At 48.2% G+C, this 71572-nt stretch overlaps 5 protein-coding genes across 5 annotated transcripts; all 5 read right to left on the bottom strand.

Annotated features, from left to right (window-relative positions):
* Positions 1–26371: 26371 nt before the first annotated feature.
* On the bottom strand, positions 26372–26713 carry LOC308512291 (protein p13 MTCP-1-like; the record flags this gene model as incomplete). Its single annotated transcript, XM_081082084.1, has 1 exon — positions 26372–26713. The coding sequence occupies one exon, from the start codon at positions 26711–26713 to the stop codon at positions 26372–26374; it is 342 nt and encodes a 113-aa protein (XP_080938210.1).
* A 9865-nt stretch (positions 26714–36578) lies between these two features.
* LOC308512290 (protein p13 MTCP-1-like) lies at positions 36579–36917 on the bottom strand (the record flags this gene model as incomplete). The annotated part of the gene is made up of 1 exon (XM_081082083.1): positions 36579–36917. The coding sequence occupies one exon, from the start codon at positions 36915–36917 to the stop codon at positions 36579–36581; it is 339 nt and encodes a 112-aa protein (XP_080938209.1).
* A 5070-nt stretch (positions 36918–41987) lies between these two features.
* On the bottom strand, positions 41988–42326 carry LOC308512289 (T-cell leukemia/lymphoma protein 1A-like; the record flags this gene model as incomplete). The annotated part of the gene is made up of 1 exon (XM_081082082.1): positions 41988–42326. The coding sequence occupies one exon, from the start codon at positions 42324–42326 to the stop codon at positions 41988–41990; it is 339 nt and encodes a 112-aa protein (XP_080938208.1).
* A 4829-nt stretch (positions 42327–47155) lies between these two features.
* Positions 47156–47500, bottom strand: LOC308512288 (T-cell leukemia/lymphoma protein 1A-like; the record flags this gene model as incomplete). Its single annotated transcript, XM_081082081.1, has 1 exon — positions 47156–47500. The coding sequence occupies one exon, from the start codon at positions 47498–47500 to the stop codon at positions 47156–47158; it is 345 nt and encodes a 114-aa protein (XP_080938207.1).
* A 4551-nt stretch (positions 47501–52051) lies between these two features.
* Positions 52052–52390, bottom strand: LOC308512287 (protein p13 MTCP-1-like; the record flags this gene model as incomplete). Its single annotated transcript, XM_081082080.1, has 1 exon — positions 52052–52390. One exon carries the CDS (start codon positions 52388–52390, stop codon positions 52052–52054), a length of 339 nt encoding a protein of 112 aa, XP_080938206.1.
* Between the last annotated feature and the right edge of the window lie 19182 nt (positions 52391–71572).

The raw sequence follows: 71572 nt of genomic DNA, 5'->3' as shown, positions 1-71572 counted from the left end.
ACCATCATTCAGCAGAGACTTAGCAGATACAACCAGCGGAGACACATGCTCAACGACCCGGCAAAATAGCCTCGAATGTGGCCGGGCTCCGCTTAAATACGTGCCATAGATGGAACATTTCTTCACGGGGGCCTCGTGCTCTGAATTCGGCCTTAGAGACGTAAGTGCTGCATTTCATTGGAGAGCCTTGCCTTTCTCTCTGCGGCCCTGCCTTTTAGCAGGTGCCTGAGTTTATTTATTCACTAGAGGCCCAGTGCACGAATTCGTGCACCAGTGGGGGTTTGTCCCCAGGCCTGGCCTGTGGGATGGGGCCGAAACCGGCTCTCTGACATCCCCCGAGGGGTCCCGGATTGCGAGAGGGTGCAGGCCAGGCCGAGAGACCCCACTGGTGCACTATCGGGGCCAGGGAGGGACGAGGGAGGTTGGCCAGCCGGGGAGGGACAGCAGGAGGGCTCCAGGGAATGTCCAGCCCATCTCGCTCAGTCACAATTGGCCGGACACCAACAGCAAACTAACCTAGTGGTCAGAGTGTCTGCGCCCTGGTGGTCAGTGCCTGTCATAGTGACTGGCCAACTGGCTGACTGCCTGCCCCTGGTGGTCAGTGCACATCATAGCGACTGGTAGACAGGTCGACTGCCTGCCCCTGGTAGTCAGTGCACGTCATAGCGACTGGTAGACAGGTCGACTGCCTGCCCCTGGTGGTCAGTGCACGTCATAGCGACTGGTAGACAGGTCGACTGCCTGCCCCTGGTGGTCAGTGCACATCATAGCGACTGGTAGACAGGTCAACTGCCTGCCCCTGGTGGTCAGTGCACATCATAGTGACTGGTAGACAGGTCGACTGTCTGCCCCCTGGTGGTCAGTGCACATCACAGTGACTGGCCAACTGGTTGACTGTTGCCCCCTGGTGGTCAGTGCCTGTCATAGCGACTGGTCAAGTGTCTGCCCCCTGGTGGTCAGTGCCTGTCATCGCGTCTGGTCGAGTGTCTTCCCCCTGGTGGTCAGTGCCTGTCATCGCGACTGGTTGACAGGTCTACTGTCTGCCCCCTGGTGGTCAGTGCATGTCATAGCGAGCAGCTGAACGGCCTTAGCCCATTAGGCTTTTATTATATAGGACATACTTAGCCCATGGACACGGCCAATAGGTTAGTGGTGACCTGGGGTGGGTGGGTAAGAGCTGGGAGGAGGGGGGGAAAGGGGAAGAATGGGAGAGATCTGTAATACTATCAACTACAAAAAATACATTTTTTTTTTAAAAAAGAAGAAGCTACAATTACAGGTCGATGCTCTCCCAGTTAAGTCCCCCTTCCCTGCAAGAGTCGGCGGTGGTAGCCAGAGGTGTCCGCTGGGGTTTCGGGGCGGGGGCTGGGGGCGTTGATCTTACGGGGAGTCGATGATGAATTGCCAGGCGCTCCGCGAATCCTGGACGCCCAGCTTGAGGCCGACTTGATGGAAAGCCCGTGTCGGATGCAATTACAAGCTTGTCCGTCTGATTGTTGGAAATAGAACGGGGATCCTCAAGGGGGGCGGGTGAGCGTGGGTTTAGTCGGCAGGGTGTCGGGAGTGCTGTGCTAGAATGTGGGTCATGTTTGCATTCGTGGCGATGCCCGACATGGCAACCGTACACCCCCCCGTCCGCCCCCCGCAAAGACCAGGCCCCCTGGATGGCATCCAAATGAAAGAAAAATTGTGTTATTAGTATTGGAAGGAAAACAAAATAAAAATTTAACACCTTCTAGTCCAGCCTGGGTTGTTCAGTGGTTGAGCGTCAACCTATGAACCATGAGGTCCCGGGTTCGATTCCCGGTCAAGGGCACAGGCCCGGGTTGCAGGCTTGATTCCCGGTAGGGGGCGTGCAGGAGGCGGCCGATCCATGATTCTCGCTTATCATGGATGTTTCTCTATTCTCTCTCTCCTCCCTTCCTCTCCGAAATCAAATAAAAATATCCCCCCGGGGGATGTCCGACTGCCGGCTTAGGCCCGCTCCCCACACACTGACCACCAGGGGGCAGCTCCTGCGTTGAGCGTCCGCCCCCTGGTGGTCAGTGCGCGTCATAGCGGCCAGTTGTTTCTGCTGTTCTGTCGATTGCATATTAGGATTTTATTTTCTAGGATGGAAAGTTTCCCAAACAACTTTGCATAAATTCTTACCCCACCAGCGACAAAAATACAATTAAAAGTATAAAATGTGCCAGGTCAACATGGCTCAGTGCTTGTGCATTTAACTATGAACCAGGAGGTCACGGGTTCGATTCCCGGTCAAGGGCACGTGCCCAGGTTGCGGGTTCCATCCCCAATAGGGGGCGTGCAGGGGCCGGTCGGCCCATGATTCTCTCTCCTCATGGATGTTTCTCTCTCTATCTCTCTCCCTCTCCTTTCCTCTCTGAAATCAATAAAAAATATATACATTTTTTAACAAATTGATATACCAAGGCCCTGGAAACCCAAAGGGATTGAGAAATATGAGGTGCCCATATGCACTGTGTCGAGAGAGACTCATCATTTTAATTAGATGCTCAAAGAGGTCGTGACCCACAAAATATGAATGAGCACGAATAATCTCCATGAGCCCATTTTTTTTTTAATCTCTTTTTTTCCTGAAATGATGTGGAATGAGTGCTTGATATTAAGGTCAGGCCGAGGGCTATCATTTCATGCTTCTATGACTTTCCTAATCGCTTCTTCAAGGCCCGCGCTTCTTTATTTTTAATTTTATTTCTTTGCTCTGGAATTCCCCTCCTTAGCACAGACTTTGAATCTCTCTGCAGGCACATGGCGCACCTCTAACCCAAGGAGGTTCGGCCCTCACACAGAATCGCTCTGGTCTGCGGCCTCCCGTTTCACGATTCCGTGAGAGGCACGTGCCAGAAACCACGGTGTAGGGCATCGCAGGGAAATATCGGCTTAAACATAATAAAAATGATGACCTAAGCCGGTAGAGGAGTGTCTTTTTAATTTAATTTATTGCTTTGTGAATCCTCATCTGAGGATATTTTCTCATTGATTTTTATTTTATTTTATTTTTATTTTTTTTTGGAGCATATCCGACTAACGGTGGTTTGTTTTAAACAAAGAAACAAACCTTAGCCCTAACCGGTGTGGCTCAGTGGATAGAGTGTCGGCCTGCGGACTGAAGGGTCCCGGGTTCGATTCCGGTCAAGGGCATGGACCTTGGTTGCGGGCACATCCCCAGTAGGGGGTGTGCAGGAGGCAGCTGATCAATGTTTCTCTCTCATCGATGTTTCTAGCTCTCTATCCCTCTCCCTTCCTCTCTGTAAAAAAATAAATAAATAAAATATATTTAAAAAGAAAAAAAATCACTCATAAAAAAAAAAGAAATTGACTTTAAGGCTCTCAAGCAAGACACCTTAATCCTACCCAGCCCCACCCAAGGGTGATCGATCTCTTCAATCTCATTATGTCGCACCTTCCGCCCCAATTGGCACCACCCAGCCTGACTCTCCCCCGATTGGATCAACCGAAGGCCTTGTGAGCATGCATATGGGCTTAAGCAATGGGCACAAGACCCTGAGGGCTATGGGAGGCTAGGGGAGGGTCAAGGGGAGAAAAAAAAAAAAAGGAGAGACATATATAATACTCTTTGTAATACTTGAAGCAATAAATCAATTTAAAAAAGTCCCCCAAAAAACAAACAAAAAAATTTTGATTTATTGCTTTGTTAATCCTCATCTGAGAATATTTTCTTATTGATTTTTTTTTTTTTGGAGCGTATCCGCCCCAATTGGCACCACCCAGCCTGACTCCCCTCGCATTGCCCCCTGGGAGCCCAGGGGGGTATAAATGCGCAGGGAGGGAAGGAGTCCCTGGAAACCTTCCTCTCCGCAGCTGAACCATGGAGCCCAGCCTTCCCATCTCTGCGCGCTGTGCGCCTGAGGCCTGGCCTTCCCCAAAGGAGCCGCAAGAGTCATGCCAGACTCTGCCGCCCTGCGGGCCCCGGGAACCCCCTCTCCACCCTGGGTGGGGCCCCTTCACTCGGGACCAGCAGGACGCGAACCGGGAACCCAATTCTGGTCCCTGTGCGCTCCTGCGCACAGAACGCTCGCTGCACGGGCCTGGTGCACAGGACGCGCGTCCTCTGCGCGCAGAGCTGCCAGCTCCACGTGGATCGCCCCGATCCCAGGAGCTAGAGACGCCCCCAGCAGTGGGGTACCCCACAACCAGAAGCCAGGAGAGACGCCCCCAGCCATGGAGGGCCCGACGCCCAGCAGCCAGGAGACAGAAACCCCCCGAGCAGTGGAGGACCCGGCGCCTAGGAGCCCGGAGCCGGAGACACCTCCTGGGGTGGTGGTTGCGCCCCAGCAGCCCAGCCGGTGCTCACCCTGCAGACTCCCCACGCCTGTGGCCTCGCAGCGGGAGGGACACCAGGTACAGAAATATTGGGGATCTCAGAGAATTGCTCACAGGTACCCCCAGGTCCTTGGGAGGCGGCGCGGGGCCCAGGACTCCCAGGGGCGGCCTCCACTGAGACCCGGTAAGGAACCATCTTCTGCCACAAAAATCTCGCATTGATTTTGAGAGAGAGAGGCATCCAGGATGAAAAGGAATCATGCATCGCATGCCTCCTGCGCCCCCCCCCCCCCTTTTCTGGGGATCCAGCCCACAACCCGGGAAGGTGCTGTTGACTGGGATTATGTCCCACCTTCTGCCCCAGTTGGTACCACCCAGCCTGACTCCCCTCGCATTGCCCCCTGGGAGCCCAGGGGGGTATAAATGCGCAGGGAAGGAAGGAGTCCCTGGAAACATTCCTCTCAGCAGCTGAGCCATGGAGCCCAGCCTTCCCACCTGTGCGCGCTGTGCGCCTGAGGCCTGGCCTGCCCTGCAGGAGCCGCAGGAGCCAGGCCACACTCTGCAGCCCCGCGGGCCCCGGGAACCTCCTCTCCACCCTGGGCGGGGCCCCATAACTCTGGACCAGCAGGACTCGAACTGGGAACCCAATTCTGGTCCCTGTGCGCTCCTGCGCACAGAACGCTCGCTGCAAGGGCCTGGCGCACATTACGCGCGTCCTCTGCGCGCAGAGCTGCCAGCTCCACGTGGATCGCCCGATCCCAGGAGCTAGAGACGCCCCCAGCAGTGGGGTACCCCACACCCAGAAGCCAGGAGAGACGCCCCCAGCCATGGAGGGCCCGACGCCCAGCAGCCAGGAGACAGAAACCCCCCGAGCAGTGGAGGACCCGGCACCCAGCAGCCAGGAGCCAGAGACACCTCCTGGGGTGGTGGCTGCGCCCCAGCAGCCCAGCCGGTGCTCGCCCTGCAGACTCCCCCCGCCTGTGGCCTCGCAGCGGGAGGGACACCAGGTACAGAAATATTGGGGATCTCAGAGAATTGCTCACAGGTACCCCCAGGTCCTTGGGAGGCGGCGCGGGGCCCAGGACTCCCAGGGGCGGTCTCCACTGAGACCCGTTAAGAAACCATCTTCTGCCACAAAAATCTCTCATTGACTTGAGAGAGAGAGAGAGAGAGAGAGAGAGGCATCCAGGATGAGAAGGAATCATGCATCGCATGCCACCTGCGCCCCACAACTGGGGATCCAGCCCACAACCCGAGAACGTGCTGTAGACCAGGATTATGTCCCACCTTCCGCCCCAGTTGGCACCACCCAGCCTGACTCCCCTCGCATTGCCCCCTGGGAGCCCAGGGTGGTATAAATGCGCAGGGAAGGGAGGAGTCCCTGGAAACCTTCCTCTGGGTAGCTGAGCCATGGAGCCCAGCCTTCCCATCTGTGCGCGCTGTGCGCCTGAGGCCCGGCCTGCCCTGCAGGAGCCGCAGGAGCCAGGCCACACTCTGCAGCCCCGCGGGCCCCGGGCACCCCCTCTCCACCGTGGGCGGGGCCCCCCTAACTTGGGACCAGCAGGACTCGAACCGGGAACCCAATTCTGGTCCCTGTGCGCTCCTGCGCACAGAACGCGCGATGCACGGGCCGGGCACACAGAACGCGTGTCCTCTGAGCGCAGAGCTTCCGGCACCACGTGGATCGCCCCCATCCCAGGAGCTGGAGACGCCCCCAACCGTGGGGTACCCCACAACCAGAAGCCAGGAGAGGATCCAGCCCACAACCCAGGAACGTGCTGTTGACCGGGAATCGAACCCGGGACCCTTCAGCCCGCAGGCCGACGCTCTATCCACTGAGCCACACCAGCCAGGGCTGATTCACGGTTTATCCACCAGCGTCCCTTAGATCATTTCCTGGGAGAATTCAAACAAAGGGAAGAAAATAAAAAAATAAAAAAAGAATGATGTCGACAGTTTCCCTGGGTTTTGGTGTGGTGTTTTTTTTTTTTTTTTTCCTTAAACTTTTATGATTTTTACTTTAAAAGTCATTTCGCAAACGCCCCTTAGGTAAAATAGGACGTTCTTTTATTTTATTACGCGCCAAAGAGTCCATCTGAATTCACTGCTCGAGGGGGTCTCCCAACTTCCATAAAGTTGATAATAGAGACAATAAAATTTAACTGACTTGAAGAATTCCTTCCAGTCGGAATTTCATTTATAATGGCGTTGAACTTTTTTAGAGGCCTCTCTGTATTGTATTGTATTTTTTTATAGTTTCGGCCGATGATTCTTCTCCTTGCAAGTTTTTTTTTTTTTTTGTTTTTGTTTTTGTTTTTTTTTTAATGTACAGAGGCAGCTTCCAGGAAAAAAAAAAAAAAATGCCAAAATGTCCTTGAATTTGGAGCTTCAAGCTTTGATGATTCCGAAAATTCAGACAGGATCGGAAACACAGGGTTTGATTTGGGTTTTGTTGCCTCTACATCCTGCCCTGAAAAGGGTGTAATGGTGAATTTTCACAGTAAAATACCCACTGTCAATGGAGTCTGGAAATTCGGGTCAAAACGTAATGTGTCCGAATTTTGACCGGCCGCCCGGGGGCTGGTGTGGATTTGTGGAAGGGGGTCAGTCCAGTACACAATCCCTTTATTAAAAAATAAAATGCACATCTAGCCCCGGCCAGTGTGGCTCAGTGGATAGAGCGTCAGCCTGCAGACTGAAGGGTCCTGGGTTCGGTTCTGGTCAAGGGCATGTGCCTTGGTTGCGGGCACATCCCCGGTGGGGAGTGTGCAGGCGGCAGCTGATCGATGTTTCTCTCTCATCAATGTTTCTAACTCTCTATCCCTCTCCCTTCCTCTCTGTAAAAAATCAATAAAATATATTTTTAAAAAAAATAAAAAAATGCACATCTAGTCCTAGTCAGTGGTCCCTCCCCCGGCCCCCATTGTGCACCCGTGGGGTCCCTCGGCTTGGCCTGCACCCTCTCGCAATCCAGGCTGAAGGGACCTCCCCTCTGAGTGTACGAATTTCGTGCACCGGGCCTCTAGTCCATGACGAGAGTGAATCATGCATCGGCTGCCTCCTGCACGCCCCCTACTGGGGATGGAGCCTGCAACTCGGGCCTGTGCCCTTGACCTGGAATCGAACCCTGACCTCCTGGTTCCTCGGTCGACGCTCAACCACGGAGCCACAATGCGCACATGGGAGCTCCTTTCCAATGGAAATGAGCCGATTCCCATGTATATTTGAAGAGTTTTGGCTCATTTGGGAACCATTTAAGAAAAAAAAAATACCCAAAAGAACCACCCTGTTTGCCCTGCAGTCCAGGCCCAAATGCAGATTCATCTAAAACTCGGTCTTGATTCACATTTCAGAATTTGAAGAGGGTCACCCAGGCAAAAGGCCCGCACAGAATCCATGCAAATGAAAGCAGGACGGTGAATAGCTCGTCCCCTCTCCTCCGAGGCGCCCCCCCCCCCCCCCCCATCCATTCACGGCTTCGTTTTCCAATCTCCCGGCCCCAGATGCAAACATTTCCCCCCTGCAAATTGCACGGCCGCAGCCACAATGCATAGCTTCTGGGGCAATCGCTGTGCAAATTCCCATCTAAAGGTTCGCTTTGAAAAGGTGCTGCTTTTCATCATCGCCTTCAAGATTAAAATATGCTCGGGGCACGGGGTCCTTGTGCAGTGGGCAGCGGTGGGCACGTGAGAATAACTTTGCTATCAACAGTCTCTTAGATTTCACACATTCTGCCAACCTTTTGGGGGAAAGATGCCAAATTTATTTAAATATATATATTTTTATTCATTTCAGAGAGGAAATAATTTATATGTGTGTGTGTGTCCTATATAATAAAAGCATAGTATGCAAATTGTCCACTCGACCGGGAGTTGTCCGGGCGTTCGAGCAGGGCTCAGGGCTGGCCGGGGGGAAGGAGGGAGGCCCCGACCGGTAGCTGGTCAGCCACTAGGGGCCCTACCAGTGTATGAATTTCTTGCACTGGGCCTCTAGTATACCTATAATAATAAAAGCTTCATATGCTAATTAGACCAGGCAGTCTAACAGTGGAAAGACCATCCGGACAACCTTCCGGATGACCTTCTGGAGGAACCCGGGGCTGGGAGGGCCAAGCCCCTTGCACAAATTTCATGCATCGAGCCTCCAGTCTATATACACACACACACAGACACACAGCCATATTGCACACTGACCACCAGGGGGCAGACGCCCAATGCAGTAGCTGCCCCCTGGTGGTCAGTCCACTCCCACAGCCGGCTTCCCGTGGCACCTCCTCCCAGTCAGTCCCCACATTGGCCCCGATCGCAGGGCCAATCGGCCAGCCTCCCCCCAGGAGGCGGGCCCCCTGATAAGCCTCGATCGCTTGCCAGGCTGAGGGACCCTGTCTGTGTACGAATTCATGCACTGGGCCTCTAGTATATGCATATATATCCTATCTAATAATAGACAAACATGGTAATTAACCGTAACTTCGCTACCCTTCCCATTGGCTAATCAGGGCGATATGCAAATTAACTACCAACTGAGATGGCGGTTAATGTGCATACGTAGGTGCAATGCTGGGAGGCGAAAGGGGAAGGACGGAAGAAGCTGCCTGCCCCTGCCGGTGATCAGAAACCGAGGAGGCAGCCAAGAGCCAGGGGGTAGGGCAAAGGCAGCCCTGGGGGTGCCTTTGCCCTGCCCCGTGATCGAAGAACTGGGTGCCTTTGCCCACCCCCAGCCAGTGATCGCGGGAAGCAGGGGCAGAGCCGGCAATGGGAGCTGAGGGTCCCCTGCCCAGGCCTAACAATTGGCCAGAGGAATTTTAGGACGGGGCAGGGGCAGAACCAGCCATCTCTGGGAGCAGGGGCAGAGTCAGCGATCAGGGGGAGCTGGGGGTCCCCTGTCCATGCCTAATGCTTCTGCCAGAGGCGTTAGGCCTAGTCAGGGGCGGAGCAGGAGATCATGGGGAGCTGGGGGTCCCCTGCCCAGGCCTAACACCTTGGCCAGAGGCATTAGGCTGGGGCAGGGGCGGAGCCAGTGATTGTGGGCAGCTGGGGGTCCCCTGTCCATGCCTAATGCTTCTGCCAGAGGCGTTAGGCCTAGGCAGGTGTGGAGCAGGAGATCATGGGGAGCTGGGGGTCCCCTGCCCAGGCCTAACACCTTGGCCAGAGGCATTAGGCCTGGGCAGGGGTGGAGCCAGCAATCTCGGGGAACAGGGGCGGAGCCAGTGATCGTGGGCAGCTGGGGGTCCCCTCCCAGGCCAGACACCTTGGTCAAAGGCATTAGGCCTAGGCAGGGGCAAAGCAGGAGATCCCGGGGACCTGGGGGTCCCCTGCCCTGGCCTAATGACTTGGCCAGAGGTATTAGGTCTGGGTAGGGGCGCAGCCGGCGATGGTGGGAGCTGGGTGTCCCCTGCCCAGGCCTAACTCCTTGGCCAGAGGCATTAGGCTGGGGCAGGGGCAGAGCCAGCCATCACAAACAGGGGCGGAGTCGGCAATCATAGGGAGCTGGGGGTCCCCTGCCCAGGCCTAACACCTTGGCGAGAGGCATTAGGCCTGGGCAGGGGTGGAGCCAGCAATCGCGGGGAACAGGGGCGGAGCCAGTGATCATAGGCAGCTGGGGGTCCCCTCCCAGGCCAAACACCTTGGTCAGAGGCCTTAGGCCTAGGCAGGGGCAATGCAGGAGATCCCAGGGGCCTGGGGGTCCCCTGCCCCGGTCTAATGCCTTGGTCAGAGGCATTAGGCCTGGGCAGGTGCGGAGCCTGCAATAGTGGGGAGCAGGGGCAGAGTCAGCGATCGGGGGCAGCTGGGGGTCCCCTGCCCAGGCCTAACACATTGGCCAGAGGCACTAGGCCGGGGCAGGGGCGGAGCCAGCCATCGCAAACAGGGGCGGAGTCAGCGATGGGGGGGAGCTGGGGGTCCCCTGCCCAGGCCTAATGCGTCCTCCAGAAGCGTTAGGCCTAGGCAGAGGCAGAGTGGGAGATCACGGGGGCTTGGGGGGCCCCCTGCCCAGGCCTAATGCCTTGGCCAGCGTTATTAGGTCTGGGTAGGGGTGCAGCCGGTGATGGTGGGAGCTGGGGGTCCCCTGCCCAGGCCTAACACCTTGGTCAGAGGCATGAGGCCTGGGCAGGGGTGGAGCCAGCTATCACAGGGAGCAGGGGCGGAATCAGTGATCGTGGGCAGCTGAGGGTCCCCTCCCTAGGCCTAACTCCTTGGCCAGAGGTGTTAGGTCTGGGCAGGGGCGGTGCCAGCAATTGGAGGTATCAGGGGTGGAGCCGGGGATGGTGGGAGCTGGGGGTCCCCTGCCATGGGCCTAAGGCCTTGGCCAGAGGCCTTAGGCCTGTGCAGGGGCAGAGCCTGTGATTGCGGGGAGCAGAGAGGGAGCTGGCGGTGGCAGGGAGAGGAGCAGAGCCAGCGATCATGGGGAGCAGGGGCTGAGTCAACTGGAGGTCCCCTGCCCAGGTCTAATGACTCCGCCAGAGGTGTTAGGCCTGGGCAGGGGCCAAGCCGGCGATTGGTGTGAACTACAGAGGAAACACCTTTTCTGACCTCTCATTGGCTTAGCTCCCTGTATGCCACTGGTAATATTCTTAGTAAATTGGGTAATAAGCATCCAAATAGGTGATCTAGGGTTTTTCCACCTCACTCCTGGAGAAAAAAAGGAAGGTCTGCTGCTGGAGGGCTAAGAAATGTCATATCCTGCCCTAGGCGGTTTGGCTCAGTGGATAATGCCACGGTCTGCCCACTGCTGGGTCTGGGTTCAATTCTGACCCAGGGCATGTACCTAGGTTGCAGGCTCCTCCCTGGCCTGGGTCCAGGTCAGGTCTCATGCAGGAGGCAACCAATCAAAGTGTTCCTCTCACTTTGACGTTTCTCTCTGCCTTTCCGTTTCTCTTCCACATTCTCTAAAAATCAATGGAAACACATCCTCAGGTGAGGATAAAAAATATAATAAAGACATGTCATATCCTATGAAAGACACATCTTGAAAATGCCTAAAGAAAGTTGTCATTTTTTCACGGTGAAGGGACTGGAGTCCCTGTTGATGAAAACGCCTTGGTGGCTGCGTGGACTGGCAGTGGCTGCAGCAGCGGGGTGATGGGGCTGGTGCCTTCCCCTGACCAGCCCAGTCTCCTCCCCAAAAGGGAGGCCAGACTGTGGCTTAGGCCCGTTCCCCAAGGGGAGCAGGGAGCAGGGAGTAGGACTTCCCCTGAGGCCTCCCAGTATGTGATAGGGGGCAAGCTGGGCTGAGGGACCCCTCCTCCAGTGCACAAATTTTTGTGCACCAGGCCTCTAGTCTACACTAATAAAAGAGAAAGATGCAAATTGACTGTACCTCCGCAACGCCCACCAGCCAATCAGGAGTGGATATGCAAATTAACCCAACAAAGATGGCGGGTTACATTGCATGCGCAGGTGCCAAGCAGCCTGGGTTCAGGGATGGGTGCTACGCCCGCAGGCTCCCAGGACCATCGCCGGCTGGGAGTTGAGGGCAGCCACGCAGGTTGACAGCAGACAGCAGGGTTTGGCACCGGGGAGCAGGCAGGCCCTGCAGAGAGCAGAGAACCATGGGTAGTGAGCCTAAGCTGTCAGTAGGACACCCCCTGAGGGCTCCCTGATTGGAGAGGGTGCAGGTTAGGCTGAGGGACACCCCCTCCCCAGCCCCATGCACAAATTCCGTGCACCGGGCCATATATATATATATATATATATATATATATATATATATATATATAAGCATTTTATGTTAAGCTGGGTAAGAGGCAACCGGAATGAATCCTCTCAGCCACTTTTTCCAACACACAATGCTTTCGGGGGAGTTTTTTTTAAAGATCGATTAATTCCTTCCAATCACATCAAACTCGACATGAACGACGAAGGCATCCGTGGGTCCCCGTCCGTGTCGCTGCCTCAGACCAAATCCCTCCGACAGCCAAGCTGGTCATTCAGGAGCAAATGCTAAGGGACTCCCTCCACCCCTGCAGGTCCCGGGAGCTCGATAGCACTTGATATTCCACTCGGCAGAAAGAAAAGAGCATTCCGTATTCACAGCATTCTCCTTGCAACTATAATTCCAAGCACGGGGTCTCTCCGACTACAATTGTGCTTCGGGGATGGGAGTGAGGTGTCGGGCGTGTGAGACGGCGCCCGCATTCAAAGCAGCATTTAGTGGGACGGCACACTGAGAGGTTTCCATCAAAATACGAGAATTTGTCTCAATTACCGTCGCCCTCGCTGGGCAGGCCCTCTGAGCTCGTGTTCCTTTTATTTGGCTCATGTGAAACATGGGGTGGTGCAAAGATATAAAAGCAAGGAGAGAATATACTGGCATGAATTAGATGTTTGTTTTATGTTTAATTGATTTCAGAGAGAGGAAGGAAGATGGAGAGAGAGAGACAGACACATCAAAGATGAGAGAGAATCACGGACCGGCTGCCTCCTGCACGCCCCCTACTGGGGATCGAGCCCGCAACCCAGGCCTGTGCCCTTGACCGGGAATCGAACCCAGGACCCTTCAGTCTTCAGGCCGACACTCTCTCCGCTGAGCCAAACGAGCTAGGGCTGTTTAATAACTTTTTAAAATAATTTTATTTCAGAGAGAGGAAGGGAGAGGGAGAGCGAGAGACAGACACATCAAAGATGAAAGAGAATCATGCATCAGCTGCCTCCTGCATGGGGATCGAGCCCGCAACCCGGGCATGTGCCCTTGGCCGGGAATAGAACCCTGACCTCCTGTTTCCTTGGTTGACGCTCAACCATTGAGCCACATTGGCAGGGCCAGATAATGCATTTTTATTTCTTTGGCTGGAATATGGCTCCTGGCTGCTCTGGGTCGGAAGGGGGATGGAGAGATTTGGGGTTTTGCTTCTCTGTGTGTGTGTGTGTGGGGGGGTGTTTTGATTTGTGCTCAGGAAGTTGCATTGTGGTCCCGTGGGTGAGGGAGACAGGTGGATGGAGGCTGATGAGGCAGGTGGCAATGTTTACTCCAAAAACGATAATGAATTCAGGCCCACATGGCGTCCTGCCTGCTCCATCTGCAGGGTGAGAGTCCTGCCTTTTCATCTGGAAACGGGAAAGCGAAATCTACGCGGCGATTCACTGCCCTCTGATGATCTGGCGGGTTGTATTAGAATTCCCAGCTATAATAATAAAAGCGTAAGATGCTAACTAGACCAGGGTGTGGAATGAACGTCCTGACGTCCTCCTGGATGAAGCCGCGGTGGCAGGGGGTGAGGCAGAGTGGTTAGGGGCGATCAGGCAGGCAGGCAGAGTGGTTAGGGGCGATCAGGCAGGCAGAGTGGTTAGGGGTGATCAGGCAGGCAGGCAGAGTGGTTAGGGGTGATCAGGCAGGCAGGCAGAGTGGTTAGGGGTGATCAGGCAGGCAGGCCAGTGGTTAGGGACAATCAGGCAGGCAGGCGAGCGGTTAGGGGCGACCAGGCAGGCAGAGTGGTTAGGGGTGATCAGGCAGGCAGGCAGAGTGGTTAGGGGTGATCAGGCAGGCAGGCAGAGTGGTTAGGGGCAATCAGGCAGGCAGGCAGAGTGGTTAGGGGCGATCAGGTAGGCAGGTGAGCAGTTCTGGGTGATCAGGCAGGCAGAGTGGTTAGGGGCGATCAGGCAGGCAGGCAATGGTTAGGGCCAGCGGTTAGGAGCCAGCGGTCCCGGATTGCAAAAGGGATGTCTGACCCCTGCAGGATCGAGCCTAAACCGGCAGTTGGACATCCCCTGAGGGGTCCCAGATTGCAAGAGAGTGCAGGCCGGGCTGAGGGACACCACCCCTTTGTGCACGAATTTCATGCACTGGGCCTCTAGTACAGTTGTATATGAATATATATAATTACTAGGGGCCTGGTGCACAAATTTATGCACAGGTGGCGTGGCCAGTGATCAAGGCCAACCCGGGAGCTAGCCAGCTGTGAGGAAAGGCCGTGGGAGATTGGCCATCTAGGGATGGGGCTGTGGGAGGTTGGCTGTGGGAGCACACTGACCACCAGGGGGCAGCTCCTGCATTTAGCGCCTGCCCCCCGGTGGTCAGTGCATGTCATAGCAACTGTTCGACTGGTCATTCTGGTCGTTTCTGTCGTTTGATCATAACAGTTGCTTATGCTAATATATATATATATATATGTGTGTGTGTGTGTGTGTGTGTGTGTGTGTGTGTGTGTGTGTGTATAGAATATATATGTGTGTGTGTTTATATATATATATATAGTGGACCAGTGATTGGATTCGTGCACATTGAAAGAAAATTAACTAGAAGAAATATTTTAATATTGCCATGCGCCCTATCTTTATAATAAAAGTGTCAGAGATGAAAGAAAGTTAGTGAAATGTACACGAAAATAATATATAAACTGATTAATCAATAAACAATAACAACATGATATAACAACAGCAAAGACATGATATAAAAGCAACAAAATCATGGTGTAAAAACAACATTGATAGAAACAATGACTGATACATTGATTGAACTTACTCCAACATCTCCCTGTTTACCACATTAAGAGTGAAAACACTTTCCAAGCGCTTAACCAATGGACAATGACAGATCCAAACACACGCGTGCGATTGGCGCCAGCGAGAGCATTACATGTATCACACATGTGCGAGTCAATATTTATTTTTAAATTGCCAGTGCGCGTCCTATGTACCGGCCAGCCGGTTGGTCAGACGGTCAGATGGACGTACGGTCGGTCCCTTAGCCTTTTATATATTTATAAATTATACGTAGATGCGTATGCATATTTATTCTTTTAAAGAAGTGTACACTATTTTTTAAAATATATTTTTATTGATTTCCGAGAGGAAGGGAGAGGGAGAGAGAGAGAAACACCAATAATGAGAGAGAATTGTGGATCGCCTGCCTCCTGCATGCCCCCTACTGGCAATCAAGCCCACAGCCCAGGCATCTGCCCTTGACCAGGAATCAAACCGTGACCTCCAGGTTCAAAGGTCGAAATTAAATCACCGAGCCACGCCAGCTGGTTGGCCTGTATATAGTCCTGGCTGAATGGCTAAGTTGATTGCCGCGTTGTCCCATGCACCAAAAGGTTGTGGGTTCGATTCCCAGGCAGGACACATACTTAGGTTGCCAGTTTGTTTCCAGGCCAGGGGGTGTATGAGAGGCCACTGATTGATGTCTCTCTCTCTCTCTCTCTCTCTCTCTCTCTCTCTGACTCTAAAATCCACAAAAAAATATCCTTGGGTGAGGATTAAAAATATATGAATGGCCCTGGCCGGTGTGGCTCAATGGATAGAGTGTCGGCCTGTAGACCAAAGGGTCCTGGGTTCGATTCCAGTCAAGGGCACGTACCTCAAATGCAGGCTCCTCCCTGGCCTGGGCCCTGGTGGGGGCGCGTGCGGGAGGCAGCCCATCGATGTGTTTCTCTCACATTGATGTTTCTCTCTGTCTCTCCCTCTCTCTTCCACTCTCTCTAAAAATCAATGGATAAATATCCTTGGGTGAGGATTAACAAAAAAATAAGAAACAAAAAAAAGAGATAAATATATATATATATATATGTATATATATATATATATATATGAATGAAGTGTACAAAAATTCTATCATAAAAGATGAATTCTTGTACATAAATACGTATAAAATATATGTGTGGATATATAATATACTAGTATACATACTAGAGTTCCGGTGCACGAATTCGTGCATGGATGGGGTGCAGCCAGTCCACCCTGATCGGGGGTGATCGGGGATGATTGGGGCTGATCAGGGCTGATCAGGGCTGATCAGGGCCGGGCTGGCTGGGAGGAGGGGACACGGGAGGTTCGTCTACTGGCCATGCCCCTGATCGGGCCAGCTGGTCAACCGCAATGCACGTCATAGCAACCTGTCATCCTGGTGGTTCTGTTTGCTTGGCTTTTATATAGAGAGATATGTGTGCAAATTTTCTATCACAACCTATTAGCTGCGCTACTTAGCTATTTCAAATAAATACTTACATTTCCCAGTGTGTCTTCTGTCTACTAGATGGAGAGAGAGAGAGAGAGAGAGAAAGAGAGAGAGAGAGAGAGAGAGAGAGAGAGAGAGATAACAGAAATACATCTGGTTTGCACCAGGTATTTCATTTCAGTTCAGGTTGGCCTGATTTTATGTGATTTGTGATTTTATGTGATTTCTGGCTTTTCTAACATCCCGGGTTGCTCTACAAATATTTCCTCGAGAAGTTTCTTTCTTCTGAAATACGTAGGGCTCCTTATAGAAAAATTGACCGAGACATAAATATTTTAGACGGAAGAGCAAAGATGTATGCGTTCTCCAATAAATCTTCGTCTTGCCCTGGTCCGGTTCCCCGAGAACTCATGCGGACGAATGAGTCTGGACTCCCTTTACCTCCCACCCAGGAGCGAAGAGAGAAATGATTTCTCCTTACAAGCCAGCGGGAAGAAATAAACTCGCCGACATGATGTATTTGCCTCCACGACATTCTCAGCGGCAAACGTTGGCCCGAACCCAGACTCCTCACCAGTCGGAGGCTCGAATAATAGACATCGAGAGTGTTTATAAATCAAGAGAACGGGAGACTCAAGAATAAGAACCAGCTCTTAAAGAAAAGACTCGGCCCAGCCAGTGTGGCTCAATGGTTGAGCATCGACCTAGGAACCAGGAGGTCAGGATTCGATTCCCGGTCAAGGGCACATGCCCGGGTTGCGGGCTCCATCCCCAGGAGGGGGCGTGCAGGAGGCAGCAGGTCCGTGATTCTCTCTCATCATGGATGTTCCTCTCTCTCTCTCTCTCTCTCTCCATTCTTCTCTCTGAAATTGATGAAAACATTCTTTTTTAAAGAATTAGCCATGATCAAGATAGTCAATCAGTTTGAAAATTACCCATATGTTAATAAACAGTGAATTTGTAATCATTTAAAATGTGTATACATTTTTGGGGACACTCTGTGTATTTGTATATATATATATATATATATATATATATATATATATATATATATATATACACACACACACACACACACTTGTCCCTTCATCCTAAATAATAAAAGCTGAATATACTAATTGCTTGGTTGTCTGGTCATCCATTCAACCATTCACAGCATAATATGCTAATGATATGCTAAGGCCACTCAACCCCTCGCTATGACATGCCCTGACCACCAGGGGGCAGACGCTCCCACAAGTAGGTGAGCTTGCTGTTGGGGTCTGGCTGATCAGGACTGAGTGAGACGGGCCGGACACGCCCTGGAACTTTCCCACAGTCCCTCCCTGGCTGGCCAACCTCCCGCGTGCCTCCCCGGCCCCCATCATGCACCGGTGGGGTCCCTCGGCCTGGCCTGCACCCTCTCGCAATCCAGGACCCCTTGGGGGATGTCGGAGAACCGGTTTCAGCCTGATCCCGCAGGCCAGGCCTAGGGACCCCACTGGTGCACGAATTCGTGCACCGGGCCTCTAATATATATGTATATATACATATATATACACAACTACAAACTTTTTTCTATTCACATAAAAATCTATGCATATAACATGTGCTTCCATTGATGTACATGATAAATACTTAACTTATATCCTCATTATAAACTCTTAATGTATAATAAAGGGTAATATGCTAATTGGACTAGACATCCTTCCGGAAGTCCTTCCGGAAGTCCTTCCGGATGACCTTCCGGATGTAGCCGGGACTGCTAGGGAAGACAGGGTCCCGGGTGCCGGAGGGAAACTGGTAGCCATCAGCCGGGGGAAGGAAGGCCTACTCTTGCACTAATTTTGTGCACCGGGCCTCTAGTATTGTAATAACAGCATATCATAGGAAACATGTATATTTTTTCTTTAAGGTTTGAGCTCAAAACCACAGAACCAACTCCTACTCCCTTCTAAGCTCCAGTTACTAATGGAGTATTAGGTATTTTTTTTTTTTTAAAAAAAGCAATCCTGAATGCTTTTATTCATACAACGATACATTTTAGAGCTGACATCAAATTCAAAACTTAACTTCCGGAAATGTCGCATTAATTTGCCTAATTACCTTCCAGTCATAGACTCGCGTTGCATATCAAACATCTGTTTTTCATCCTTTTTTCTATTTTCCATTTGAGTTCCTTAACGACACGCCGAGGAATATGGACTTTTGGAATTAAGAGCTATTAACCAAATTACAATAAAAGTCAGTGGGAAGAAGAATGATCTTTCATCAGCGTTACCTGATTTCCCCAGACTCGAAAGCCCACAATGGTGATTAAAACACACTTTGTTCTTGCAGGTCCAGATGTTTCTCCCCCCCAAAAAAACCAAACCGTAAGTATCCAAAATCTAATACTCTAAGAAAAATGAGAAAAAGTGCAACTTTGGAGAGAGCAGGCAAGTTCTGTGATATCACATACACACACACACACACACACACACACACACTAATTTACATTGGGAATTTTAGGTTGGTCCAATCCTATGGGGTTTGTGGTTTTTATAACATCTTTGTTTGCTCTACAGATTTTTCCTCGATAATTTTCTTTCTTTTGAAGTACCTAAGGTTCCTTATAGGAAAATGGACCAAGGCAGAAATATTGTAGGTGGAAAAGAAAAAAATGTGCTGAATAAATCCTGGTCTTGCCCTCACTGGGTTCAGGAAAGCTCACAAGTTTAAGAATTCAGGGGTCTGCCCGGCCGGCGTGGCTCAGTGGGTGAGCGTCGACCTATGAACCAGGAGGTCACGGGTTCGATTCCCGGTCAAGGGCACGGGTTGCAGGCTCCATTCCCAGTAGGGGGCGTGCAGGAGGCAGCTGGTCCATGATTCTCTCTCATCATGGATGTTTCTCTCTCTCCCTCCCCCTTCCTCTCTGAAATCAATAAATATATATTTCAATCAATCAATCAATCAATCAATAAAATGTTTCTCTTTGGGCCCGCCCGGCATGGCTCAGTGGTTGAACATCAACCTCTGAACCAGGGGTCAGGGGTTTGATTCCTTGTCGGGGCACAGGCCCAGATTTTTGGGCTCGATCCCCAGTAGCAAATGTGCAGGAGGCAGCTGATCGATGATTCTCTCTCATTATGGATGTTTGCTATCTCTCTCTCCCTCTCCCTTCCTCTCTGAAATCAATAAAAATATATATAAATATATTTATTTTTTTAAAAAAGATTACATCAGGGGAAGTAGGAATGACAGGCCTGGGGAAGGAGGCACGGTATAATAGCTCCAGGCTCCAGGCATTGCAGGCTAAGCATCAAAAGCCTGGGTGTCCCCGGGGCCAGATGGCCACAGAGACAAGGTTGTGACCATTTCCATGACAACAGGCAGTTCCTGGAAAAAAAAGGAGGGACTGCATTCCGATGCCGACTCCCACATCCCAGGGCCTTTAACTCCCAGCCAGGACAGCATGTGTTTGCTCTAATCAGAGCAAAACAATCTCTGTGAACAGGACAGGATTCATCTTTCCTCTACCCATAGCTCGTCTCGTCTCCACGATTCTATGTCTGACCCCCTCACAAAGCCGGTCCAGGAGTGAGGTGAGGCCATTAGGAGGAATGCACAGAATAGACATCACCCATGAAAGCAGCGGTTCTCAACCTGTGGGTCGCGACCCCTTTGGGGGGGGGGGGGGCGAACGACCCTTTCACAGGGGTCGCCTAAGACCATCCGGAAACACATAGATAATTACGTATTGTTTTTGTGATTGATCGCTGTGCTTTCATGATGTTCCATGTGTCACCATGAAAATCCATCCTGCAGATCAGATATTTACATGAAGATTCATTAACAGCAGCCACATGACAGCGAGGAAGCAGCCACGAGAATAATGTTATGGTTGGGGGTCCCCACAGCATGAGGAGCCTGTATTCAGGGGTCGCGGCCTTAGGGAGGTTGAGAACCCCTGCATTAAAGCAACCAGAAACACAGATTTGCATCAATGTTTTTCCTCTTCCATCCTTGCCCTTGGGCAAAACTCGCAATCCTGGCTATGACTGCTGGTGACCGGCAGCCACCCACCTCCCTCACTGACCTGCTGTTCAACCTCAGTCCTGCTTCCTGTGACGTCTCTTTTTTATTTTTTATTTTTTAAAATATATTTGTATGGACTTCAGAGAGAGGAAGGGAGAGGGAGAGAGAGAGAAAAACAGCAATGATGAGAGAGAATCATGGACCAGCTGCCTCCTGCACCCCCTACTGGGGATGTATCCCACAACCCGGGCATGTGCCCTGACCGGGAATCGAACTGTGACCTCCTGGTTCATAGGTCGATGGTTAACCACTGAGCCATATGGCTGGGCTTGAAGGGTATTCTTTAAGAGGAGGAAGAAGAAGAATGAGAAGGAAGAGGTAGAGGAGGAGGAAGAGAAGAAGAAGAAATAATAATAACAATAATAATAATAATAGTAATAAAAAATATGGTCCTAGCCGGTGTGGCTCAGTGGATAGAGCATCAGCCTGCGGATTGAAGGGTCCAGGGTTCAATTCCCGATCAAGAGCTCATGCCTGTGTTGTGAGCTCCATCCCCAGTAGGGGGCGTGCAGGAGGCAGCTGACCCATGATTCTCTCTCATCATGGATGTTCCCATCTCTCTCTCTCTCTCTCTCTCTCTCTCTCTCTCTCTCTCTCTCTCCCTCTTCCTCTCTGAAATCAGAAAAAAAAAAAATATATATATATATTTATATATATAAATATATATATATACACTAGGGGCCCGGTTTACGAAATTCGTGCACTGGGTGGTGGGGGGGGGGAGAGTGTCCCTCAGCCCAGCCTGCCCCCTCTCACATACTGGGAGCCCTCAGGCGTTGACCCCCATCACCCTCCTATCGCCTGATCAGCCCCTTGCCCAGGCCGGACGCCTCCGCCAGAGGTGTCAGGCTTGGACAGGGGACCCCCATCTCCCCCCGATCACTGGCTCTGGCCCCCGCCCAGGCCTGAGGCCTCTGGCCCAGGAATCATGCCTAGGCAGGGGACCCCCATCTCCCTCTGATCGCTTGCTCCACCCCCGCCCAAGCCTGACACCTCTGACCCAGGCTTCAGGCCTGGGCAAGGGGACCCTCATATCCCCCCAATCCCCGGCTCCGCCCCCCACCCAGGCCTGATGCCTCAGCCAGAGGAGTTGACCCTCATCACCCTCTGATCACCAATCACCGGATCGGCCCCTTGACCAGGCCTGAGGCCTCCGGCAGAGGTGTCAGGCCTGGGCAGGGGACCCCCAGCTCCCCGCGGTTGCAGGCTCCGCCCCTGCCCAGGCCTAACGCCTCTGGCCTAGGCGTCCGGCCTGGGCAGCGGGGACCTGCAGTGGCGGCGGGGGGCGCCGCGATCATGGGCTTCACTTTAGGCCCAGGCAAGGGACCCCTAGCTCCTGAGACTGCCAGCTTCGACCGTGCCCAGCTCCCATCACTGGCTCCACCCCTACTTCCTGCTATCACTGGCCAGGGCGGCAAAGGCGCCTGATTCTCCGATCATGGCTGCCCCCCAGCTCTTAGCTCCCCCCTGGGTTTCCGATCACTGTCAGTGGCAGGGGGCTTCTTCCTGCTTTCCCTTTTGCCTCCCTGCATTGTGCCTACATATGCAAATTAGCCGCCATCTTGTTGGCAGTTAACTGCCAATCTTAGTTGGCAGTTAATTTGCATATAGCCCTGATTAGCCAATGAAAACGGTATTGCCGTACGCCAATTACCATTTTTCTCTTTTATTAGTGTAGATATATATATATATATACATATATTTATACATACATTTATATATGTATATATACACATATATATTTATATATGTATATATATGTGTGTGTGTGTGTATATATATATATATATATATATATATATATATATATATATATATTTTAAAATAGACCCAGAGTCATAGAAGGATGAACAGACTGTTGAATGCCAGAGGGAAGGCAGGGGAGGGAGGGGAGTGGGAAGAGATCAACTAATGAACTTGTGTGCATCTATGCATCACCCATGGACACAGACAGTGACATGGTGAGGACTTGGGGGGGGATGGTAGCGGGCTGCAAGAGGTTAATGCGGGGGGCGAGGGGAGGGGAAAAGGAAGACCTATTAATACTTTTAACAATAAAGATTAACATAAGAAAAAGAAAGGGCTTTTGCAGGCAGCACGCTCTGAGGAAGTTTGCATTCTGATAGAGGATCAACCCCTTTCCTTTTAATATTTGTCATGTCATTTAAGACAAGGGTCGCTGTTTGGGGAGCACCTCTCTGTTAGCGAAAGGCCAGCCGTGTTTATCTTGGCTCACACACGACCAATTTGAATGCAAAAGACTCACAAAAGGAGAGCTCCCCGGGTCTGAGTTTGTTTTCACGGGGGATGGCTTGCCTTCTTGAGTGGCTGTGACTGCTATTTGTTCAGCTGGCTGACGTGTCTTCCACCCACTACTAGAAGGCGGCAATGACCTTCAAGTCAATTATGCTCTGTCCACTCTCAACAGAAATGTATGAGGATGGAAAGCACTGCGAATTCTCTCTCTCTCTCTCTCTCTCTCTCTCTCTCTCTATATATATATATATATATATATATATATATATATATAAATGTATAAAGAAGTGGATGGATGGATAGATGGATGGATGGATGATGGATGGATGGGTGAAGAGATAGATGCAGATGAATGGATGGATGGATGGATGGATGGGTAGATGGATGGTGGATGGATGGTAGATGGATAGATGAACAAATACATGATGAATTAATGAATATGAATGAATGGGTGAATGAATGAGTAGATAGATGGTTGGATAAATAGGTGCATGAGTGATGGGTGGATAGATGCTGGGTGGATGGATGGATGGATAAATGGTGGATGAGTAGATGGGTGGATGGATGGATGGATGGGTGGAGAGATAGATGCAGATGAATGGATGGATAGATGGGTGAATGAATAAGTGGATGGATGGATGGATGGATGGATGGATGGATGGATGGATAGATGGGTAGATAGGTAGATGGGTAGATGGATGGTGAATGGGATGGTAGATGGATAGATAAAAAAATGATGAATTAATGGATATGAATGAATGGGTGAATGAATGGGTAGGTAGATGGTTGTATAAATAGGTTCATGAGTGATAGATGGATAGATGGTGACTGGATGGATAAATAGTGGATGAGTGGATGGATGAAGAGATAGATGCAGATGAATGGATGGATGGATGGATAGATGAGTAGATGGATGGTGGATGGAAGGTAGATGGATAGATGAGCAAATACGTGATGAATTAACGAATATGAATGAATGGGTGAATGAATGGGTAGATAGATGGTTGGATAAATGGGTGCATGAATGATAGATGGATAGATGGTGGATGGATGGATGGATAAATGGTGGATGAGGAGGTGAATGGATAGATGGATGGATGAAGAGATAGATGCAGATGCATGGATGAATACATGGATGAATGAATAAGTGGATGGATGGATGGATGGATGGATGGATAGATAGGTAGATGGATGGTGAATGGGATGGTAGATGGATAGATGAGTAAATGATGAATTAATGAATATGAATGAATGGGTGAATGAATGGGTAGATAGATGGTTGTATAAATAGGTTCATGAGTGATGGATGGATAAATGTTGGGTGGATGGATAGATGGATAAATGGTGGATGAGTGGATGGATGGATGGATAGATGGAAGGATTGATGGATGGTAGATTGATGGTAGATGGATAGATGAACAAATAGATGATGAATGAATACAGTCCATCAGTCCCTTGTGCGGGTCCCACATGGCTGTGGGCCTCATGGGTGAGTGTACAGTGTGAGAGTCCCACAAGCCAGGGGTCAGGTACAGCAGAGAGAGAGAGGAAGAGGGCCCCTGTGTCCAGCAGTTAGTATCTCAGATTTCACGCCCTTGCAGTGGCCATGCCTATTCCAGCCACTGACTGGCTCCCAGGTGTGACTGACAGGTAAGCACCTCCCCATGTCACCCAGACCCCACTGGGCGTGTGTCTACTGTCCATACCCTTCCCCCAGTAGGGGGCGTGCAGGAGGCAGCCAATCCATGATTCTCTCTCATCATGGATGTCTCTCTCTCTCTTTCCCTTCTTCTCTGAAATCAATTAAAATATATATTTTTTAAAAATATGTGGACTTTGACCAGGCTTCTACAGGATCTATAAGAGTTATGGAAAAATATGCACTCACTGGGCCCTATCTTTGTTGGATTAGGACCTAAATTGGAGGAAAATGATTATGTGCTTTCTGCACATCTCTTCCATGGATAAAGACTAATGGTCTATGGCCAGGCGGTGTTGCTCAGGGTTTGAGCATCAAGCTATGAACCAGGAGGTCACAGGTCAATTTCCAGTCAAGGGCAGATGCCTGGCTTGTGAGCTCGATCCCCAGTACGGGGTGTGCAGGAGGCAGCCGATCCATGATTCTCTCTCATCACGGATGTTTCTCTCTCTCTTCCTCTCTAAAATCAATAAAGATATATTTTAAATAATAATAAACTGAAATAAATCCACCAGAGCTCATTGCCTAAATAACAAACTCTCATGCCCACCTCAGATTTCCAGCGTCGTCTGCAAATTTACTCTGAAACAGGGGAAGCGTATGACGCATTCCCCTCAGGGAATTGTCTGCTGATTTACAGGCCCTTTTGCAAGGAAGCACTTATCTTGTTGACACAGGAGAGACCGTGTCAGTAAATGAACAGAAGGACTCGGGGAGGGAGCTTCGAGGCACGTCCTTTAAATGACTACCCACCTGGTATGTTAACCCCCCCCCCCCCAAATAATAAACTATTTTAAAACAATGTGACTGTCATCTGAATGCAACAATGGCTAAAATTTTTTTAAATGATTTTATTGACTCAGAGGGGAAGGGAAATCGAGAGGGAGAGAAACATCCATGATGAGAGAGAATCACAGATGGGCCGCCTCCCTCACGCCCCCTACTGGCGATTGAGCCCGCAACCTGGGCATGTGCCCTTGACCGGGAATAAAACCATGACCTCCTGGTTGATGGGTCAACGCAAAGCCACTGAATTAATAAGCAGTCAGTGATCTCTTTAATGCAACCATGGATGTCTTGAAATAGATTTCTGGGGCTCCCCCCGGCTCCCCCTCCAGCCTCCTCTCACTGGTGCGATGGTAGATGAATATTATGATCGCTGTGTTTTTTTGGGGGCTGTTTAGTGCGGGGATCGGCTGAAACTGGCTCTCTGACATCCCCCGAGGGGTCCCAGATTACAAGAGGCCACAGGCCAGGCCAAGGCACCCCACCGGTGCCCCATTACGTCTGGTGAGGGACACGGGAAGTTGGCCAGCTGGGGAGGGACCATGGGAGGGCTCCAGGGCATGTCCAGCCCGTCTCACTCAGTCCCGATCAGCCAGACCCCAGCAGCAATCTGACCTACCAGTCTGAATGTCTTGTCCCTGGTGGTCAATGCATGTCATAGTGAGCAGTTGAGCAACCTTAGTATATCATTTGCATATTATACTTTGATTGGTGGAACAGATGACCAGTCGACAGGACACTTAGCATATTAGGTTTTCATTATATAGGATTGATTTCATACAGGAAAGGAGATAGAAACATCAACGATGAGAGAGAATCATACATCGGGTGCCTCCTGCACGCCCCCTACTGGGGATCGAGCCCACAACCAGAGCCTGTGCCCTTGACCAGATTCGAACCTGGGAACTTCCAGAGCCCAAAGTCCAACCCTCTATCCACTGAGCCAAACCAGCTAGGGCTCATTGGTTAATTCTTGTCTGTGCCCTGAGCAGGAATCAAACCGTGACCTCCGGGTACATAGGACATCCCTCAACCACTGAGAAACACGAGCTTTGCTCAAAATGCTTATATTGATTTGAGAGAGAGGTGAGAGAGACAGAGAGAGACAGAGAGAAAGAAGAAGAAGAAGAAGAAGAAGAAGAAGAAGAAGAAGAAGAAGAAGAAGAAGAAGAAGAAAGAGAGAGAGAGAGAGAGAGAGAGAGAGAGAGAGAGAGAGAGAGAGAGAGAGAGACATCAATGTGCCCTCACAACCAGGGTGTGGCAGATAGAATAACAGAGCTTATTAAGAAGGTGAACAGAACTATACACGTCCCACCGGCAGGCCAGCAGGACTGGGGCTCAGGTTGACAAGAGCCAGGGACCCCATCACATGTCCTAGGAGTCCTCCATCAGTTCAAGGACCATTTCCTCCACGTCATCCTCCATGACGTGGTGCACGATGCGCCAGAACTGGCCCATGGAGTCCAGGTACTGGCTGCCAGTGTGGAGCATCCACATCGAAGGCATGGTGCTCGAGGTCTGCGGGCTGGTGGTGATTTCGTTAGGCCCAATGGGGTAGTCCACCTGGCACAACTGTACTTGAAGGTCACCTCCTGTCTCCATGTCGAGATACAGCCACGTGCGCTGGTTCTCGTCCTCATACACCGAGGGCCCACGGATACTCAGGTAGCTGGGGTGGGAGGTGAGGTGCACGATGATCGATGGGAGCTCAGCCATAACCCCTCCGTGGTCCAAGGAGCAACAGCCACAGCTTCTCAGAGCCTCTCGGTACTACGGTCCTGGCATCGAAAGACAGGGGATGGGGTCTCCAAATGCATTTTACCTCGGCTTTTATCTTTATGGTTTTTACGGTTGTGTTTGTGGTTGCCTTTTGTTTATTTTCCAAATTTATAAATCTCAACTTTTCTTTCTTTTTAGCTTTAGATCTCTGTCCTAGTAAAAAAAAACTGTACAAAACGCACGTAAGGTAAAGTATGACTCTATGAAAGTAACATAGTCCTATGGAATTTTAAAAACATTTTCAAATGACAGTTAGCATAGAACCTTAGGTTCATTTCAGGGTTACACCCCAATGATTAGACATTATATAATGGACTAGAAATCATGCAATTAATCTCATACCTATCTGACACCATACGCAGTTATTATAATATTACTAGAGGCTCAGTGCATGACATTCATGCACTCTGGGGGGTCCTTCAGCCAAACCTTGGGCCTCTTCCGGTCCGGGACCCCTTGAGGGATGTCCAACTAATCGCTTAGGCCTGCTTTAGTGCTTCTCTGGAGGCTCCCCCTCCCCCTTGCCTCAGCAGCTTTGAACCTGGCTTTTGGCTGAGCAGCGCTCCCCCTGAGGGAGTGCACTGACCACCAGTGGACAGCTCCTGCCATGAGCATCTGCCCCCAGTGGTCAGTGTGTGTCATAGCGGCCAGTCGTTCTGCCGTTTGGTTGATTTGCATTTTAGCCTTTCATTATATTGGATTGACTCAATGCTCTACTTTATTGTGCCGTGACTATTCTTTCATTTTTCTTCATATAGTTTTATTGATTTCAGAGAGGAAGGGAGAGGAGAGAGAGAGAGAGAGAGAGAGAGAGAGAGAGAGAGAGAGAGAGAGATCAAAGATGACAGAGAATCATGGATTGGTTGCCTCCTGCAAGCCTCCTACTGGGGGTCAAGACTGTAACTGGGGCATGTGACATGACTGGGAATCAAATTGACATCTCCTGGTTCCTAGGTTTAAGCTAGCAACTGAGCCATGCCAGCCAGGCTCTTTTCTTTTCTTTTCTTTTCATTTTTCTTAATTAAAACTTTGTAGTTGGTTCAACTTTTCTTTTTGTCCTGACACCACCACCTTCTTTCTAATCATCTCAGAGGGAACTCACAAACCATAGAACAACCCACCCCATGCAAATAATATGCTTTACCTTTAACAGCTGGAAGAGGAACAAAGCTAAGGTTGCGTTCAGGTGGACTTCTTAATAGTGGTCTTGCTTCTCAAGTGCTGGCGAGAGAGGCAAGACCAAAATATTCAGGGAGAGACAGATTCCTGGGATAGCTGGTCGGGAACACAGGAAGCAAAGAGACAGGTTAAAGAGCTAGTAGGATTCCTGAGGTCTCATAACATCACTTATAGAATGATCTCTCCCTTCCCCAATCCTCAGCCATTCTCTTGGCAAGAGCTGTATGGTTTTGCTGCTAAACTCACTTCAGTCCACAAAGTCCAAATTCCTCCCTTAGATCAGACTCCATCCACAATCCTTCCTCCTCCTTCTCCTCCTCCTCCTCCTCCTCCTCCTCCTCCTCCTCCTCCTCCTGAATACCATCTTTTTCTTACCTGCTCTTCTTGCTCTGAAGGCAAAGCACCGTTCTTCTCTCCTTTCCTCTGTGACCAGTCTCTGCTTCCCCATGTCACCTGAAGAAGAAAGAACATGACCATGATACACATATTCCCAGGAGTCCATGTACCAGGAATGTGTCCAGAAAAACAAGGTACCACTGACTCACACCCCAGAAACCAGTCCCGGGAGACCGGTGGTCGTCAGGAAGGAAAGAGGTTTATTCAGGTGCCCGCAACCTGAGAAGTTGGGGGAAGCTCGTCCCCAAACTCATCTGCACATCTCAGTACAGGCAGAGGCTTTTATAAGGATGGAGAGGCCAAACAGAGCAAAGAGGTCAGGGGGCAGGGCTTCAGAAGTTCTCTAAGTGCCGACAGGCACAGTCCAATCTGATAAGGATCTTGCAAGTGGTCAGGCGACAGTAGAGTGTGCGTCATCCTAGCCTTTGTATTCCTGGTTCTAAGGTTGAAGGTCATCAAATCTCCCAGAACTGGGAAGGTCAGAGTTCATGTCTTGTAAAGTTAGTTCCTAGGATTCTTATGCAAATAGGCTGTTTACCTACAATCTTCATTATTAGTCAGAGTCTGCATTTACAAGAACAATGTCAAAAGAATGGGGAGGTGAGTTGTAATTCTCACTGTGATATGAATGCTGAGATGCTTAATTCTTCCTTAAGGTGTTTCCACCCTTTAAAAAAGTCAAATTGGCCCTAGCCAGTTTGGCTAAGTGGATAGAGTGTCGGCCTGTGAACTGAAGGGTTCTGGGTTCGATTCCCTGGCAAAGGCACATGCCCAGGTTGTGGGCTTTATCCCCAGTGAGGGACTTGAAGGAGGCAACCAATCCATGACTATCTCATCATGGATGTTTCTAACTCTCTCCCTCTCCATTCCTCTCTGAAAAAAAAAAATAAATTAAAATAACAAACAACTCCCAGCTCAATGACCTGGACTGAGGCAAACTCTTCCCCAATTAGGAAGGAAAGATGAATGGGGCCATAAGGAAATATCAGACATCTGCCTGATTGCATTTAGGATAAGCAAAATACAAAGAAAAAATAAAAACGGGAGAAAAAAATACATAGTTCAAATGTCACCCTCATACTGCCCTCGAAGGAGTCGAGCCCAAAGTGGTCACGAACCAGAGTATTTGCAGTGCGACACATGACAGATCTCAAGGCGTGAGCTCTTTTATAAAAATATATATGTATATTTTTTATTGATTTTAGAGAGGAAGGGAGTTAGAGATAGAATCATCAGTGATGATGAGAGAGAATCATGGACCGCTGCCTCCTGCCCGCCCCCCACTGGGTATGGAGCCCGCAACCCAGGCTTGTACCCTTGACTGGAATCTAATTCGGGACCCTTCAGTTCGCAGGCCGAGGCATTATCCACTGAACCTTACCAGCATGGGCCCTATGTAGTCTTTAAATGACTATCCACCTGGTATGTTAAACCAAAAAAATAATAAACTATTTGAAAACAATGTGCATTCAATCTGAATGCAACACTTGGTAATATTTTTTAAAATGATTTTATTGACTCAGAGATGAAGGGAGAGGGAGAGAGAGAAAAAACATCCATCATGAGAGAGAAACAGGGATGGACCGCCTCCGGCACGACCCTACTCTGATCAAGCCCGCAAGCTGGGCATGTGCCCTTGACCGGGAATCGAACCATGACATCCTGGTTGATAGGTCGATGCTCAACCAGTGAGCCATACTGGCTGGCCCAGAAGTGCAATATTTTGAATAAGAAAAACGCAACTTGGAAACAAGTCCCTCAGCCTTAAAGGGCTCAATTTGCATTTACAAACACCTTCCTGCAAGAGGAGAATTTAATCAGCAGTTAGTGATCTCTTTAATGCAACCATGGATGCCCTGAAATTGATTTCTGGGGCTCCCCCCAGCTCCCCCTCCAGCCGCCTTTCTTGGTGCAATGCTAGATGAGTTATATGATCGCTGGGCTTTGTTTGGGGCTGTTTAGTGCTACACACAATTAAAAAACCAACTGCATCCAGAGCTAGACACTAAAGCCATACACAGAGCCGGCTTGAGCCTTCAGAAGACGAGCCCTGGCATCCCTCCTAAATCCTCAAAGGAAAGAGATGATCAGCATAAAACACCCGTAATCCCCCAAAAATCTGTTCTTTTTTTTGGAGAGGGTAGTATCGGTTGACGAACCTCAGGAGATCACACAATGAGAACACTGGTCATTGAAATGAAAACTATTTCCAGTGATGTCTTTGAGCCTTGTCTACCGGGGCTGGGCTAACATTTTCAGGCTTAAGGTCTGTTGCTTTTTATTTCTCTGTTTAATATATTTTTACTAGAGGCATGGTGCACGAATTCATACACCAGTGTGGTCCCTCAGCCTGGCCTGCGGGATCGGGTCAAAACCAGCTCTCTGTCATCTCCCGAGGGGTCCCAGATTATGAGAGGGCAGAGGCCAGGCCAAGGCACCCCACCGGTGCCCCATTAGGTCTGGGGAGGGACACGGGAGGTTGGCCAGCTGGGGAGGGAGCTTGTGAGGGCTCCAGAGTCTGTACAGCATGTCTCACTCAGTCCTGATCAGCACGACAAGAGCAACAATCTGACCTACCAGTCTGAATGTCTTGTCACTGGTGGTCAATGCATGTCATAGTGACCAGTTGAGCAACCTTAGTATATCATTTACATATTATGCTTTGGTTGGTTGAACAGATGACCAGTCGACTGGGCACTTATCATATTAGGCTTTTATTATATAGGATTGATTTCATAAAGGAAGGGAGCGAGAAACATCAATGATGAGACAGAATCATACATCGGGTGCCTCCTGCACGCCCCTGACTGGGGATGGAGCCCACAACCAGAGCATGTGCCCTTGACCAGAATCGAACCTGGGACCTTCCACAGTCTACAGTCCAACCCTCTCCCCACAGAGCCAAACATGCCAGGGCTCATTGGTCAATACTTGCCTGTTCCCTTACCAGGAATCCAACCATGACCTCCGGGTTCATAGGTCCTCCCTCAACCACTGAGAAACACCAGCTTGGCTCAAAATGGTTTTATTGATTTGAGAGAGAGGGAGAGAGACAGAGAGATACAGGGAGACAAAGAGACAGACAGACAGAGAGAGAGAGAGAGAGAGAGAGAGAGAGAGAGATCAATGTGCCCTCACACCCAGGGGGTGGCAGATAAAACAACGGAGCTTAGTAAATGGTGAACAGAGCTATACACGTCCCACCACCAGGCCAGCAGGACTGGGGCTCAGGTTGACAAGAGCCAGGGACCCCATCACGTGTCCTACGAGTCGTCCATTAGTTCAAGGATCATTTCCTCCACTCCATCCTCCTTGAAGTGGTCCACGATGCGCCAGAACCGGCACATGTGGTCCTCATACTGGCCTTCAGGGTGGAGCGTCCACATCAAAGGCATGATCCTCGAGGTGAGCAGGCTTTTGGTCATTGCGATATGCCCAATGGGTACGTCTTCCTGGCGCAGCAGTACTTGGAGGACGCCTCCTGTATCCATGAAGAGATGCAGCCACGTGCGATCATTCTCGTCCTCATACAACCAGGGCCCATGGATCCTCAGGCAGTTGGGGTGCGAGGTGAGGTGCACCTTCGACGGAAGCTCGGCCATGACCCCTCCGTGGTCCAAGGAGCAGCAGCCACAGCTTCTCAGAGCCTCTCGCTACTTTGGTCCTGTTATCGAAAGACAGGGGATGGGGTCTCCAAACGCATTTTACCTCGGCTTTTATCTTTATGGTTTTTACGGTTGTGTTTGTGGTTGCCTTTGGTTTATTTTGCAAACTTATAAATCTCAACTCTTCTTTCTTTTGAGCTTTAGATCTCTCTCCTGGAACAAACTGTACAAAACGTACTTAAAGTAAAATTTGACTCTGTGAAGGTAACATGGTCCTATAGAATATTTAAAACATTTTTTATATGAGTTGACATACAATATAGTTTCATTTCAGGTTTACACGCCAATGATTACACATTATATAATGGACTAAGAAATCATGCAATTAATCTCAGACCCATCTGACACCATACAAAGTTATACTATTACTAGAGGCTCAGTGCACAAAATTCATGTACTTGGGGGGGGGGCCCTCAGTCAGGTCAGTGGCAACTCGCAGTCTGGGACCCCTTGAGGGCTGTCCAACTGACAGCTTAGGCCCGTTTTAGTGCTGCTGTGGAGGCTCCCAAAACTCCTGTGCTCGGCAACTGTGAGCCTTGCTTTTGGCTGAGAGGTGCTCCCTCTGTGGGAGTGCACTGACCACCAGTGGAGTGCTCCTGCCATGTGCATCTGCACCCAGTGGTCAGTGTGTATCATAACGACCAGTCATTCTGCCAATTTTCAATTTGCTTATTAGCCTTTTATTATATAGGATTGCATTGACTCAATGCTCTACTCTACTGTGCCATGACTATTCTTTCATTTTGTTTCATACAGTTTTACTGATTTCAGAGAGGAAAGGAGAGGGAGAGAGAGAGAAAAAAAAGATCAATGATGACAGAGAATCACGGATTGGTTGCCTTCTGCACACCTCCTACTGGGGATCAAGTCTGTAACCCGGGCATGTGCCCTGACAGGGAATCGAACTGTGATCTCCTGGTTCCTCAGTTGAAGCTAAACAACTAATCCATGCTGACCAGGCTCTTAGTTTTTTTTTCTTTTTTTCTTAATTAAAGCTTTGTTGTTGGATCTACTTTTCTGTTTGTCCTGACACCACCACCTTCTTTCTGATCATCTCAGAAGGAACTGAAAAACCATAGAACAACCCACCCCATGCAAACAATATGCAAATAATATGCTTTACCTTTAACAGCTGGCCGAAAAACAAAGCTAATGTCAGCGTCCAGGTGGGCTTCTGAACAGAGGTCTTGCTTCTCAGGTGCTAGTGAGAGAGGCAAACCAAAATATTCAGCAACAGCCAGACACCTGGGATAGCTGATCAGGAAAACAGGAAGCAAAGAGGCAGGAGAAACAGCAAGTAGGATTTCTAAGGTCTCATAACATCACTTATAGAATGATCTCTCCCTTCCCCAAACCTCAGCCATGCTCATGGCAAGAGCTGTATGGTTTTGCTGCTAAACTCACTTCAGTCCCCAAAGCCGAAATTCCTTTCTCAGATCAGACTCATTCCCCAATAAATCCTCCTCCTTCTCCCATCCACCTTTTTCTTACCTGTTCTTCGTGCTCTGAAGGAAAGCACCGTTCTTTGCTCCTTTCCTCTGTGACCGGGCTCTACTTCCCTCTGTCACCTGCAGAAGGAAGAACATGACCATGATACACATTTTCCCTGGAGTCCATGTACCAGGAATGTGTCCAGAAAAACAAGGTACTACTGACTCACACCCCAGAAACCAGTCCTGTGAGACAGGTGGTCATCAGGAAGGAGAGAGGTTTATTCAGGTGCCAGTAACCTGAGAAGATGGGTGAAGCTCGTCCCAAAACCCATCTGCACATCTCAGTGCAGGCAGAGGCTTTTATAAGGAGGGAGAGGCCAAACAGAGCAAAGAGGTCAGGGGGCGGGGCTTGAGAAGTTCTCTACGTGCCCACAGGCACAGTCCCATCTGATAAGGATCTTGCAAGTGGTCAGGTGATGGTCCAGTGTGCGTCATCCTTGACTTTGTCCTCCTGGTTCTAAGGTTGAAGGTCAGCAAATCTCCCAGAACTGGGAAGGTCAGAGTTCATACCTTATAAAATTTGTTCCTAGGATTCTTATGCAAACAGATTGTTTACCTACAAGCGTCATTATTAGTCAGAGTCTGCATTTACAGGAACAATGTGGAAAAAAATGGTGAGGTGAGTTATAATTCCCATGAATTACATGAATTCATGTAATTACTGTGACATGAATAATGAGATGCTTACTTCTTCTTCAAGGCATTTGTGACCTTTGAAAAGTCAAATTGGCCCTGGTTGGTTTGGCTCAGTGGGTAGATTGTCAGCCTGCGAGTTGAAGGGTCCTGGGTTCGATTTCTGGTCCAGGACACAAGCCCAGGTTGTGGGCTTTATCCCAAGTGAGGGACTTGCAGGAGGCAGCCAATCCATGATTCTCTCATCAAGGATGTTTCTAACTCTCTCCCTCTCCCTTCCTCTCTGAAATAAATAAAAATATATTTAGAAAAAAAAGCGGACACTCTATCCACTGAGCCAAACCGGCTCAGGCGCTAGGTCGTCTTTAAATGACTACCCACCTGGTATGTTAAACCAAAAAAATAATAAACTATTTGAAAATAATGTGCATTCAATCTGAATGCAACACTTCCTTAATACTTTTTTAAATGTATTTATTGACTCAGAGATTAATAAAAAGTGACAGGGAGAGCAACATCCATGATGAGAGAGAATCACGGACCGGCCGCCTCCTGCACGCCCCCTACTGGGGATCGAGCCTGCAACCCGGGAATGTGCCCCTGAAAGGGAATCGAACCATGACCGCCTTCCTGATAGGTCGACGCTGAAGCATTGACCAACGTTGCTCAGGCTGGAAGTGGAATATTTTGAATATGAGAAACACACTTTAGAAACACATCCCTCACGCTCCCCAGTCCTCAGCCTTAAAGGTCTCAATGTGCAATTGCAAACACTTTCCTGCAAGAGGAGAATTTAATCAGCAGTCAGTGATCTCTTTAATGCAACCATGGATGCCCTGAAATTGAGTTCTGGGACTCACCCTGGGCCCCTATCCTGCCACCTCTCTTGGGTGCGATACTACATAAATTTTATGTCCACTGGGCTTTCTTTGGGGATGTTTAGTGCTAAAGACAATTAAAAACGCAAATGCATCCATAGCTAGAAGAGAAAATCACACATAGAACAGGTTCCAGTATTCAGGATATGAGCCCTGGCATCCCTCGTAATTCCTCAAAGGAAAGAGATGATCAGCACAAAACACCCGTAACCCCCCAAAAATCCGTTCTTTTTTTGGAGAGGGTAGTATGGGTTGACGAACCTCAGGAGATCAAACTATGAGAACGCTGGTCATTGAAATGAAAACTATTTCCAGTGATGTCCCGAGCCTTGTCTACCGGGGCTGGGCTAATATTTTCAGGCTTAAGGTCTTTTGCTTTTTATTTCTCTGTTTAACATATTTTTCCTAGAGGCATGGTGCACGAATTCATAAACCAGTGTGGTCCCTAGGCCTGGCCTGTGGTATCTGGCCAAAACCGCCTCTCTGACATCTCCCGAGGGGTCCCTGATTATGAGAGGGCAGAGGCCAGGCCAAGGCACCCCACCGGTGCACCATTAGGTCTGGTGAGGGACACGGGAAGTTGGCCAGCTGGGGAGGGACCTTGTGAGTGCTCCAGGGTGTGTCCAGCATGTCTCACTCAGTCCCGATCAGCCAGAACCCAGCAGCAAGCTGACCTATCAGTCTGAATGTCTTGTCACTGGTGGTCAATGCATGTCATAGTGACCAGTTGAGCAACCTTAGTATATCATTGGCATATTATGCTTTGATTGGTTGAACAGATGACCAGTCGACTGGACACTTAGCATATTAGGCTTTTATTATATAGGATTGATTTCATGCAGGAAGGGAGCGAGAAACATCAATGATGAGAGAGAATCATACATCGGGTGCCTCCCGCACACCCCCTACTGGGGATCGAAGCCAAAACCAGAGCATGTGCCCTTGACCAGAATCAAACCTGGGACCTTCCACAGTCTACAGCCCAACCCTCTCCCCACTGAGCCAAACAAGCTAGGGCTCATTGGTCAATTCTTGTCTGTGCCCTTAACCAGGAATCGAACCATGACCTCCGGGTTCATAGGTCGTCCCTCAACCACTGAGAAACACCAGCTTGGCTCAAAATGTTTTTATTGATGTGAGAGATGGAGAGAGACCGAGAGAGAGAGAGAAAGAGACAGAGAGAGAGAGAACAGAGTAGGAGGTGAAGAAGAAGATGAAGAAGAAGAAGAAGAAGAAGAAGAAGAAGAAGAAGAAGAAGAAGAAGGAGAAAAAGAAGAAGAAGAAGAAGAAGAAGAAGAAGAAGAAGAAGAAGAAGAACAAGAACAAGAACAAGAAGAACAAGAAGAACAAGAACAAGAAGAACAAGAGAGAGAGAGAGAGAGAGAGAGAGAGAGAGAGAGAGAGAGAGAGAGAGACATCCATGTTCCATCACACCCAGGTCGTGGCAGATAGAACAACAGAGCTTAGTAAAAAGGTGAACAGAACTATACACGTCCCAACTGCAGGCCAGCATGACTGGGACTCAGGTTGACAAGAGCCAGTGACGCCATCACATGTCCTAGGAGCTGTCCATCAGCTCAAGGATCATTTCCTCCATGTCATCCTCCTTGACGTGGTGCACGATGCGCCATAACCGGCCCATGGAGTCCAGGTACCCTAGGCCAACCTGGAACGTCCACCATGAAGGCATGGTGCTCGAGGTCAGCGGGTTGGTGGTGAGTGCAATATTCTCACGGGGGATGTTTTCCTGGCGCAACCGTACTTGCAGGACACCTCCTGTCTCCATGATGAGATGCAGCCATGTGCGCTGGTTCTCGTCCTCATAAACCGAGGGCCCACGGATCCTCAGGACGATGGGGTGGAAGTTGAGGTGCACTTTCGATGGGGCCTCAGCCATGACACCTACGTGGTCCAAGGAGCAACAGCCACAGCTTCTCAGCTTCTCGCTACTTCAGTCCTGATATCAAAAGACAGGGGATGGGGTCTCCAAACGCATTTTACCTTGGCGTATATCTTTATGGTTTTTGCGGTTGTGTTTGTGGTTGCCTTTGGTTTATTTTGCAAATTTTTAAATCTCAACTTTTCTTTCCTTTTTAGATTTAGATCTCTCTTCTAGAACAAACTGTAGAAAACATACTTAAGGTACAATATTACTCTATGAAGCTAACATGGTCCTATGGAATTTTAAAAACATTTTCTAAATGACAGTTGACATACAATCTTAGGTTCATTTCAGGGGTACACCCCAATGATTAGACATTATATAATGGAGTAAGAAAGCATGCAATTAACCTCATACCCATCTGACACCATACACAGTTATTATCATACTCGAAGCCCTATGCACAAAAATTTGTGCACTCGAGGGGTCCCTCAGCCCAGCCTATGCCCTCTTGCAGTCTTGGACCCTTGGGGGATGACCACCTGATTGCTTAGGCCCATATCCCAGGGTATAGGGCCTAAGCTGGCAGTCAGACATCCCTCTGGCATCCCGGGAGGCCTCGGGGGATGTCCACTTTCCAGCGGGGCGCAGGCCTAAGCTGCAGTCGGACATCGTTAGCGCTGCTTAGGAGGCTGGAGAGGCTCCCACCACCACCGCTGTGCTGGCAGCCATCAGCCTGGCTTGTGGCTGAGCAGAGCTCCCCCAGTGGGAGCCCACTGACCACCAGGGGGCAGCTCCTGCATTGAGCGTCTGCCCCCTGGTGGTCAGTGTGTGTGTCATAGCGACCAGTCATTCCCAGTAGTTCTGCTGTTAGGTTCAATTTGCATATTACCCTTTTATTATATAGGATTACTAGAGTCTCGCTGCACAAAATTCATGCACTTGGGATGGTCCCTCAGTCAGCCCTGTGGCCTAAAACAGTCTGGAACCCCTTGAGGGATGTCCAACTGATGGCTTAGGCCCAATTTTGTGCTGCCGTGGAGGCTCCCCCTCACCCCCTGTCTCGGCAGCATTGAGCCTGGCTTTTGGCTAAGCAGCGCTCCCCCTGTGGGAGTGCACTGACCACCGTGGACAGGTCCTGCCATGAACATCTGCCCCCGGTGGTCCGTGTGTGTCATAGCGGCCATACGTTCTGCCGTTTGGTTGATTTGCATATTAGCCTTTCATTATATTGGATTGACTCAATGCTTTACTGTATTTTGCCATGACTATTCTTTCGTTTTTTTTTTTTTTTCATATAGTTTTACTGATTTCGGAGAGGAGGGGAGAGGGAGAGAGAGAGAGAAAGATCAAAGATGACAGAGATTCACGGATTGGTTGCCTCCTGCATGCCCCTACTGGGTATCAGGACTGAAACTCGAGCATGTGCCCAGAATGGGAATCAAACCAAGATTTCCTGGTTCCTAGGTTTAAGCTAAACAACTGAGCCACACCAGCAGGGCTCTTTTCTCTCCTTTTCTTTTCTTTCCTTTTCTTTTCTCCGCTTTTCTTTCCTTTCCTTTTCTTCTCTATTCTTTCCTTTTCTTTTTTTCTTAATTAAAACTTTGTAGTTGGTTCAACTTTTCTTTTTGTCCTGACAACACCACCTTCTTTCTGATCATCTCAGAGGGAACTTACAAACCATAGAACAACCCACTCCATGCTAGTAATATGCAAATAATATGCTTTACCTTTAACAGCTTGCAGAGGAACAAAGCTCACGTCCGCGTCCAGGTGGGCTTCTTAACAGCGGTCTTAGTTCTCAAGTGCTGGTGAGAGAGGCAAGACCAAAATATTCAGGGACAGAAAGACACTGGGATAACTGATCGGGAAAACTGGAAGCAAAGTGACAGGTGAAAGAGCAAGTAGGATTCCTGAGGTCTCATTACATCATTTATAGAATGATCTCTCCCTTCCCCAAACCTCAGCCATGCTCATAGCAAGAGCTGTATGGTTTTGCTGCTAAACTCACTTCAGTCCTCAAAGTCCAAATTCCCCCCTCACATCAGACTCCATTCCCAATCCTTCCTTCTCCTCCTCCCATCCACCTTTAACTTACTTGTTCTTCTTGATCTGAAAGCAAATCACCGTCGTAGCTCCTTTCCTTTGTGACCGGTCTCTGCTTCCCCTGTCACCTGCAGAAGAAAGAACATGACCATGATACACATATTCCCCGGAGTCCATGTATCAGGAATGTGTCCAGAAAAACAAGGTTCCCTTAACTCACACCCCAGTAACCAGTCCCGTGAGAAAGGTGGTCGTCAGGAAGGAAAGAGGGTTATTCAGGTGCCGGCAACCTGAGAAGTTGGGGGAAGCTCGTCCCAAAACTAATCTGCACATCTCAGTACAGGCAGAGCCTTTTATAAGGAGTGAGAGGCCAAACAGAGAAAAGAGGTCAGTGGGCGGAGCTTGAGATGTTCTCTACGTGTCCACAGGCACAGTCCAATCTGATAAGGATCTTGCAAGTGGTCAGTTGGCGGTCCAGTGTGCATCATCCGAGAATTTGTCCTCCTGATACTAAGTTTAAAGGTCAGCAAATCTCCCTGAACTGGGAAAGTCAGAGTTCATACCTTGTAAAATTTGTTCCTAGGATTCATATACAAACATGCTGTTTACCTACAAGCTTCATTATTAGTCAGAGTCTTCATTTACAGGAACAATGTTGAAAGAATGGTGAGGTGAGTTGTAATTCCCACTGTGACATGAATGCTGAGATGCCTCAAGGCGTTTCCACCCTTTGAAAAGGTCAAATTGGCCCTGCCTGGTTTGGTTCAGTGGATAGAGTGTCGGCCTGGGAACTGAAGGGTCCCGGGTTCTATTCCTGGTCAGGGAGACATGCCTAGGTTGTGGGCTTGATTCCCAATGAGGGACATGCAGGAGACAGCCGTTCCCTGATTCTCTCATCATGGATGTTTCTAACTCTCTCCCTCTCCCATCATCTCTGAAATAAATAAAAATATATTTAGAAAAAAAAAGCGCCCACTCTATCCACTGAGCCAAACCGGCTCAGGAGCTAGGTAGTCTTTAAATGACAACCCACCTGGTATGTTAAACCAAAAAAATAATAACCTATTTGAAAACAATTTGCATTCAATCTGAATGCAACATTTGCTTAATATTTTTTAAATGTTTTATTGACTCAGAGAGGAAGGAAAAGCGAGAAGGATAGAAACATCCATGATGAGAGAGAATCACAGATCGGCCGCCTCCAACATGCTCCCTACTGGCGATCAAGCATGCAACCTGGGCATGTGCCCTCTTCCGGGAATCGAATCGTGACCTCCTGGTCGATAGGTCGATGCTCAACCACTGAGCCACGCCGGCCGGGCCAGAAGTGCAATATTTTGAATATGAGAAACACACCTTAGAAACACATCCCTCATGCTCCCCAGTCCTCAGCCTTACAGGTGTCAATTTGCATTTTCACACACTTTCCTGCAACAGGAGAATTTAATCAGCAGTCAGTGATCTCTTTAATACAACCATGGATGCCCTGAAATTGATTTCTGGGGCTCCCTTTGGGCCCTCCGCCTGCCGCCTCTCTCTGGTTCGATTGTAGATGAATTTTATGATCGCTGGGATTTGTTTGGGGCTGTTTATTGCTAAACACATTTAAAAACCCTAATGCACACAGAGCTAGATGTTAACGCCACATACAGAGACGGCTCGAGCCTTCAGGTGACGTGCCCTCGCATCCCTCATAATTCCTCAAAGGAAAGAGACGATCAGCATAAAACACCTGTAATCCCCAAAACATTCGTTCTTTTTTTGGAGAGGGTAGTATTGGTTGACCAACCTCAGGAGATCAAACAAAGGGAACGCTGGTCATTGAAATGAAAACTGTTTCCACGGATGTCTTCGAGCCTTGTCTACCCGGCCTGGGCTAATATTTTCACGCTTAAGGTCTTTTTCTTTCTCTTTGTCTATTTCAAATATTTTGACTAGAGGCCAGTGCATGAATTCGTGCACCAGTGTGGTGTCTCGGACTGGCCTGAGGGAATTGGTGGAAACGGGCTTTCTGACATCCTCCGAGGGATCCCAGATTACGAGAGGGCACAGGCCAGGCCAAGGGACCCCACCAGTGTAGGATCAGGGCTGGGGTGGGATGTGGGAGGTTGACCAGATGGGGCAGGATCATAGGAGGGCTTCAGGGTATGTCCGGCCCGTCTAACTCAGGCCGAGTCAACCAGACAACAGCAGCAAGGTGACCTACCAGTCGGAATGTCTTGTCCCTGGTGGTCAATGCATGTCATAGCGAGCAGTTGAGCAACCTTAGTATATCATTTGCATATTATGCTTTGATTGGTTGAACAGATGACCGGTCAACTAGACACTTAGAATATTAGGCTTTTATTATATAGGATTGGTTTCATACAGGAAGGGAGCGAGAAACATCGATGATGAAAGAAAATCATACATCGGGTGCCTCCTGCACGCCCTCTACTGGGGATCTAGGCCAAAACCAGAGCATGTGCCCTTGACCAGAATTGAACTTGGGACCTTCTGGAGTCCACAGTCCAACTCTCTATCGACTGATCCAAACAAGCTAGGGCTCATTGGTTAATTTTTGTCTGTGCCCTGACCAGGAATCTAACCGTGACATCCAGGTTCATATATCATCCCTCAACCACTGAGAAACACCAGCTAGGCTTAAAATGCTTTTCTTGATTTGAGAGAGAAGGAGAGAGACAGAGAGACAAAGAGACAGTGAGAGAGAGAGATAATGGGGAGGAGGAGGAGGAGGAGGAGGAAGAAGAAGAAGAAGAAGAAGAAGAAGAAGAAGAAGAAGAAGAAGAACAACAACAACAACAACAACAACAACAAACACAAGAACAACAACAGCAACAACAACAAAAACAAAAACAGGAAGAAAATCAACAAGATGAAACAGAGACAGAGAGAGACATCAATGTGCCCTCACTCCCTGGGGTGACAGATAGAATCACAGAGCTTAGTAAAAAGGTGAACAGAACTATACACGTCCCACCAGCGGGCCAGCAGGACTGGGGATCCGATTGACAAGAGCCAGGGACCCCATCAGATGTCCTACGAGCCTTCCATCAGCTGAAGGATCATTTCCTCTATGTCATCCTTCTTGACGTGTTGAACGATGCGCCAGAACCGGCCCATGGAGTCCAGGTACCGGCTGCCATACTGGAGCGACCACATCGAAGGCATGGTGCTCGAGGTCTGCGGGCTGGTGGTGAGTGCGATATGCTCACTGGGGATGTCTTCCTGGCGCAACCGTACTTTCAGGACACCTCCTGTCTCCATGCCGAGATGCAGCCACGTGCGCTGGGTCTCGTCCTTGTACATCGAGGGCTCATGGATCCTCAGTAAGATGGGGTGCGAGGTGAGGTGCACCTTCGATGGGGCCTCAGCCATGACACCTACTTGGTCCAAGGAGCAACAGCCACAGCTTCTCAGAGCCTCTCGCTACTTTGGTCCTGGTATCGAAAGACACAGTATGGGGTCTCCAACCGCATTTTACCTCGGCTTTTATCTTTATGGTTTCTACGGTTGTGTTTGAGGTTGCCTTTGGTTTATTTTGCAAACTTATAAAGCTCAACTCTTCTTTCTTTTGAGCTTTAGATCACTCTCCTAGAACAAACTGTACAAAACGTACTCAAAGTGAAATGTGACTCTGTGAAGGTAACACAGTCCTATAGAATATTCAAAAGATTTTTTAAATGAGTTGACATACAACCATAGGTTCATTTCAGGGTTACAACCCTTTGATTACACATTATATAATGGATTAAGAAATCATGCAATTAATCTCAGACCCATCTGACACCATACACAGTTATATTACTAGAGGCTCAGTGCACAAAATTCATGCACTTGGGGGGTCCCTCAATCAGGTCTGCGGCAACTCGCATTCTGGGACCCTTTGAGGGCTGTCCAACTGACAGCTTAGGCCCGCTTTAGTGCTGCTGTGGAGGCTCCCACCAACCCCGGTGCTCGGCAACTGTGAGCCTGGTTTTGGATGAATGGCGCTCCCCCTGTGGGAATGCACTGACCACCTGTGGGCAGCTCTTGTCGTGAGCATCTGCCCCCAGTGGTCAGTGCGTGTCATAGCAACCAGTAATTCTGCTTTTTGGTCGATTTGCATATTAGCCTTTTATTATATACGATTGCATAGACTCAATACTCTATTTTACTGTGCCATGACTATTCTTTCATTTTTACATATAGTTTTACTGATTTCAGAGAGAAAAGGAGAGGGAGAGAAAGAAAGGTCAATCATGACAGAGAATCACGGATTGGCTGCCTCCTGCATGCCCCCTACTAGGTATCAAGACTGTAACCCGGGAATGTGCCATGACTTGGAATCGAATTGACATCTCCAGGTCCTTGGTTTAAGCTAAAAAACTGAGCTATGCCAGCCAGGCCCTTTCCTTTCCTTTCCTTTCCTTTCCTTTCCTTTCCTTTCCTTTCCTTTCCTTTCCTTTCCTTTCCTTTCCTTTACTTTCCTTTTCTTCTTTTCTTTTCTTTTCCTTTCTTTTCTTTTCTTTTCTTTTCTTTTCTTTTCTTTTCTTTTCTTTTCTTTTCTTTTCTTTCCTTCCCTTTCCTTCCCTTTCCTTTCTCTTCTTTTTTTATTAATTACAACTTTGTAGCTGGTTCAACTCTTCTTTTTGTCCTGACACCACCACCTTCTTTCTGATCATCTAAGAGGGAACTCAAAACCATAGAACAAGCCACCCCATGCAAATAATATGGAAACAATATGCTTTACCCTTAACAACTGACAGAGGAACAAAGCTAACGTCTGCGTCCAGTTGGGCTCCTTAACAGCGGTCTTGCTTCTCAAGTGCTAGAGGCAAGTGATAGAGGCAAGACCAAAATATTCAGGGAAGGACAGATACCTGTGATAAATGATCAGACAATCACAAAGCAATGAGACAGTTGAAACAGCAAATAGGATTCCTGAGGTCTCATAGCATCACTTATGGAATGATCGCTCCCTTCCCCAAACCTCAGCCATGCTCTTGGCAAGCGCTGTATGGTTTTGTTGCTAAACTCACTTCAGTCCACAAAGTCCAAATTCCTCCCTCAGATCAGACTCCATCCCCAATCCCTCCTCCTCTTTCTCCCATCCATCTTTTTCTTACCTGTTCTTCTTGCTCTGAAGGCAAAACACCGTTCTTCGCTCCTTTCCTCTGTGACCGGTCTCTGCTTCCAGCTATCACCTGCAGAAGAAAGAAAATGACCAAGGTACACATATTCCTAGAAGTCCATGTACCAGGAATGTGTCCAGAAAAAACAAGGTTCCCCTGACTCACACCCCAGAAACCAGTCCCGTGAGACTGGAGGTTGTGAGGAAGGAAAGAGGTTTATTCAGGTGCCGGCAACCTCAGAAGATGGGAGAAGCTCGTCCCAGAATCCATCTGCACATCTCAGTGCAGTCAGAGGCTTTTATAAGGAGGGAGAGGCCAAACAGAGCAAAGAGGTCAGGGGGTGGGGCTTGAGAAGTTCTCTATGTGTCAACAGGCACAGTCCAATCTGATAAGGATCTTGCAAGTGGTCATGTGTCGGTCCAGTGTGCGTCATCCTACACTTTGTCATCCTGGTTCTAACGTTGAAAGTCAGCAAATCTCCCAGAACTGGGAAGGTCAGAGTTAATATCTTCTAAATTTAGTTCCTAGGATTCTTATACAAACATGCTGTTTACCTACAAGCTTCATGATTAGTCAGAGTCAGCATTTACAGGAACAATTTGGAAAGAATGGTGAGATGGGTTGTAATTCCCACTGTGACATGAATGTTGAGATGCTTCGTTCTTCTTCAAGGCATTTGCACCCTTTGAAAAGTCAAATTGTCCCTGGCCAGTTAGGCTCAGTGGATAGAGTTTTGGCCTGCGAACTCAAGGATCCCGGGTTTATTCCCAGTCAAGGGCATATGCCCAGGTTGTGGGCTTTATCCCCAGTGAGGGACGTGCAGGAGGCAGCCGATCCATGATTCTCTCAACATGGAAGTTTCTAACTCTCTCCCTCTCCATTCCTCTCTGAAAAAAAAATTTAAAAACAACTACCAGCTCAATGACCTGGTTTGAGGCAAACTCTTCCCCAGTTCGGAAGGAAAGATGAATGGGGTCCTAAGGAAATGTCAGGAATCTGCCCGTTGGCATTTAGAAGAAGCAAAATAAGAAGAAAAACGAAAAAAAGGGCAGAAAATAATATTTAATTCAAATGACACCCTCATACTGGCCTCGAAGGAATCGAGCACAAAAGGGTCACGAGACAGAGTGTCTGCAGTGGGACATATGACAGAACTCGAGGCGTGGGCTGTTTTATAAAAAATATAATTTTTTATTGATTTTAGAGAGTAAGGGAGAGAGAGATAGAAACACCAGTGATGATAAGAGAGAATCATGGACCTGTTGCCTCCTCACACCCCCCACTGGGGATCGATCCCGCAACCCGGGCATGTGCCCTTGCCTGGGAATCAAACTGGGGACTCTTCAGTTCGCAGGCCAATGCTCTATCCACTGAGCCAAACCAGCACCAGCGCTAGGTCGTCTTTAAATGACTAACCACCTGGTATGTTAAACCAAAAAAATAATAAACTATTTTAAAACAATGTGCAGGCTATCTGAATGCAGCAATTGCTAATATTTTTTTAAATGATTTCATTGACACAGAGGGAAAGGGAAAACCAGAGGGAGAGAAACATCCATGATGAGAGAGAGTCACCCCTTTAGCGTCTAGCTCTTTGTGCATTTGGGTTTTTAATTATGTTTAGCACTAAACAGCCCCAAACAAAGCCCAGTGATCATAAAATTCATCTACCATCGCACCAGCGAGAGGAGGCTGGAGAGGGAGCCAGGGGGAGACCCAGAAATCAATTTCAGGACATCCATGTTTGCATTAAAGAGAATCACTGATCGGCTGCCTCCCACATGCCCCCTCCTGGCGATCGCGCCCTAAACCTGAGCCTCTAGTAAAAATATATTAAACAGAGAAAGAAAAAGAAAGAGACCTTAAGCCTGAAAATATTAGCCCAGCCCAGGTAAACAAGTCTCGAAGACATTGCTGGAAATAGTTTTCATTTCAATGACCAGCGTTCTCATTGTTTGATCTCCTGAGGTTCGTCCAAAAAAAGAACGAATGTTTGGGGGAATTTGTGCACCAGTGTGGTGCCTTGACCTGGCCTGCGGGAATCAGCCGAAACTCTCTGATATCCCGCGAGGGGTCCCAGATTACGAGAGGGCACAGGCCAGGCTAAGGCACCAAACCGGTGCCCCATTAGGTCTGGGGATGGACACGGGAGGTAGGCCAGGTGGGGAGAGACCACGGGAAGGCTCCAGGGTGTGTCCAGCATGTCTCACTCAGTCCCAATCAGCCAGACCCCAGCAGCAAGCTGACCTACCAGCCTGAATGTCTGTCCCTGGTGGTCAATGCCTGTCATAGCGAACAGTTGAGCAACCTTAGTATATCATTTGCATATTATGCTTTGATTGGTTGAACAGATGACCGGTCGACTGGACACTTAGCATATTAGGCATTTATTATATCGGACTGATTTCATAAAGGAAGGGAACGAGAAACATCAATGATGAGAGAGAATCATACATTGGGTGCCTCCTGCAAACGCCCTACTGGGGATCGTGCCCACAACCAGAGCCTGTGCGCTTGACCAGAACTGAACCTGGGACCTTCCAGAGTCCACAATCCAACCCTCTATCCACTGAGCCAAACAAGCTAGGGGTGATCGGTCAATTCTTGTCTGTGCCCTTACCAGGAATCGAACCATGACCTCCGGGTTCATAGGTCATCCCTGAACCACTGAGAAACACAAGCTTGTCTCAAAATGCTTTTATTGATTTGAGTGAGAGGGAGAGAGACAGAGAGAGACAGCGAGACAAAGAGACAGAGAGAGAGTGAAAGGAGGAGGTGGAGGATGAGGAAGAGGAGGAGGGGAACCAGAAGAAGAAGAAGAAGAAGAAGAAGAAGAAGAAGAAGAAGAAGAAGAAGAAGAAGAAGAAGAAGAACAAAAAGAATAAGAACAACAACAAGAAGAACAAGAAGAAAGAGAGAGAGAGAGAGAGAGAGAGAGAGAGAGAGAGAGAGAGAGAGAAATCAATGTGCCCTCGCACCCCAGGGGTGGCAGATAGAACAACAGAGTTTATTAAAAAGAAGAACAGAAGTATACATGTCCCTCCGGCAGGGAAGCAGGACTGTGGCTCAGGTTGTCAAGATCCAAGGACCCCATCACGTGTCCTGAGAGTCTTCCATCAGTTCAAGGATCATTTCCTCCCCGCCATTCTCCTTGATGTGGTGCACGATGCGCCAGAAGCGGCCCATGGGGTCCATGTAATGGCTGCCAGAGTGGAGCGGCCACATCCGAGGCATGGTGCTCGAGGTTAGCTGGCTCGTGGTGAGTGCGATATGCCCACTGGGGATGTCTTCCTGGCGCAATCGTACATGCATTACACCTGTGTCCATGACGAGATGCAGCCATGTGCGCCTGATCTCGTCCTCATACACCAAGTGCCCACGGATCCTCAGGCACTTGGGGTGCGAGGTGAGGTGCACCTTCGAGGGGAGCCTGGCCATGTCCCCTCCGTGGTCCAAGCAGTAACAGCCACAGTTCTCAGAGCCTCTCGCTACTTCGGTCCTGGTATCGAAAGACAGGGGATGGGGTCTCCAAACGCATTTTACCTCGGCTTTAATCTTTATGGTTTTTACGGTTGTGTTTGTGGTTGCCTTTGGTTTACTTTGCAAATTTATAAATCTCAACTTTTCTTTCTTTTTAGCTTTAGATCTCTCTCCTAGAATAAGCTGTACTAAACGTACTTAATGTAAAATATGATTCTATGAAGGTAACATGGTCTTATAGAATTTTTAAAATATTTTTTAAATGACAGTTGACATGAAACCTTAGGTTCATTTCAGGGGTACACCCCAATGATTAGACGTTATATAATGGATTAAGAAATCATGCAAGTAATCTCAACCTATCTGACACCATACACAGTTATTATAATATTACTAGAGGCTCATTGCACAAAATTCATACATTGGGGGATCCCTCAGTCAGACCTTTTACCTCTCACAGTCTGGGACCCCTTGAGGGATGTTCAACTGATGTCTTAGGCCCGCTTTAGTGCTGCCGTGGAGGCTCCTCCCCGGCCCCCGTCTCAGCAGCTTTGAGCCTGGATTTTGGCTGAGCAGTGCTCGTCCTGTGGGACTGCACTGTCCACGGGTGGACAGCTCCTTCCATGAGCATCTGACCCCAGTGGTCAGTGTGTGTCATAGCGGCCAGTAGTTCTGCGCTTTTGTCTTTTTGCATATTATCCTTTTATTATATAGGATTGACTCAATGCTCTACTTTATTGTGCCATGACTATTCTTTCATTTTTTTTTCATATAGTTTTATTGATTTTAGAGAGGAAGGGAGAGGGAGAGAGAGAGAGAAAGATCAAAGATATCAGAGAATCATGGATTGGTTGCCTCCTGCATGCCCCCTACTGGGGATCAGGACTGTAAGCCGGGCATGTGCCCAGACCGGGAATCGAACTGAGAATTCTGAGAATTCCTGGTTCCGAGGTTTAAGCTAAACAACTGAGCAATACCAGCCTGGCTCTTTTCTTTTCTTTTCTTTTCTTTTCTTTTCTTTTCTTTTCTTTTCTTTTCTTTTCTTTTTTTTTCTTTTCTTTTCTCTTTTCCTAATTGAAACTTTGTAGTGGGTTCAACTTTTCTTTTTGTCCTGACACCACCAACATCTTTCTGATCATCTCAGAGGGAACTCACAAACCATAGAACAAGCCACTCCATGCAAATAATATGCAAATAATATGCTTTACCTTTAGCAGCTGATACAGGAACAAAGCTAACGTCAGCGTCCAGGTGGGCTTCTTAAGAGAGTTCTTGCTTTTCAAGTGCTCTTGAGTTAGGCAAGACCAAAATATTCAGGGACAGACAGAAACCTGAGATACCTGATTGGCCAAACAGGAAGCAAAGAGATAGGTGAAACAGCAAGTCGGATTCCTGAGGTCTCATAACATCACTCATAGAATGATCTCTCCCTTCCCCAAACCACAGCCATGCTCTTGGCAAAAGCTGTATGGTTTTTCTGCTACACTCACTGCAGTACTCAAAGTCCAAATTCCAACCTCAGGTAAGACTCCATTCCCAGTCCTTCCTACTCCTCCTCCGATCCATCTTTTTCTTGCCTGTTATTATTGCTCTGAAGGCAAAGGACCGTTCTTCGCTCCTTTACTCTGTGACCGGTGTCTGCTTCCCCCTGTCAACTGCAGAAGAAAGAACATGACCATGATACACATATTCCCGGAGTCCATGTACCAGGAATGTGTCCAGAAAAACAAGATACCACTGACTCACACCGCAGAAAGCAGTCCCTGGACACAGGTGGTCGTTAAGAAGGAAAGAGGTTCATTTAGGTGCAGGCAACCTGAGAAGAGAGGGGAAGCTTGTCCCAAAACTCATCTGCACTTCTCAGAACAGGCTGAGACTTTTATAAGGAGGGAGAGGCCAAACAAAGCAAAGAGGCCAGGGGGCGGGGCTTGAGAAGTTCTCGATGTGCCCACAGGCACAGTCCAATCTGATAAGGATCTTGCATGTGGTCATGTGACAGTCCAGTGTGTGTCATCCTAGACGTTGTCCTCCTGGTTCTATGGTTGAAGGTCAGCAAATCTCAAAGAACTGGGAAGGTCAGAGTTCATACCTTATGAAATTTGTTCCTAGGGTTCTTATACAAACAGGTTGTTTACCTACAAGCATCATTATTAGTCAGAGTCTGCAGTTACAGGAACAATGTTGAAAGAATGGTGAGGTGAGTTGTAATTCCCATGAATTACATGAATTCATGTAATTACTGTGACATGAATAATGAGATGCTTACTTCTTCTTCAAGGCATTTGCGACCTTTGAAAAGTCAAATTGGCCCTGGTTGGTTTGGCTCAGTGGATAGAGTGTCAGCCTGCGAGTTGAAGGGTCCTGGGTTCGATTTCTGGTCAAGGACACAAGCCCAGGTTGTGGGCTTTATCCCAAGTGAGGGACTTGCAGGAGGCAGCCAATCCATGATTCTCTCATCAAGGATGTTTCTAACTCTCTCCCTCTCCCTTCCTCTCTGAAATAAATAAAAATATATTTAGAAAAAAAAGCGGACACTCTATCCACTGAGCCAAACCGGCTCAGGCGCTAGGTCGTCTTTAAATGACTACCCACCTGGTATGTTAAACCAAAAAAATAATAAACTATTTGAAAACAATGTGCATTCAATCTGAATGCAACACTTGCTTAATACTTTTTTAAATGTATTTATTGACTCAGAGAGGAATAAAAAGTGACAGGGAGAGCAACATCCATGATGAGAGAGAATCACGGATCGGCCGCCTCCTGCACGCCCCCTACTGGGGATCGAGCCTGCAACCCGGGAATGTGGCCCTGAACGGGAATCGAACCATGACCGCCTTCTTGATAGGTCGACGCTCAAGCATTGACCAACGTTGCTCAGGCTGGAAGTGGAATATTTTGAATATGAGAAACACACTTTAGAAACACATCCCTCACGCTCCCCAGTCCTCAGCCTTAAAGGTCTCAATGTGCATTTGCAAACACTTTCCTGCAAGAGGAGAATTTAATCAGCAGTCAGTGATCTCTTTAATGCCATCATGGATGCCCTGAAATTTAATTCTGGGGCTCGACCCATGCCCCCTTCCTGTTGCCTCTCTCTGGTGCTATGGTAGATGAATTTTATGCTCGCTGGCTTTTTTGGGGGCTATTTAGCGCTCATCACAATTAAAAACCCAAATGCATCCAGAGCTAGATGCTAAAGCCATACACAGAGCCGGCTCGAGCCTTCAGGGGACGAGCCCTGGCATCCCTCCTAATTCCTGAAAGGAAAGAGATGATCAGCACAAAACACCCGTAATCCCCCAAACATCCGTTCTTTTTTTGGAGAGGGTAGTATGGGTTGACGAACCTCAGGAGATCAAACTATGAGAACGCTGGTCATTGAAATGAAAACTATTTCCAGTGATGTCTTCGAGCCTTGTCTACCGGGGCTGGGCTAATATTTTCAGGCTTAAGGTCTTTTGCTTTTTATTTCTCTGTTTAATATATTTTTCCTAGAGGCATGGTGCACGAATTCATAAACCAGTGTGGTCCCTAGGCCTGGCCTGTGGTATCTGGCCAAAACCGCCTCTCTGACATCTCCCGAGCGGTCCCTGATTATGAGAGGGCAGAGGCCAGGCCAAGGCACCCCACCGGTGCCCCATTAGGTCTGGTGAGGGACACGGGAAGTTGGCCAGCTGGGGAGGGACATTGTGAGTGCTCCAGGGTCTGTCCAGCATGTCTCACTCAGTCCCGATCAGCCAGAACCCAGCAGCAAGCTGACCTATCAGTCTGAATGTCTTGTCACTGGTGGTCAATGCATGTCATAGTGACCAGTTGAGCAACCTTAGTATATCATTTGCATATTATGCTTTGATTGGTTGAACAGATGACCAGTCGACTGGACACCTAGCATATTAGGCTTATATTATATAGGACTGATTTCATGCAGGAAGGGAGCGAGAAACATCAATGATGAGAGGGAATCGTACATCAGGTGCCTCCCGCACACCCCCTACTGGGGATCGAGGCCAAAACCAGAGCATGTGCCCTTGACCAGAATCAAACCTGGGACCTTCCACAGTCTACAGCCCAACTCTCTCCCCACTGAGCCAAACAAGCTAGGGCTCATTGGTCAATTCTTGTCTGTGCCCTTAACCAGGAATCGAACCATGACCTCCGGGTTCATAGGTCATCCCTCAACCACTGAGAAACAGCAGCTTGGCTCAAAATGCTTTTATTGATGTGAGAGATGGAGAGAGACCGAGAGAAGAAGAAGAAGAAGAAGAAGAAGAAGAAGAAGAAGAAGAAGAAGAAGAAGAAGAAGAAGAAGAAAGAGAGAGAGAGAGAGAGAGAGAGAGAGAGAGAGAGAGAGAGAGAGAGAGAGACATCCATGTGCCATCACACCCAGGTCGTGGCAATAGAACAACAGAGCTTAGTAAAAAGGTGAACAGAACTATACACGTCCCAACTGCAGGCCAGCATGACTGGGACTCAGGTTGACAAGAGCCAGGGACGCCATCACATGTCCTACGAGCTGTCCATCAGCTCAAGGATCATTTCCTCCATGTCATCCTCCTTGACGTGGTGCACGATGCGCCATAACCGGCCCATGGAGTCCAGGTACCCTAGGCCAACCTGGAACGTCCACCATGAAGGCATGGTGCTCGAGGTCAGCGGGTTGGTGGTGAGTGCAATATTCTCACGGGGGGTGTTTTCCTGGCGCAACCGTACTTGTAGGACACCTCCTGTCTCAATGATGAGATGCAGCCATGTGCGCTGGTTCTCGTCCTCATAAACCGAGGGCCCACGGATCCGCAGGACGATGGGGTGGAAGTTGAGGTGCACCTTTGATGGGGCCTCAGCCATGACACCTACGTGGTCCAAGGAGCAACAGCCACAGCTTCTCAGCTTCTCGCTACTTCGGTCCTGATATCAAAAGACAGGGGATGGGGTCTCCAAACGCATTTTACCTCGACGTATATCTTTATGGTTTTTGCGGTTGTGTTTGCGGTTGCCTTTGGTTTATTTTGCAAATTTATAAATCTCAACTTTTCTTTCCTTTTTAGATTTAGATCTCTCTTCTAGAACAAACTGTACAAAACATACTTAAGGTACAATATTACTCTATGAAGCTAACATGGTCCTATGGAATTTTAAAAACATTTTTTAAATGACAGTTGACATACAATCTTAGGTTCATTTCAGGGGTACACCCCAATGATTACACATTATATAATGGAGTAAGAAAGCATGCAATTACCCTCATACCCATCTGACACCATACACAGTTATTATCATACTCGAAGCCCTATGCACAAAAATTTGTGCACTCGAGGGGTCCCTCAGCCCAGCCTATGCCCTCTTGCAGTCTTGGACCCTTGGGGGATGACCACCTGATTGCTTAGGCCCATATCCCAGGGTATAGGGCCTAAGCTGGCAGTCAGACATCCCTCCGGCATCCCGGGAGCCCTCGGGGGATGTCCACTTTCCAACGGGGCGCAGGCCTAAGCTGCAGTCGGACATCCTTAGCGCTGCTTAGGAGGCTGGAGAGGCTCCCACCACCACCGCTGTGCTGGCAGCCATCAGCCTGGCTTGTGGCTGAGCAGAGCTCCCCCAGTGGGAGCCCACTGACCACCAGGGGGCAGCTCCTGCATTGAACGTTTGCCCCCTGGTGGTCAGTGTGTGTGTCATAGTGACCAGTCATTCCCAGTAGTTCTGCTGTTAGGGTCAATTTGCATATTACCCTTTTATTATATAGGATTACTAGAGTCTCGCTGCACAAAATTCATGCACTTGGGATGGTCCCTCAGTCAGCCCTGTGGCCTAAAACAGTCTGGAACCCCTTGAGGGATGTCCAACTGATGGCTTAGGCCCAATTTTGTGCTGCCGTGGAGGCTCCCCCTCACCCCCTGTCTCGGCAGCATTGAGCCTGGCTTTTGGCTAAGCAGCGCTCCCCCTGTGGGAGTGCACTGACCACCGTGGACAGGTCCTGCCATGAACATCTGCCCCCGGTGGTCCGTGTGTGTCATAGCGGCCATACGTTCTGCCGTTTGGTTGATTTGCATATTAGCCTTTCATTATATTGGATTGACTCAATGCTCTACTTTATTTTGCCATGACTATTCTTTCGTTTTTTTTTTTCATATAGTTTTACTGATTTCGGAGAGGAGGGGAGAGGGAGAGAGAGAGAGAAAGATCAAAGATGACAGAGATTCACGGATTGGTTGCCTCCTGCATGCCCCTACTGGGGATCAGGAATGTAACTCGAGCATGTGCCCAGAATGGGAATCAAACCAAGATTTCCTGGTTCCTAGGTTTAGGCTAAACAACTGAGCCACACCAGCAAGGCTCTATTCTCTACTTTTCTTTTCTTTCCTTTTCTTTTCTTCGCTTTTCTTTCCTTTCCTTTTCTTCTCTATTCCTTCCTTTTCTTTTTTTCTTAAATAAAACTTTGTAGTTGGTTCAACTTTTCTTTTTGTCCTGACAACACCACCTTCTTTCTGATCATCTCAGAGGGAACTTACAAACCATAGAACAACCCACTCCATGCTAGTAATATGCAAATAATATGCTTTACCTTTAACAGCTGGCAGAGGAACAAAGCTCACGTCTGCATCCAGGTGGGCTTCTTAACAGCGGTCTTAGTTCTCAAGTGCTGGTGAGAGAGGCAAGACCAAAATATTCAGGGACAGACAGACACTGGGATAATTGATTGGGAAAACTGGAAGCAAAGTGACAGGTGAAAGAGCAAGTAGGATTCCTGAGTTCTCAGAACATCACTTATAGAATGATCTCTCCCTACCCCAAACCGCAGCCATGCTCATGGCAAGAGCTGTATGGTTTTGCTGCTAAACTCACTTCAGTCCTCAAAGTCCAAATTCCCCCCTCACATCAGACTCCATTCCCAATCCTTCCTTCTCCTCCTCCCATCCACCTTTAACTTACTTGTTCTTCTTGATCTGAAAGCAAATCACCGTCGTAGTTCCTTTCCTTTGTGACAGGTCTCTGCTTCCCCTGTCACCTGCAGAAGTGAGAACATGACCATGATACACGTATTCCCAAGAGTCCATGTATCAGGAATGTGTCCAGAAAAACAAGGTTACCTTAACTCACACTCCAGAAACCAGTCTGGTGAGAAAGGTGGTCGTCAGGAAGGAAAGAGGGTTATTCAGGTGCCGGCAACCTGAGAAGTTGGGGGAAGCTCATCCCAAAACTCATCTGCACATCTCAGTACAGGCAGAGCCTTTTATAAGGAGGGAGAGGCCAAACAGAGAAAAGAGGTCAGTGGGCGGGGCTTGAGATGTTCTCTATGTGTCCACAGGAACAGTCCAATCTGATAAGGATCTTGCAAGTGGTCAGTTGGCGGTACAGTGTGCGTCATCCGAGAATTTGTCCTCCTGATACTAAGTTTAAAGGTCAGCAAATCTCCCTGAACTGGGAAAGTCAGAGTTCATACCTTGTAAAATTTGTTCCTAGGATTCATATACAAACATGCTGTTTACCTACAAGCTTCATTATTAGTCAGAGTCTTCATTTACAGGAACAATGTTGAAAGAATGGTGAGGTGAGTTGTAATTCCCACTGTGACATGAAAGCTGAGATGCCTCAAGGCGTTTCCACCCTTTGAAAATGTCAAATTGGCCCTGCCTGGTTTGGTTCAGTGGATAGAGTGTCGGCCTGGGAAGGGAAAGGTCTCAGGTTCTATTCCTGGTCATTGAGACATTCCTAGGTTGTGGGCTTGATTCCCAGTGAGGGACATGCAGGAGACAGCCGATCCATGATTCTCTCATCATGGATGTTTCTAACTCTCTCCCTCTCCCATCCTCTCTGAAATAAATAAAAATATATTTAGAAAAAAAAAAGCGCCCACTCTATCCACTGAGCCAAACCGGCTCAGGAGCTAGGTCGTCTTTAAATGACAACCCACCTGGTATGTTAAACCAAAAAAATAATAACCTATTTGAAAACAATGTGCATTCAATCTGAATGCAACACTTGCTTAATATTTTTTTAAATGTTTTATTGACTCAGAGAGGAAGGAAAAGCGAGAAGGATAGAAACATCCATGATGAGAGAGAATCACAGATCGGCCGCCTCCAACATGCCCCCTACTGGCGATCAAGCACGCAACCTGGGCATGTGCCCTCTACCGGGAATCGAACCGTGACCTCCTGGTCGATAGGTCGATGCTCAACCACTGAGCCACGCCGGCCGGGCCAGAAGTGCAATATTTTGAATATGAGAAACACACCTTAGAAACTCATCCCTCATGCTCCCCAGTCCTCAGCCTTACAGGTGTCAGTTTGCATTTTCACACACTTTCCTGCAACAGGAGAATTTAATCAGCAGTCAGTGATCTCTTTAATACAACCATGGATGCCCTGAAATTGATTTCTGGGGCTCCCTTTGGGCCCTCCGCCTGCCGCCTCTGTCTGGTTCGATTGTAGATGAATTTTATGATCGCTGGAATTTGTTTGGGGCTGTTTATTGCTAAACACATTTAAAAACCCTAATGCACACAGAGCTAGATGTTAACACCACATACAGAGACGGCTCGAACCTTCAGGTGACGTGCCCTCGCATCCCTCATAATTCCTCAAAGAAAAGAGATGATCAGCATAAAACACCGGTAATCCCCAAAACATTCGTTCTTTTTTTGGAGAGGGTAGTATTGGTTGACCAACCTCAGGAGATCAAACAAAGGGAACGCTGGTCATTGAAATGAAAACTGTTTCCAGGAATGTCTTCGAGCGTTGTCTACCCGGCCTGGGCTAATATTTTCACGCTTAAGGTCTTTTTCTTTCTCTTTCTCTATTTCAAATATTTTGACTAGAGGCCAGTGCATGAATTCGTGCACCAGTGTGGTGTCTCGGACTGGCCTGAGGGAATTGGCGGAAACGGGCTTTCTGACATCCTCCGAGGGATCCCAGATTATGAGAGGGCACAGGCCAGGCCAAGGGACACCACCAGTGTAGGATGAGGGCTGGGGTGGGATGTGGGAGGTTGACCAGATGGGGCAGGATCATAGGAGGGCTTCAGGGTATGTCCGGCCCGTCTAACTCAGGCCGAGTCAACCAGACAACAGCAGCAAGGTGACCTACCAGTCGGAATGTCTTGTCCCTGGTGGTCAATGCATGTCATAGTGAGCAGTTGAGCAACCTTAGTATATCATTTGCATATTATGCTTTGATTGGTTGAACAGATGACCAGTCAACTAGACACTTAGAATATTAGGCTTTTATTTTATAGGATTGGTTTCATACAGGAAGGGAGCGAGAAACATCAATGATGAAAGAAAATCATACATCGGGTGCCTCCTGCACGCCCCCTACTGGGGATCTAGGCCAAAACCAGAGCATGTGCCCTTGACCAGAATTGAACTTGGGACTTTCTGGAGTCCACAGTCCAACTCTCTATCGACTGATCCTAACAAGCTAGGGCTCATTGGTTAATTTTTGTCTGTGCCCTGACCAGGAATCTAACCATGACATCCAGGTTCATAGGTCATCCCTCAACCACTGAGAAACACCAGCTAGGCTTAAAATGCTTTTCTTGATTTGAGAGAGAAGGAGAGAGACAGAGAGACAAAGAGACAGTGAGAGAGAGAGAGAAGGGGGAGGAGGAGGAGGGGGAGGAGGAGGAGGAGGAGGAGGAGAAGAAGAAGAAGAAGAAGAAGAAGAAGAAGAAGAAGAAGAAGAAGAAGAAGAAGAAGAAAAACAACACCAACAACAACAACAAGAGGAAGAAAATCAACAAGAGGAAACAGAGACAGAGAGAGACATCAATGTGCCCTCACACCCTGGGGTGACAGATAGAACAACAGAGCTTAGTAAAAAGGTGACCAGAACTATACACGTCCCACAAGCGGGCCAGCAGGACTGGGGATCAGGTTGACAAGAGCCAGGGACCCCATCAGATGTCCTACCAGCCTTCCATCAGCTGAAGGATCATTTCCTCTATGTCATCCTCCTTGATGTGGTGCACGATGCGCCAGAACCGGTCCATGGTGTCCAGGTACCGGCTGCCAAACTGGAGCAACCAAATCAAAGGCATGGTGCTCGAGGTCTGCGGGATGGTGGTGAGTGCGATATGCTCACTGGGAATGTCTTCCTGGCGCAACCGTACTTGCAGGACATCTTCTGTTTCCATGACGAGATGCAGCCACGTGCGCTGCGTCTCGTCCTTGTACACCGAGGGCCCATGGATCCTCAGTAAGATGGGGTGCGAGGTGAGGTGCACCTTCGACGGGAGCTCGGCCATGACCCCTCCGTGGTCCAAGGAGCAACAGCTACAGCTTCTCAGAGCCTCTCGCTACTTTGGTCCTGGTATCGAAAGACACAGGATGGGGTCTCCAACCGCATTTTACCTCGGCTTTTATCTTTATGGTTTTTACTGTTGTGTTTGAGGTTGCCTTTGGTTTATTTTGCAAACTTAAAAAGCTCAACTCTTCTTTCTTTTGAGCTTTAGATCACTCTCCTAGAACAAACTGTACAAAACGTACTTAAAGTGAAATGTGACTCTGTGAAGGTAACACGGTCCTATAGAATATTCAAAAGATTTTTTAAATGAGTTGACATACAACCATAGGTTCATTTCAGGGTTACACCCCTTTGATTACACATTATATAATGGACTAAGAAATCATGCAATTAATCTCAGACCCATCTGACACCATACACAGTTATATTACTAGAGGCTCAGTGCACAAAATTCATGCACTTGGGGGGTCCCTCAATCAGGTCTGCGGCAACTCGCATTCTGGGACCCTTTGAAGGCTGTCCAACTGACAGCTTAGGCCCGCTTTAGTGCTGCTGTGGAGGCTCCCACCAACCCCTGTGCTCGGCAACTGTGAGCCAGGTTTTGGATGAGCGGTGCTTCCCCTGTGGGATTGCACTGAGCACCAGTGGAGCACTCCTGCCATGAGCATCTGCTCCCAATGGTCAGTGTGTGTCATAGCAACCCGTTTTTCTGCCATTTTGTCGATTTACATATTAGCCTTTTATTATATAGGATTGCATTGACTCAATGTTCTACTTTACTGTGCCATGACTATTCTTTCATTTTTTTCATATACTTTTTTTGATTTCAGAGAGGAAGGGAGAGGAAGAGAAAAATAAATAAACATCAATGATGACAGAGAATCACAGATTGGTTGTCTCCTACACACCTCCTACTGAGGATCAAGACTGTAAACAGAGCATGTGCCCTGACAGGGAATCGAACTGTGATCTCCTGGTTCCTCGGTTGAAGCTAAATAACTAATCCACGCTGACCAGGCTCTTACTTTTCTTTTCTTTTTTTCTTTTCCTAATTAAAACTTCATTGTTGGTTCAACTTTTCTTTTTGTCCTGACAGCTCCACCTTCTTTGTGATCATCTCAGAGGGAACTCACAAACCATAGAACAACCCACCCCATGCTAGTAATATGCAAATAATATGCTTTACCTTTAACAGCTGGCAGAGGAACAAAGCTCACGTCTGCGTCCAGGTGGGCTTCTTTACAGTGGTCTTAATTCTCAAGTGCTGGTGAGAGGGGCAAGACCAAAATATTCAGGGACAGACAGAAACTGGGATAACTGATTGGAAAAACTGGAAGCAAAGTGACAGGTGAAAGAGCAAGTAGGATTCCTGAGTTCTCATAACATCACTTATAGAATGATCTCTCCCTACCCCGAACCTCAGCCATGCTCTTGGCAAGAGCTGTATGGTTTTGCTGCTAAACTCACTTCAGTCCTCAAAGTCCAAATTCCCCCCTCACATCAGACTCCATTCCCAATCCTTCCTTCTCTTTTTCCCATCCACCTTTAACTTACTTGTTCTTCTTGCTCTGAAAGCAAAGCACCGTCGTAGCTCCTTTCCTTTGTGACAGGTCTCTGCTTCCCCTGTCACCTGCAGAAGAAAGAACATGACCATGATACACATATTCCCAAGAGTCCATGTATCAGGAATGTGTCCAGAAAAACAAGGTTCCCTTAACTCACAACCCAGTAACCAGTCCCGTGAGAAAGGTGGTCGTCAGGAAGGAAAGAGGGTTATTCAGGTGCTGGCAACCTGAGAAGTTGGGGGAAGCTCGTCCCAAAACTAATCTGCACATCTCAGTACAGGCAGAGCCTTTTATAAGGAGGGAGAGGCCAAACAGAGAAAAGAGGTCAGGGCGTGGGCTTGAGATGTTCTCTACGTGCCCTCAGGCACAGTCCAATCTGATAAGATCTTGCAAGTGGTCAGTTGGCGGTCCAGTGTGCGTCATCCGAGAATTTGTCCTCCTGATACTGTTTGAAGGTCAGCAAATCTCCGTGAACTGGGAAAGTCAGAGTTCATACCTTGTAAAATTTGTTCCTAGGATTCATATACAAACATGCTGTTTACCTACCAGCTTCATTATTAGTCAGAGTCTTCATTTACAGGAACAATATTGAAAGAATGGTGAGGTGAGTTGTAATTCGCACTGTGACATGAATGCTGAGATGCCTCAAGGCGTTTCCACCCTTTGAAAATGTCAAATTGGCCCTGCCTGGTTTGGTTCAGTGGATAGAGTGTCGGCTTGGGAACTGAAGAGTCCTGGGTTCTATTCCTGGTCAGGGGCACATGCCTAGGTTGTGGGCTTGATTCCCAGTGAGGGATCTTGCAGGAGACAGCCGATCCATGATTCTCTCATCATGGATGTTTCTAACTCTCTCCTTCTTCCATCCTCTCTGAAATCAATAAAAATATATTTGAAAAAAAAGGCCGACGCTCTATACACTGAGCCTAACCAGCTCGGGCACTTGGTAGTCTTTAAATTACTACCCACCTGGTATGTTAAACCAAAAAAAATAATAAACTATTTTAAAACAATGTGCATTTAATCTGAATGCAACACTTGTTTAATATTTTTTTAAAATGATTTAATTGACTCAGAGAGGAAGGAAATGCTAGAGGGAGAGTAACATCCTTCATGAGAGAGAATCACGGATTGGCCCCCTCCCGCACGCCCCCTACTGGGGATCGATCCTGAAACCCGGGCATGTGTCCTTGACTGGGAATCCAACCATGACCTCCTTTTTGATATGTCGACGCTCAAGCATTGACCAACGTTGCTCAGGCTGGAAGTGGAATATTTTGAATATGAGAAACACACTTTAGAAACACATCCCTCACGCTCCCCAATCTTCAGCCTTAAAGGTTTCAATGTGCATTTGCAAACACTTTCCTGCAAGAGGAGAATTTAATCAGCAGTCAGTGATCTCTTTAATGCAACCATGGATGCCCTCAAATTTAATTCTGGGGCTCGACCCATGTTCCCTTCCAGTCGCCTCTCTCTGGTGCTATGGTAGATGAATTTTATGCTCTCTGGGCTTTTTTGGGGGCTATTTAATGCTAATCACAATTAAAAACCCAAATGCATCCAGAGCTAGATGCTAAAGACATACACAGAGCCGGCTCGAGCCTTCAGGGGACGAGCCCTGGCATCCCTCCTAATTCCTGAAAGGAAAGAGATGATCAGCACGAAACACCCGTAATCCCCCAAAAATCCGTTCTTTTTTTGGAGAGGGTAGTATTGGTTGACGAACCTCAGGAGATCAAACAATGAGAACGCTGGTCATTCAAATGAAAACTATTTCCAGTGATGTCTTTGAGCCGTGTCTACCGGGGCTGGGCTAATATTTTCAAGCTTAGGGTCTTTTTATTTGTCTTTCTCTGTTTCATACATCTGTACTAGGGCCCCGGTGCACGAATTTGTGCACCAGTGTGATGACTCGGCCTTGCCTGGGGGGATCGGCTGAATCTGGCTCTCTGACATACACCAAGGTGTCCCAGTTTCCTAGAGGGCACAGGCCAGGCCAAGGGACTGCACCGGAGCCCCATTAGTTATGGGGATGGACACGGGAAGTTGGCCAGGTGTGCAGGGACCATGGGAGGGCTCCAGGGCATGTCCAGCACGTCTCACTCAGTCCTGATCAGCCAGACCCCAGCAGCAAGCTGACCTACCAGTCTGAATGTCTTTTCCCTGGTGGTCAAAGCATGTCATAGTGAGCAGTTGAGCAACCTTAGTATATCATTTGCATATTATGCTTTGATTGGTTGAAAAGTTGACCGGTCGAATTGACACTTAGCATATTAGGCTTTTATTATATAGGATTGATTTCATACAGGACGGGAGCGAGAAACATCAATGATGAGAGAGAATCATACATTGGGTGCCTCATACACGTCCCCTAATGATGATCGACCCCACAACCAGAGCATGTGCCCCTTACCAGAATTGATCCTGAGACCTTCCAGAGTCCAAAGTCCAAATCTCTATCCACTGATCCAAACTAGCTAGGCCTCATTGGTTAATTCTTGTCTGTGCCCTGACAAGGAATCCAACCGTGACCTCCAGGTTCATAGGTCATTCCTCAACCACTGAAAAACAGCAGAATGGCTCAAAATGCTTTTATTGATTTGATAGAGATGGAGAGAGATAGAGAAGACAGAGAGACAAAGAGACAGAGAGATAGAGAGAGGGAGAGAGAGAGAGGGAGCAAGGAGAAGAAGAACAAGACCAAGAACAAGAAGAAAGAAAGAGAGTGAGAGAGAGAGAGAGAGATCAAGGTGCCCTCACACCCAGGGGGTGGCAGATAGAACAAAAGAGCTTATTAAGAAGATTAACAGAACTATACAGGTCCCACTGGCAGGCCAGCAGTACTGGGGCTCAGGTTGACAAAGCCAGGGACCCCATCACGTGTCCTACGAGTCTTCCATCAACTAAAGGACCATTTCCTCCACGCCATTCTCCTTGATGTGGTGTACGATGTGCCAGAACCGGCGCAGGCAGTCCAGGTACTGGCTGCCATGTTGGCGCATCCACAGCAAAGGCATGGTGCTCGAGGACAGCGGGCTGGTGGTGAGTTCGATATGCCCACTGGGGATGTCTTCCTGGCGCAACCGTACTTGCAGGACACCTCTTGTCTCCATGACGAGATGCAGCCACATGCGCTGCTTCTCGTCCTGGTACACCGAGTGCTGACGGATCCTCAGGCAAATGGGGCGCGAGGTGAGGTGCACCTTCGACGGGAGCTGGGCCATGACCTGTCTGTGGTCCAAAGAGCAACAGCCACAGCTTCTGAGAGCCTCTTGCTACTTCGGTCCTTGTATTGAAAGATGGGGGATGGAGTCTCCAAACGCATTTTACCTCGGCTGTTGTCCTTACCGTTTTTACGGTTTTGTTTGTGGTTGCCTTTGGTTTATTTTGCAAATTTATAAATCTCAACCTTTCTTTGTTTTTAGTTTTAGATCTCTTTCCTCAAACAACCTGTATAAAACGTACTTAATGTAAAATATGACTCTATGAAGGTAACGTGGTCCTATAGAATTTGTGAAACATTTTATAAATGACAGTTGACATACAACCTGAGGTTCATTTCAGGGGTACACGCCAATGATTAGACATTATATAATGGACTAAGAAATCATGCAATTAATCTCATACCCATCTGACACCATACACAGTTATTATAAAATTACTAGAGACTCAGTGCACAAAATTTATGCACTAAGTTGGTTCCCTCACCCAAACCTGCAGCCTCTCCCAGTCTGGGACCCCTTCAGGGATGTCCAACTGATGGCTTCGGCCTAGTTAAGTGCTGCCGTGGAGGCTGCCACCTCCCCCTGTGCTCGGCAGCTGTGAGCCTGGCTTTAGCTGAGCGGTGCCCCCCCACCCCAGTGGGAGTGCACTACCACCAGTGGACAGCTCCTGCCATGTGCATCTGCCCCTGGTGATCAGTATGTGTCATAGAGACCAGTTGTTCTGCCATTTGGTCTTTTTGCAGATTAGCCTTTTTTTTTATATATATAGGATTGCATTGACTCAATGCTCTACTTTTCTGTGCCATGACTATTGTTCCGTTTTTTGTTTTTTTTTTCATATAGTTTTACTGATTTCAGAGAGGAAGGGAGAGGGAGAGAAAGAGAAAGATCAATGATGACAGAGAATCACGGTCTGGTTGCCTCGTGCATGCCCCCTACTGGGGATCAAGACTTTAACCCATCATGTGCCCTGACAAGTAATCGAACTGTGATCTCCTGGTTCCTAGGTTTAAGCTAAGCAACTGAGCCATAACAGCTGGGCACTTTTCATTTCTTTTCTATTATTTTCATTTCTTTTCTTTTCTTTTTTTTCTTAATTAAAACATTGTAGTTGGTTCAACTCTTCCTTTTGTCCTGACAACACCACCTTCTTTCTCATTGTCTCAGAGGGAACTCACAAACCATAGAACAAGCCACCCCATGCAAATAATATGCTTTACCTTTAAGAGCTGGCAGTGGAACAAAGCTAATGTCTGCATCCAGGTGGGGTTCTTAATAGTGGTCTTCCTTCTCAGGGGCTGGTGAGAGAGGCAAGACCAAAATATTCAGGGACAGACAGATACCTGGGATAGCTGATCGGGCAAACAGGAAGCAAAGTGATAGGTGAAAGAGCACGTAGGATTCCTGAGGTCTCACAACATCACTTATAGATGATCTCTCCCTTCCCCTAACTCCAGCCATGTTTTTGGCGAGAACTGTATGGTTTTGCTGCTAAACTGACTTCAGTCCACAAAGCCAAATTACTCACTCAAACCAGACTCCATCCCCCATCGTTTCTCCTCCTCCTCCCACCCATCTTTTTCTTTCCTGTTCTTCTTGCTCTGAAAGTAAAGCACCATTCTTCACTCCTTTCCTCTGTGATGGGTCTGAACTACCCTCTGTCACCTGCAGAAGAAAGAAAATGGCCATTTTACACATATTCCCAGGAGTCCATGTCCCAGAAATGTGTCCAGAAAAAAGAAAGTTCCCCTGGCTCACACTCCAGAAACCAGTCCTGTGAGACAGGTGGTGGTGAGGGAGGAATGAGGTTTATTCAGGTGCTGGCAACCTGAGAAGATGGGGGAATCTCTTCCCATTTCCCATCTGCACATCTCAGTGCAGGCAGAGGCTTTTATAAGGAGGGAGAGGTCAAACAGAGCAAAGAGGTCAGGGGGCGGGGCTTGAGAAGTTCTCTACGTGCCAACAGGCACAGTCCCATCTGATAAGGATCTTGCAAGTGGTCAGGTGAGGGTACAGTGTGCGTCATCCTAGCCTTTGTTGTCCTGGTTCTAAGGTTGAAGGTCATCAAATCTCCCAGAACTGGGAAGGTCAGAGTTTATATCTTCTGAAATTAGTTCCTAGGATTCTTATACAAACATGTTGTTTATGTACAAGGTCCATTATTAGTCAGAGTTGGCATTTACAGGAACAATGTGGAAAGAATCATGAGGTGACTTGTAATTCCCATGAATTACATGAATTCATGTAATTACTGTGACATGAATGCTGAGATCCTTCGTTCTTCTTCAAGGCGTTTCCATCCTTTGAAAAAGTCAAATTTGCCTTGGACGGTTTGGCTCAGTGGAAAGAGTGTTGGCCTGCGACCTGAAGGGTCCTGGGTTCGATTTTAGTCAAGGGCACATGCCCGGGTTGTGGGCTCCATCCCCAGGTGGAGGCCTGCAGGAGGCAGCCGATCCGTGATTCTCTCTCATCATGGATGTTTCTCTCTCCCCCTTCCTCTCTGAAATAAAAACAAAACAAACAAACAAAAAACTCCCTGCTCAATGACCTGGAATGAGGCAAACTCTTTCTAGTTAGGAAGGAAAGATTAATGGGGCCCTAAGGACATGTCAGACATCTGCCTGTTGACATTTAGGAGAAGAAAGAGAAAAAGAAAAAAAGAAAAAAGGGGGGAAAACATAATTCAAATGTCACCCTCATACTGCTCTCGAAGGAATTGAGCCCAAAGGGGTCAGGAGATACAGTGTCTGTGGGGGCACATGAGGGATCTTGAGGCCGTGGGCTCTTTTTTAAAAAATATATATTTTTTTATTGATTTCAGAGAGGAAGGGAGAGGGAGGGGTAGAAACATCAGTGATAATGAGAGAGAATCATGGATTGGCTGCCTCCTGACCGCCCCCTACTAGGGATCAAGCTCAAAACCAGGGGATATGCCCTTGACTGGGAATCAAACCATGACCTCCTGTTGATAGGTCGACACTCAGCCACTTAACCACGCTGGCTGGGCCCGAAGTGCAATATTTTGAATATGAGAAACACAACATAAAACACATCCCTCACGCTCCCGAGTCCTCAGCCTTAAAGGTCTCAATGTGCCTTTGCCAACACTTTCCTGCAAGAGGAGAATTTAATCAGCAGTCAGTGATCTCTTTAATGCAACCCTGGATGACCTGAAATTGATTTTTGGGACTCACCCTGGGCCCGTCTCCTGCCACCTCTCTTGGGTGCGATGCTAGATAAATTTTATGTTCCCTGGGCTTTGTTTGGAATGTTTAGTGCTAAACAATTAAAAACCCAAATGCATCCAGAGCTAGACACTAAAGCCACACATAGAGTCGGTTCTAGTCTTCAGGAGACGAGCCCTTGTATCCCTCGTAATTCCTCAAAAGAAAGAGATGATCAGCAAAAAACACATGTAATCCCCCAAACATTCATTCTTTTTATAGAGAAGGTAGTATTGATTGACGAACCTCAGCAGATCAAACAATGAGAACGCTGGTCATTGAAATGAAAACTATTTCCAGTGATGTCTTTGAGCCTTGTCTACCAGGGCTGTGCTAATATTTTCAGGCTTAAGGTCTTTTGCGTTTTCTTCCTCTGTGTAATATATTTTTACTAGAGGCCCAGTGCACGAATTCGTGCACGAGTGTTTTCCTTTGGCCTGTCCTGCAGGATTAGGCCGAAACCAGCTCTCCTACATCTCCCAAAGGCCCCAGATTATGAGAAGGCGCAGGCCAGGCCAAGGCACCCCACCGGTTCCCCCTTATATCCTGGAAGGGACACGGGAGGTTGGCCAGCTGGGGAGGGACCACGAGAGGGCTCCAGGGCATGTCCAGCCCATCTCACTCAGTCCCGATCAGCTAGACCCCAGCAGCAAGCTGCCCTACGAATCTGAATGTCTTGTCCCTGGTGGTCAAAGTCTGTCATAGTGAGCAGTTGAGCAACCTTAGTTTATCATTTGCAGATTATGCTCTGCTTGGTTGTACAGATGACCGGTTGACTTGACACTTAGCATATTAGGCTTTTATTATATAGGATTGATTTCATACAGGAAGGGAGCGAGAAACATTAATGATGAGAGAGAATCATACATCAGGTGCCTCCTGCACAACCCTACTGGGGATAGAGCCCACAACAAGAGCGTGTTCCCTTGGCCAGAATCGAACCTGGGACCTTCCAGAGTCCACAATCCAACCCTCAATCCACTGAGCCTAAGAAGCTAGGGCTCATTGGTGAATTCTTTTCTGTTCCCTTACCAGGAATCGAACCGTGACCTCCGGGTTCATAGGTGGTCCCTGAATCACTGAGAAACACCAGCTTGGCTCAAAATGCTTTTATTGATTTGAGAGAGAGGGAGAGAGACAGAGAGATACAGGGACACAAAGAGACAGAGAGAGAGAGAGAAAAAAGTGGAGGAGGAGAAGGAGGAGGAGGAGGAGAAAAAGAACAAGAATAAGAAGAACAAGAGGAGAGAGAGAGAGAGAGAGAGAGAGAGAGAGAGAGAGAGAGAGAGATCAATGTGCCCTCCACCAGGGGTTGGCAGATAGAACAACAAAGCTTAGTAAAATGGTGAACAGAACTATACACATCCCACCAGCAGGTCAGCAGGACTGGGGCTCATGTTGACAAGAACCGGAGACCCCATCATGTGTCCTACGAGTCGTCCATCATCTCAAGGACCATTTCCTCCACTCCATCCTCCTTGACGTGGTGTACAATGCGCCAGAACTGGCCCATGGAGTCCACATACTGGCTGCCAAGGTGGAGCCTCCACATCGAAGGCATGTTGCTCGAAATCAGAGGGCTGGTGGTGAGTGCGGTATACCCACTGGGAATGTCGTCCTGCCACAACCGTACTTGCAGGACATCTTCTGTGTCCATGACGAGATGCAGCCATGTGCGCTGGTTCTCATCTTCATATATTGAGTGCCCACGGATCCTCAGGCAGTTGGGGTGCGAGGTGAGGTGCTCCTTCGACGGGAGTTCGGCCATGATGCCTCCGTGATCCAATGAGCAACAGCCACAGCTTCTCAGAGGCTCTCGCTACTTTGGTCCTGCTATCGAAAGACAGGGGATTGGTCTCCAAAGGCATTTTACCTCGGCTTTTATCTTTATGGTTTTTATGGGTGTGTTTGTGGTTGCCTTTGGTTTATTTTGCAAACTTACAAATCTCAACTCTTCTTTCTTTTGAGCTTTAGATCTCTCTCCTAGAACAAACTGTACAAAACGTACTTAAAGTGTAAGTTGACTCTGTGAAGGTAACAGGGTCCTTTGGAATATTTAAAACATTTTTTATATGGGTTGACATACTACCTTAGGTTCATTTCAGGGTTACACCCCTTTGATTACACATTATATAATGGACTAAGAAATCATGCAATTAATCTCAGACCCATCTGACACAATACACAGTTATATTACTAGAGGCTCAGTGCACAAAATTCATGCACTTGGGGGGTGGGTGTTCCTCAGTCAGGTCTGTGGCAACTCGCAGTCTGGGACCCCTTGACAGCTGTGCAGCTGACAGCTTATGCCCGCTTTAGTGCTGCTGTGGAGGCTCCCACCAACCCCTGTGCTCGGCAGCTGTTACCCTGGCTTTTGGATGAGCAGTGCTCCCCCTGTGGGACTGCACTGACCACCAGTGTAGAGCTCCTGACATCAGCATCTGCTCCCGATGGTCAGTGTGTGTCATAGCAACCAGTTGTTCTGCCATTTGGTCGATTTGCATATTAGCCTTTTATTATATAGGATTGCATTGACTCAATGTTCTACTTCACTCTGCCATGACTACTCTTTCGTTTTTTTAATACAGTTTTACTGATTTCTGAGAGGAAGGGAGAGGGAGAGAAAGAGAAAAAAGGATCAATGATGACAGAGTATCACGGACTGGTTGCCTCCTATAAACCTCCTACTGGGGATCAAGACTGCAAACTGGGCATGTGCCCTGACAGAGAATCGAACTGTGATCTCCTGGTTACTCGGTTGAAGCTAAACAACTAATCCACGCTGACCAGGCTCTTTTTCTTTTCTTTTTTTAATTAAAACTTTGTTGTTGGATCTACTTTTCTTTTTCTCCTGACACCACCACCTTCTTTCCGATAATCTCAGAGGGAACTCACAAACCATAGAACAACCCAACCCATGCTAGTAATATGCAAATAATATGCTTTACCTTTAAGAGCTGGCAGAGGAACAAAGCTCACGTCTGCATCCAGGTGGGCTTCTTAACAGCAGTCTTAATTCTCAAGTGCCGGTTAGAGAGGCAAGACCAAAATATTCAGAGACAGACAGACACTGGGATAACTGATTGGGAAAACTGGAAGCAAAGTGACAGGTGAAAGAGCAAGTAGGATTCCTGAGTTCTCAGAACATCACTTATAGAATGATCTCTCCCTACCCAAACCTCAGCCATGCTCATGGCAAGAGCTGTATGGTTTTGCAGCTAAACTCACTTCAGTCCACAAAGTCCAAATTCCCCAACTTAGATCAGACTATTTCCCCAATCCTTCCTTCTCCTCCTCCCATCCACCTTTAACTTACTTGTTCTTCTTGCTCTGAAAGCAAAGCACCGTCGTAGCTCCTTTCCTCTGTGACCGGTCTCTGCACCCCCTGTCACCTGCAGAAGAAAGAACTGACCACAATACACATATTTGCAGGAATCCATGTACCAGAAATGTGTCCAGAAAAAACAAGGTTACCCTGACTCACACCCTAGAAACCAGTCCCGGGAGCCAGATGGTGGTGTGGGAGCAAAGAGGTTTATTCAGGTCCCGGCAACCGGAGAAGATGGGGGAAGCTCGTCTCAAAACCCATCTGCACATCTCTGTGCAGTCAGAGGCTTTTATAAGGACGGAGAGACCAAACAGAGCAAAGAGGTCAGTGGGCTGGGTTTGAAATGTTCTCTACGTGGCCACAGGCACAGTCCAATCTGATAAGGATCTTGCAAGTGGTCAGGTGACGGTCCAGTGTGCGTCATCCTAGACTTTGTCCTCCTGGTTCTAAGTTTGAAGGTCATCATATTTCCCAGAACTTGGAATGTCAGAGTTCATATCTTCTAAAAATTAGTTCCTAGGATTTTTACACAAACAGGCTGTTTATCTACAAGCTTTATTATTAGTCAGAGTCTGCATTTACAGGAACAATGTGGAAAGAATGGTGAGGTGATTTATAATTCCCATGAATTACATGAATTCATGTAATTACTGTGACATGAATGCTGAGATGCTTCATTCTTCTCAAGGCGTTTCTACACTTTGAAAAAGTCAAATAGGCCCTGGCTGGTTTGGCTCAGTGGATAGAGTGTCGGCCTTCGAACTGAAGGGTCCCGGGTTTCATTCCCTGTCAAGGGAACATGCCCAGGTTGTGGGGCTTGATCCCCAGTGAGGGACTTGCAGGAGGCAGCCGATCCAGGATTTTCTCATCATGTATGTTTCTACCTCTCCCCCTCTCCCTTCCTCTCTGAAATCAATAAAAACATATTTTAAAAAAAAAGACCGACGCTCTATCCTCTGAGCCAAACTAGCTCGGGGGCTATGTAGTCTTTAAATGACTACCCACATGGTATGTTGAACCAGAAAAAAATAATAAACTATTTTAAAACAATGTGCATTTAATCTGAATGCAACACTTGCTTAATATTTTTTTAAATGTTTTTATTGACTCAGAGCAGAAGAAAAAGCGACAGGAAGAGAAACATCCATGTTGAGAGAGAATCATGGGTCGGCCACCTCCCGCACGCCATCTACTGGCGAATGAGCCAGCAACCAGGGCATGTGCCCTTGACCAGGAATCAAACCATGACCTCCTTCTTGATAGGTCAAAGTTCAACCATTGAGCAATGCAGGCCGGGCAGGAAGTGCAGTATTTTGAATACGAGAAACACACCTTAGAAACACATCCCTCACGCTCCCCAGTCCTCAGCCTTACAGGTCTGAATTTGCATTTTTGGATACTTTCCTGCAAGAGGAGAATTTAATCAGCAGTCAGTGATCTCTTTAATGCAACCATGGAGTCCCTGAAATTGATTTCTGGGGCTCCCTCCAGCTCCTACTCCAGCCGCCTCTCTCTGGTGCGATGCTGGATGAATTTTATGGTCCCTTGGCTTTGTTTGGGGCTATTTAGTGCTAAACACAATTAATAACCCATATGCATCCAGAGCTAGATGCTAAAGCCATACATAGAGCCAGGTCGAGCCTTCAGGAGAAGAGCCCTGGCATCGATCATAATTCCTCAAAGGAAAGAGATGATCAGCATAAAACACCCCTAATCCCCCAAATATTCATTCTTTTTTTGGAGAGGGTAGTATCGGTTGATGAACCTCAGGAGATCAAACAATGAGAACGCTGGCCATTGAAAAGAAAACTATTTCCAGTGAGGTCTTCGAGCCTTGTCTACCGGGGATGGGTGAATATTTTCAGGCTTAATGTCTTTTTCTTTGTCTTTCTCTGTTTAATATATTTTTACTAGAGTCACGATGGAAGAATTCATGCACCAGTGTGGTGCCTCTGCCTGGCCTGCGGGGATCGGCCGAAACTGGCTCTCTGACATCGCCAGAGGGGTCCCAGATTATGAGAGGGCACAAGCCAGGCCACGGGATCCCAACGGTGCACGATTGGGGCCCGGGTGGGATGTGGGAGGTTGTCCAGCTGGGTCAGGACCGTAGGAGGGCTCCAGGGTGTGTCCAGCCCTTCTCACTCAGTCCCGATCAGGCAGACCCCAGCAGCAAGGTGACCTACCAGTCTGAATGTCTGCTCCCTGGGGGTCAATGCATGTCATAGCGAGCAGTTGAGCAAATTCAGTATATCATTTGCATGTTATGCTTTGATTGGTTGAAGAGATGACCGGTAGACTGGACACTTAGCATATTGGGCTTTTATTATATAGGATTAATTTCATACAGGAATGGAGCGAGAAACATCAATGATGAGAGAGAATCATACATCAGGTGCCCTACAGGAATCGTGCCCACAACCAGAGCATGTGCCATGGACCAGAATCAAA

This window comes from Myotis nattereri (genome assembly GCF_964212035.1).
Source record: "Myotis nattereri genome assembly, chromosome: Y".
Lineage (NCBI taxonomy): Eukaryota > Metazoa > Chordata > Mammalia > Chiroptera > Vespertilionidae > Myotis > Myotis nattereri.
This window is presented reverse-complemented; position numbering and strand designations above follow the sequence as displayed.